Source organism: Gobio gobio, assembly GCF_949357685.1.
Source record: "Gobio gobio genome assembly, chromosome: 14".
Lineage (NCBI taxonomy): Eukaryota > Metazoa > Chordata > Actinopteri > Cypriniformes > Gobionidae > Gobio > Gobio gobio.
Genome location: NC_137107.1, coordinates 30,415,264 through 30,487,352, shown reverse-complemented (window position 1 = coordinate 30,487,352; position 72,089 = coordinate 30,415,264). Strand labels below are relative to the sequence as shown.

The following is a 72,089-nucleotide window of genomic DNA, read 5'->3' as shown; positions in this document are numbered from 1 at the left end:
TGTGTTCTTTCTGTCTCCGTAAAGTCATTTTTACAAATGTTCGTCATGGTTCGGCTGTCAGAAAAACACGTTTTTATCTAACAAATGTCTGAATTGCTGCGTTGAAGTCTGTAAGACTCAATTTCCACCGAGCTGTAGGTAAATTAAATGTTACTCTCCTGAGTAGATGAGTAATGGATGTTTAACAAGCATGTCACTCATTGGATGGCTTTATAACCCCTGTCTGCTTGTGATATAGCAGTTATATCCACCAGCTTGGCTGTGCGCCACACTTCAAATAAATGTCAAATAAATTCTACTTTTTTACATGGACAAAAACAACAGGAGCCCCTGTGTTGCACGCTAGAAATAAGTGCGAAACGTTTTTAGTATTCAGACTGGGTCTTCAATACTTGCAACTTGAAGATTTGTTCAGGCTCAATGTGTAAAACAGCTTGAAGTATAGCCGAGATCAATACAATCATTTTTAACAGAGGGGCGATATTGATCACGGAGAGTGTCTTTACTCAAGACCCAATCTCATTGTTGCAGACTAAGACGCGTATTATTGTAATCATTGAGATGTTTCATCTGCCAGTCTGGTTGAGAAAAAGGAGCGCAGCTGAATGGAGAGTGTCCCTGACACAGAAACTCAAAGAGAAGATGAGAAAATTCTATGAACTCAAATGTATTTTGCATGCATTATTTGGTGCGTTATTCCTTTTTTCTGCTCACCCTCTCAAAGCACATGCGTGCACGCCAAGGTGCGCTGTGGATTGTGACGAATGAATCAGCGAAAGCGCCGGATATGTGAATAAAATATGCGCCCATGAATCCGATTCGTCTGTAAAGGCTCATTAAACCAATTCACATCCATCAGGGACCTCCAGGGAGGCAGGGGAAACTGTCCATCACTCAAAGCCAGGGTGCCACAGAGCATTTTTTTCCCGGCTTGACACGCTTAGCTCAACGCCAACGTCCCCTTAACAAATAATTGTCTCTCCTCTTGGGGGAGGCCGTGACATCACGGCGGGCTGCAGCCAGTCTCTTATCCGCCTTGCCCAATAAACAGCTTGCAGCCATTATAAAATCCTACAACCCTGGGTAAATACCACGGTCATTATGGTGGTGCTAAATGGCAGGCGCTGCTCTCCCTGGGATGGGGGGTAAATGCCACCGGGGTCATCGCTGTGCCAAGCGGGCAAATAGTACTGGGTCATTTCTGAATGATCAGCCACATGCTAAAGGGCAACGGGTTCCTTTTATACTGACTGGCAGCGAGACATTTGAACTGTGAAATTGCTTCGTAAGATGGCTCAGTCTTTATGAAGCACAGAAATGCATGCTTTTAGTTATCTGACTGGTTGCTCGTCTTTTACAATCAATTATCAGGGGTCTTCAGATACTGTTTGCTGCCTTGGTCGTCCACGTGAGACTCTGCCGTTCATTGTTATTCAGGATGATAGATATTTGTCTTTGCATGTTTGCTGTCTGCCCTGCTTGCAATAGGGGCTATTAACAGAACAACGATAACACAGAGAAGAGATAACCTTTGCTGTTAATAACAACTCTAACACAATTCACATAATTGACTTCACCATGACCTCCCTTCACCCTTTCCTGGCATTTTTTTTAGTAAGAGAGAACCATTCCAAGCACATTTGTAATTGCTTTGTTAATATTTGGCAAATTTATACAATTGCCAGTTGGAACTGTAAGCCTTTTGTCAGCTTGTTGTGCCAAACAATCTACATAATTTGCTATAATTTATTCATTGGACCACATTTGCAATGGGGGAAAGCATATTCATAAAGTGTAAATGGGGTAGATTGACTACAATCATAAACTGTGCATTGCCAAAGGACTCCATTGAATGTGAATCTTTTTCAGACAATGTGAATATTTCATCAGAGCTTCTGACTCTATCTATTTGCACTCATCCCACTCACTGCTCACTGCATTTTTTTTTTTTTTTTTACATTTTTTTTTTTTTTTACATTATTTTCCAAATGACACCTAATGAACGAATCACTTTTTTCTTTTTTGTTGATAAACAATATACTTTTGGAAAGGATTAGCCAATTAACACCAAATACTGCCTACTGTCTGTTGATTGACATTTGTATTCTGAAAAAGTATTGTGGAAATCCGACATTAGAAATATGTGATTTTTGGAAATAAAATGTTTGCAAATGTTATAGAAAAGAAACCAATTGAACTTAACCAATTGTACTTTTTAAGATTTAAAGGGTTAGTTCACCCAAAAAGGAAAATTCTGTCATTAATTACTCACCCTCATGTTGTTCCAAACCAGTAAGACCTTCGTTCATCTTCTTAACACAAATGAAGATATTTTTGATGAAATCCGAGAGCTCTCTGAACTACCCATAGGCAGCAACGTCATTGCAACTTTCAAGGTCCAGAAAGGTAGTAAAGACATTGTTAAAATAGTCCATGTGACTATAGTGGTTCAACCTTTTGTTATGAAGTGATGAGAATACATTTTGTGTGCAAAAAACAAACAAAAATAATGACTTTATTCAACAATCTCTTATTCAGTGTCAGTCTCCTACGCCATTCATGTAGTAAACACAGTGTTGCGCTTCCAGGTTCTACGTCAGAACGCCGGTTAACATTAAGGTTGAACCACTATAGTCACATGGGCTATTTTAACAATGTCTTTACTGCCTTTCTGGACCTTGAAAGTTGCGATGACGTTGCTGCCTATGTGTGGTTCAGAAAACTCTCGGATTTCCTCAAAAATATCCTCATTCGTGTTCCGAAGATGAACAAAGGTCTTACGGGTTTGGAGTAATTAATGACAGAATTGTCATTTTTGGGTGAACTAACCCTTTAATATTATGGAATGTTTTAAACAATAAATGTTGTTTTCATGGTTTCTTTTGTTACATTGGTACATTTAATTATTGGCTTAAGTATTTATTGATTTAATTATTTAATTTACAGTACTTTGGTCCTTCATAAAACATAAGCACACTCTGTTTTAGGGACCTATTTAGATGGATTAGCTCTAGATTACCTTCTCGCTCACTTTTTAGGTCTAATATCAGAGCTGATTGTTGCGTTTGGCTAAGAAACTCAAGCTATTCAAAGAACCGCTTCTGCATCTCTGATAACATCTGTTTTTTTAATGCATGCTTATTTTCTTTAATCGTACCCAGCTTTCATTCGCCAGAGATTTCTTTGAATTCAGCTCCTGCAATCTTTTTTTTTGTGTGTGCAATGCAATTCACAATTTTTATTCCTCCACTTATGTTCGCATGCAGCCAGTAAAACGTGTTGCCTTCACTTCTGGGCTGTTATTGGATTTGTGAAAGATGGTGGCCCATGACCAGGCTGGCGGTGTGTAGCATTGTAATGAGGCGCTCTTCCTCTCACATATCATTACAGACAGGTCTCTGGAGACCATAAATCTCATCTCCTGCACTAATCACAGTAACCCTTTCTCTTCCTCTACCTTTCAGTCACCACATTCAACATGTCTAGCTTCCATATCAGAGCCATTTTCCCACAAAAGAATCGCATAGTTAAGTGAGAGGGGCCCTTGATGTGATCCAGTGTCGGTCCCCTGGTCTCATTAGAATGTATCTATAATCCCACAGAGCACATTTCTGCAGTTACCGCTTGAAGAAAAGCACTGCACTTAAAAAAACACCTTCTTTCCACCTCTGTGGGGAGGTCTCGTGGGAGCACAGATGGAGAATGACCATTTCACCACTAAAACTTCACTGCTGCGCTGCCTGTGCTCGTAAACTGGTTTACAGTATGAAAGCGAGCTCAAGGTGTGTTTGTGGAAGTATATGTGTGTTTGCTTTAGATCATATGTACAATATGTATAGAAGTGTATATAATATTTGGTGCACACATATGGTAGTGGGGAGGCTTTGTTTGGTTTGGGTGAGTTAAACTGTCACCTGTGCAACCTAAGGTGATTTTTCTCCCTACTGAGCTGAGCGCGTTTGATGCATTAGGTCAGCATTCATTTACCATCGCCTTCCTGCCTGTACCTTTGACTAATGCATATATATTTATACAGACACACACACACTACCGTCTGTAAGATGTTTTTTATGTTTTTGAAAAACGTCCCTTATGCTCACTAAGGCTGCGTTTATTTGATTACAAATACAGTAAAAATCAGTAATATTGTGAAATATTATTACAATTTAAATAACGGTTTTCTATTTTAATATATGTTAAAATGATTTATTCCTGAATTTTTAGCAGCCATTACTCCAGTCTTCAGTGTCACATGATCCTTCAGAAATTATTCTAATATGTTGATTTGATGCTCAAGAAAGCTTTCTTATTATAATACATTTTGAAAACGTAATATTCAATGCTTAATATTTTTTGTGGAGACTGTGATTCTTTAACCCTTAAATGCATGACTGTTTCGCTAAAACATTCTTTAATATTCGGGTCTTTAGTGACCCGGCACTATATCTAACATGGATAGATCTACTGTATATAAAACTCCTGATATTAGAGTAACAATTACAGAAGAATAAAATAACACATATTTCGTTACCTTTTGAGCTGATGTTATACCATCATCACTGTCCTCGTCAGAGCTCATTTCCCAGTACATCTGCCTCATATTCCCGATCGCACACATATTCTCAAAACTAAATTTCTAAAAAAATAAATATTTTGATCACTGACAGCTTCCTTTACCAGATCCATCATTCAATGTGTTCAGTACTTGCTCTGCAGTAAATTGCTGAGCCATTTCAAGTTTTGCAGATTATAATTATTATTGTTTCGTTTTCTGTCTGAGGTAACTATGAGTGAAACATCACTTCATCATTATGTATCAGACATTGCCATCTTGTGGAATAAAGGTGAATTGCACTTATTTCGTCATTATAGATTCATTTCTTGTTGTGCAGAAAAAAAATACATACAATCTTACACACCTCGGGTCGTTGGCGACCCTATACAATTTTGACAAAACTAGTGGAAAAACAGGCATTCATTTATAATTTTGTATTTTTTTTCTTGTTATATTGTTTAAAATTGATTGATTGAGGAATACTAAGAAGGTTGATGTCTTATATATAACGTTTTTTTTTTTTTTACATAAATCTAATAAATTATGTCTTTACGGTCACTGTTGATAAATTTACTGAATCCTTGCTGAAAAAAAAACAAACAAGCAAAAAAAAAAACACTTGCACTCGCCCCAAACATTTGAGTGAGAGATCTCATTAAGATATTTGTATTCTTTGTTATTTTAAAATTTACTTTACATTTGACTTTTTAAATAGTTTATTTTGACTTTTTATGTATTTTTATAGATTTGATTGAATTATTATATATATTATTTAAAAACAGTTATAATAATTATATTAGATTTTAGGATTTTGTTATATGATCAATTTTGTGGTTTTTAAATCACTGTTGTTTCGTTACTTTTACTTTTACATTTGCATTAATTGTTGTATTCCCATCAAATATTATTAAATAGTTGTTTCTTAGTTTTAGTTTACAACAATAACCCTGCTCTGTACTTATCGTGAGAGAGCGAAACCCTTTCTTGCACGGAATGGTAGCAACCTGACAATGTCCAGGCTCTCCAGGCCACCCTCAAGTACAGGCCTGGACGATTAATCCACCTCCCCATGTTTACTGCACTGTGGATTACTGGTGCATTTCTGGGATTAGGGGGAAATGCCGCATAGATCGTATAGCAGGGATTAGTCATAATTCACAGATTTAACAGCCAATTAATCTTTGATACTAACCAATATGGGACCAAGCCAGCTGACTGGCTTTGGCTGGATAGAATGGGATGTAGGTGCCAAACGGACAGAGAGGGTGAGGCTGAGAGTGCAGTAAAGAGTGTGAGGCGTTCCAGTGCTAATGCATCCTGACAGGGTGAGTGAAGAGGCAGCTCATTATTATGCCACGCATCAGGAGTCTGGCACTGACCCCTGACTCCATAAAGACCCTCCGGAACATGAGCCTCACCGTTCACTCGCTCACTTCCAGCAAGATGGCCAAAAGTGCACTGGAAGAAAGAGAGTGAAACGTACCCTGTGATATCGGAGCGTATAACATAAATGCGAAGTTTAAACCAACTCAAAAAAAAAAGTCTCGATAGACACTTTGCGCTCTGAGATCTGCGAGTTAGTCCAAGTTGTGCTTAGAAGAGCAGTTCAAACTAATGAATCATAGGCCTGACAGATGTCGTAAATCTTAATAAGGAAGCTATTAAACGCATCAAGCAACCAATAAATCATTTCTTCGTGTCAGCAGTGTTTAGCTCGTAGATTAGTAATGAGATGAGAGAAGTCAGAAAGAAATGACAGCAGCTTTCATGGCATGACAGGGTCTGATTCTGTGCCACTGGTAATTTTCGGCTCTGTCGTGTTTGATGCTCGCCGGACGAGCCGTGGTCACCTTGTGGTGCTTTTCTACCACATTGGATAAAAAGGTCACAGGCGCTCACCCGTGACATGACTACACAGAGACACCAGCTGCTTACTGTTCGGCACGTCATAATATCTTCCCTCAAATGTTATGGGGTGCCTTGGAGCAGAGTGCACATAGGGACTGTGTCGGTGAGTTATTTGAATGCACAGGACAGGCTATACTGACGTGACGACGACTCAACGGTTGATTGAGCGCGGGCTGTTTGAATTCTCTTCAGTCTCCAGAGCAGTTCCTTCTTCTCAGCGTCGCAGAGGTTTGTGTGTTTTATTTTATCTATAAAATCATTGCTGTGCTTAAAATAATTGTATTCAATGCAAAACAACATACAGAGATGCAATGTGAGTCACCTAAACGAGTGTGGCGTCTGTCTTAGAAACGCCTGGTGCGTTGCTCAAAACACACAACTTTATTCCTAAAGATAACGAATATAATGAATTTGGATGATAAAATATTCTCACAATTGTGCACTGTTTGTTTATTGGCAGGTTATGGTTTCGGCCACGAGTGAAACGCAGGACGGCGGTCTGAAGTTCAAAAGTCCACCCGCAGACCGCAAGTCCGTCTCAGGCTCGAGAACCAGCGCTGATACGGTGGAAATGGTATAACAGACCGGTTGATTACACTTGAATTACTTTTAAATGTTTAATTTTTTCTTCAAAAATGTTTGTTACATGAGTTTAAATGTTGTAAATATGTTGTAAAATATTGTATACATGTCAAAACAGTAATAGGCCTATATGCTGTATTGCTGTACTCATCGACAATAAAGGCCAATGTCATATATAAGTGTGGTTGTGTGGAGTATTTAACAAAGGTTTAGAGGAAATTAAAGTTATACTATAAAAGTTAATATTACTCATAAATAAAAACAATTCATATTACTCATAAATATTGTTTTTTAAATGTTTATTTTACCCAATTTGTTTTCTACTCAATTGTATTTGTTGATGTACCAAATGGAATTACTCAGATCTACTTAATTTTTTTATTTACATTTACTCAGTTCATACGGTGTATGTAACTGATTTCACTGCTTTAAAATGTACTACATTTTTTTTGTGTAAAAATGTTTCACCAAAAATTGAGTAAATCATAGTAATATTTTTTCAAGTGTTGAAAGGCACAGTTTAATACTGAATCTTGTCTGCGTTTGAGGGAAAAGGGATTTTTTTTAAATACATTTTGATACTGTTTTTGATACTGTTTCCTCATTCAGGATGTGCGTTAAAGGAATAGTTCTAGTATTTAGTCACCCTTGTTTCATTCCAAACCTACAAATCACAATTATCCAGGTGATCCAGTTCACAAAACCTGTCTAAATGATTCATTCATGAATCAGACTTATCCACTTCTCAAGTTCAACACAAGAGTGGAAGATTTTCAGTAAATAACTTTCATTATCACACAAATCTATCCAGTCCCCATTCATAGTAACTGGATGGAAAAGAGTCACCAGTACAGACAAGACAAAAAAGTCAGTCATACTGTTTTGGAACAACATATGGGCGAGTAAATGATGACTTTAATTTTTGGGTGACATTTCTTTAATAGGATGGAAAGGCAACATTTCTGAAGCTTGCCAGGTTGTGAGAATTCTTTTTTTCTTTTTTTAGTATGAATACAATATCTTTATTCAGAATAATTATTAATATCTCACTGAATCTTCCTCATTTTCCAGCAAAAGAACAAAAAAGCCAAGTTATTATGACTTGAGTGACATTTTCTCACAATTTAGTTTCACCTACGCCTTCTATTCACTAAACAATGCAAGCAGGACTCGACTGCTATTACCTTTTATCTTTTCAGAATTCCTCTCTGAAGTGACCCTTTCCCTTTCGATGTGTCAGTCATCATCAGTGGGACATGCGAAGAATGACTTAAGCAGGCCATTTCTTTTCAGACTGAGTAAAAGTCCACCTCTGGCTCTCTGACTTTATTGAAATACATCTGCCTGTTTCATTCGCGCTCTGCGGATCCCACCGGAGAGTCAGGTATCCCTCGGAAATGATGCCAGACATTCCTTTTTTTTCTGTGTATTCCCACTTCTTTAAGCACAGATACTGTAATGTGCAGATCTCTGTCTGTGTTGGGAAATCCCAGCTGGTTTGATTTGATAAGGAGCTTGTTGTCTCTCTCTCTTTCTTTCTCTCTCTCTCTCACACACACACACACACACACACACACAAGGTCTTAGATCAGCGCTACATCTGCTAATGCTTCCACATATCCTTAGATTGGACTTCCTTTGTCCCTGAAGACCTGTCCTCGACAAGTAGCTTTTTTCAGCAGAAACACGTTCCCATCAAAGAGTGTTGAGTGAGCGTGTCAAGTGCTTTTTCATGGGGTAGTGTTCATACACAGCTGTTTTAATGGGAATAGACCATTTAAACCTCAATATGTAGATCTCAAAGGTCTGATGAAAGACTAGACATTGTTGTAGGCATGCACGTACCATATTGCCATATACACCAATCAGGCATAACATTATGACTGGTGAAGTGAATAACACTGATTATCTCTTCATCACGGCACCTGTTAGTAGGTGGGATATATTAGGCAGCAAGTAAACATTTTGTCCTCAAAGTTGATGTGTTAGAAGCAGGAAAAATGGGCAAGCGTAAGGATTTGAGCGAGTTTGACTAGGGCCAAATTGTGTCAGGGTGCCTATGCTGACCCCTGTCCACCACCGAAAGCACCAAAAATGGGCATGTGAGCATCAGAACTAGACCACGGAGCAATGGAAGAAGGTGGCCTGGTCTGATGAATAACGTTTTCTTTTACATCACGTGGATGGCCGGGTGTGTGTACGTCGCTTACCTGGGGAACACATGGCACCAGGATGCACTATGGGAAGAAGGCAAGCTGGTGGAGACAGTGTGTTGCTTTGGGCAATGTTCGGCTTGGAAATTTTGGTTCCTGCCATCCATGTGGATGTTACTTTGATACTTTGACACATACCACCTACCTAAATACTTGTTGCAAACCATGTACACCCTTTCATGGAAACGGTATTCCCTGGTGGCTGTGGCTCTTTCAGCAGGATAATGCGCCCTGCCACAAAGCAAAAATGGTTCAGGTATTTTTGAGGAGCACAACAATGAGTTTGAGGTGTTGACTGACTCTCGCAACTTAAGGACTTAAAGGATCTGCTGCTAACATCTTGGTGCCAGATACCACAGCACACCTTCAGGGGTCTAGTGCAGTCCATGCCTTGACGGTTCGGGGCTCTTTTGGCAGCAAAACGGGGACCAACTCAATATTAGGAAGGTGATCATAATGTCAACCAATCAAATTTGAGTTTATGTTAAGTTTAGGCTCACAACCAATCCTTTCCCTCTGATTTTAGGGATAAGTTATGGACGTAACTTAGGTGTAATGGAAGGGATATGGTTAGGACGAAATTTTCAGACAGGAATGATGTTCCTGGATCAAAACATGCCTGGCTTGGCAACATCACTGACCATGACGGTGTGCAATCGTGTGTGTGTGTGTGCATTTCATGTATGTTGTGATGCCTAAATTCACTTGTAGAATATAGTTTTTAGTGTTTATTTTTAAATGTATTTTGACAAGATTTTGGAGAATTTGTATGTTGTCGATTTATCAGTTATTGGCTATAACCTGAAAATAATTATTGCTGTATTAGTTGACCACAATTTTGTTTCATTTTTGTAAAAAAAACAATTTTAAAATTTCAGGTCCTGCTTAAGTTTTTATTTTTCCCTCAGTTGGTTGGCTTCATAGAGTTGCCCAGAATTACATCAAATTTTCGTATATTTTTTCTGCCTAGTCCACTCTACTCTACATCAGAAAATCCCTGAGGACTTATGTAGTATTTGCTGAAAGAAATTCCTATAATACCTCCTGACATGCACTTCTTTATCTGTTAGACTGTCATCTGAAAATTTGTTCGGGGGAAAAGATTACACGAATGAAGTCAGCTGAAACTGATAAGTGAGCTGATTGCAGCTGAGTGAATGAATCCGGGTCTTGTTCTGATCCGGCTCTATCCGGTGAGTGGCCCGTAGCAGCGAGAGCTTCCTCTTCTCCTCCCATGCCTGTCACGCCTGTGATCAGAGACATGCGGTCAGTCTCCACAGTAATGTAAAACTACGGTGAGAACTTCCCGTTTTGGAATAGCTGGCATTCCTATGTCAGCAGCGCTCATTTCATATGTTGAGCTTGAACAGGGAAGGTTCTGTAGGTCACTAGGATTTGGTACCTTGCAGCAAGGACATGCCTGTCAGTGGAAAACATGTGCCGAGCGCCGTCCATCCTGTTGGAGGGTATTAGAGGCATGATGTGTGTGAACCGCAGGTCATGTAGAGATAAGAGAGGTCAGATGGTTCACCGCATTTTCACGTTACTCAAATAAATCATGACTTAAACAAGCTCAACATTCAGACGTACCTAGAGACATAGTCTCACCCCAGACAGGGCAGAATTATTTCCATGAATCTGAAAATAGCCACTAATTATTAGTCTTAATCATCTCATTATATACTGAGTGTGCGGATAAAAAAATTCTTCTCGTTTTAGAATAATTGGATGATTCAGCTCATGTTTTATTTTAGGTGGGCATTTACAATATGCCACACAAGTGCTACTAAACTTACAATGGTCAATCTATTAAACATTTATGGTTAACTTGATTAACTCAATATTTGCACTTTCACTCTAGTTATGTATTGAAATACCTTTTTTTCCTCGTACAACAATTCTTTAAGTTTTATTATTAGTGATTATTTAGAGTATTTGATTATTAAATGAAAAACTTTTTCATTATCATCTTGAATTTTGTAAATGCAGCTGCCCCACATAATAAGTGCACACTCATGAATGTCTTTGCATTATACGTAATACATCTATAATGTCAAATATCAAACTAAAAGCCATTTAGTTTAAGACAAATAGCATAAGCATGTTTAAAAGTCAAAATTTTGTTAGGTTTCACGTTTATAAAACAATAACAGTCTACCTAATGATAAAACAATAGATATATCTCTCAAAAACAATACCAAGTACTCTATTTGGTTAAGTTTCTTAGGAGATTGTCTATAGTTCATATAGTACATGCATTTTGGGATCAGTTGGTTAAAAGTCATTTTTAAAATAACACATACAGATTAAGTTAGTAGTTGGTTGGTAGTTTTTTTTTTAATGCAATGAAATTCATGCCGTGTGACTTAAGTGTTCAGAAACTTTTTGGGCCTGCTGTATAGGCTATTGCTGTTCTGCATGAAAGACTATTGATTAGACAGTCCAGCTGGAGTCAGTTACATCAGTTTCAACTGCTCAAGACCAGGCTCTAAAAACAGAGAAATAAACTGCGTGACTGGAAGATATAAACATTTACTCTTGCGGGATTTTGTTCAGCAGATTGTAGGATGAGGAGAGAAACATTGGAGCATATGATAGGAATATGGGTATAGGGATGAGAGGAGGAAATTATTCATTTAGCAAAGAAGAAACTGGGAAATTGTCAATTGTTGTGATAGATTTCATTACATCGCATTGTTTTACATACACTCCATTAAAGAAACGTAAAAACAAACATGGGTGTAAAATGTTATTGTGCTCATCCATCATGTTGTAAGAGAGTAAAATTGATAAGAAAAAAATTGCTTAGAGGATCATAAATCACCTGAAATAAGATGATCAGTGTATGTGAAATCTAGTATGGGACTTTGGACTTAACAATATTATATAATGTTGTTTCGGGTTATTCCACACTATTGGAATGAGGCTTTGGGGAAGAGAGTAAACATTTGCAGTTTGATGAAAACATCTTTTATTGCACAAAAAATAAAACCAAAGAACCATGTAATAGCATACTATTGCTTAAAATCAGCAACCATTTTTATTATATGCTGATGTAGAAACAGGACAATGCACTGAGGAGATTGTAACTGGATGTTGATGCTCTGTTTTAATAGTATAGAGCCTACATCTCAACGCCCTGAACCAGTGAAGCCTAAAAACACTGTGAGATATCTTACATGCGGAATGGCCAAACAATAACACATTCTAAATGATAATTCAGTGATATTCTTTGCATCACTGCAGTTTATTCTAGGTAACCGATATGAAATGGAGAAAGAAAGCTGGGGGCTGGTGTGAAGTAACAATAGACCATCCTGCAACCTTGACATGGTGGTGAACGCAAGCCCACGTGTTCTCTTGGGCTGTTTTCAGTCGCTCCACTATGGGGCGTATTAGGGCTTTAAGGTCTACAGAGGGAGCGGGCAATGTCAACTGTTCAGCTGAACCATGTATTTTCTTGAGATGAGAACGAGTGGGAACTCTTGTGGTTTTAAGAAAATGTGCCTGCATATATAAAAAAGCAAAACACACAAACCACCCCCATAAACAAACACACTTTTTAACATCAGGCCTGCCTTGTAGTATGAACAGACGCTTGCCTTCATTTGATCATATCTCGAGGTAATTTAGCAATAGGCCTACATTTCACTTTTTTTGGAAATTAGGTATGAAACCGATAATAACAGACAAAACTACATGTTTAAAAGTTACATAGGCTTAGACTTAAGTGTAAAAAAGTAGGCTAGGCGTTTGTGGAATGTTCTTGAAATGTTACACTAGCCTACTAGCTACTCAAGTAGCCTATTTTGAAGCAACCTTTTCTTATCATACAGCCTCACTGTAAAATAAATGTAGAGAAAGAGATTTACCCGAGCATGCTGTCCTAATTAAACGGGATGAGGTAAAAACTAAATTAAAGTGTAGGCTAAGTAATACCAAAACAAATCGTCTTTCTAGCTGATTCAATTAAAAAAACAACTGTATAGCCTACGATGTTGTCCAATTCATGAATTCTTGAGCAGGTTCTTTTAATGAATCGCTCGAATCCAACAAGGAATCACCCAAATTACTAAAGTGAATCTATCAAAACCGGCGGTAGCCTATTGAATTAACATATGAACAGAATAGCATGACATTATCTTCAGTTTCACGAGTTGGGACCTTACTCTTATAATGACGGCCGTTCAAAGTAGCCTAGTCGAACTATTCTGACAAAAAAAAATCCAAGAAACATCGGCACTATTTCGTTATATTAACGTGGATGTTTCATTAGGCTAGTCCTTTGTTTTGGAAGGCGCTTAAAAACATGAAACGAACTATTTATGCTGCCTTTGACGAGTCAAAAAAAAATATTTACTGACTGGATGTTCTAACAACGTAGTTAAACAAGTTTTTTGGTATATAAAAAAAAAAACAATACCCCCCCTGTCAGAGGAGGCCAACTGCCAAAAAAGAAAAATGGAAACACTTATTTTCAAGTGATATTACTCAAAGAATATATTCTTGAGAATTACACCGCCGTAAAAAAGCAGCTCTACCACCTTCAGAGGCGGGATGTCGTTTTTGTAACCGAGACGCCCATCATTCAAAATGCAAACCAATGGGAAAGAGAGCGAGCGCTGGAACTGTACAGTCTCTCTCTCTCTCTTTCTGAGACAGCATGGCTCATGCACCCTGACCAACTCAACTGCCTGGAAGGTTACTGTTGTGGACTATATCTTACCACTGAATCTTGAACACGCTAAAATCTTTGTACATTTCGTCCAGGAAGGTGGTTTGGTTTCCTAATCTGAAGACAGCGCTTCTGGTCAGCGTCAATATAAATTCAGCAGGTAAACGTCAAGGTTTGACCATACGAACAGAGCTCAGGTCTTCATTCACATGTTGGAGAATGAGGTGCCAGTGGACATACGCTGTTTTCATTCACTCCAACTAACTAACGTTACAGTGACCAAACGCGCTTTGGGATGGGAAGCGAACATTCAAAGGACCTGAAATTTGCCTAATTGTTTTCTTTCCTCGTGGAAAACTAACTCGATAAATCGGAAGAAAGGATGTGCTTGAGATGAACGCATTATCAGACTGGACTATTGACAAGACGAGCCGGCTTTTAGTGTTTCTTCTAAACATTTGCATGTAACTGTGACTCTTTGACGGACTCTGGCATTCCTTGAACTGCGGTCGTATAGATCTGATATTATCTTTTCTATACCACAGTAAAAGAAACACAATTTAAAGAGAACACATTCCTCACGTGGGATATTCAAGGAAAAGCTGACGGGTCCCGCAGTTCGTCATCACCGGAACGCTGTATCGAAGGGGGCTGCGATCGAAACTTTCAGAAATGCCGCAGGTGGAGATGTTTTATTTCGTGTTTATCAGCTTGTGGATGTCTGTGTTGGGCCTGGATCCGGCGTCTAAGATTGTGGCGGACCGCTACGCAGTCTACTGGAACCGAACAAACCCAAGGTGAGTTACTTAATTGCGCAGTAAATATACTAAAACGCCGTTTCACTTCTGTCATAGAAGCGCCACAGTCCGCGCAGAAAAGCCTACCGAGCGAAGTATAGCCACTGCGGCTGCGAACGGAACACAGCTCGTCAAGCCGCCAGAATCGTTTGAATAAGTTTCATTAATGATACAGCAGTCATAACAAACACATATTGAAAGCGCAAAACTTCTTAAAAAAATACTCGCGCGCACATCTCGCGCGCGACAGACACTTGACAGCGTTATTTTACAGTAAATTGGCAAAACTCTATGAAGGCAATAGCGCGAGATAGAAACAGAAAAACTGCGCTAGGAATTGCGATTAGTTATAAAATTATGTAGGCCTCGACATTGTCCGATTTTAGTGACTTTTAGTTTACTATAGTTATCAAAAAGTGCTCGCTAAATGGTGTGTGTATACATACACACATATACATACAATATATATATTCCTATTTTTTAGTTTAATTTTACCTCATTTTGCGATGACTTTGGTCAGGATTTATATGAGAGGGGTCTCTCTCTGCTTTTGGGAGATTGACAGGCAAGCTCCTTGCTCTTTAAAAGTAAAAAGTCATTTTGCTCTGCCACTTATAGCTTGTCCTAGACATTGCCCTGTAGAAACATCATTAGAAATAAATATCATGGCTCATTGGTCAGTTGTTCTTTAAAATCCAATTTACCTCTTTAAAATTTGATTTTGCTTGTTATCATAATTCTAAAAGGGCACAATTCTATCAATTCGTATTTCTTTTGAGGCATTTATAAAAATGTGTGGCTGAAAATGAGCTAGTAATGGTTTTCAACAAAGGTTTTCTAATAAGGTAATATAACCTTCTTGTGCCGCGAAGGGTGTTAATGAAAAATAGCATCAGGATTTGAGTTGAAATAAGTACTATTATGACTGAATGGGAGATATTTTAATAAGTTGGTTTGATGACTTTTAATAGTTTGGCAGTGTTAAATGTCAGTCAGCCAGTATTCATCTCTTAATATATTATTATTCATGTGAGGAATAATTTGCTTAACAGATTAACATATACTAAATATATTTATATTGAAATTACATCAGGCTCACTGTCCCCTTCTCTTTGCCACAAGTCTTGAGTTGCCTGAAAGTGCTGTGATTCCAGCTCATCCCCATTCTCGGTTGTCTCTCTTCAGTTGCCATGGGGCTTTCTCTCTGCCCTGCACCCCAGCCCCATGCTGGCTTTACACAATGGGTCAAACCCAGAGAGGCATTTCAGGAGTGGCTGATGCCCAGTTGGGTGCATGCTCATGAGAGAGAAGCGCATGCAGGGGTCACACGTTCAGTGATAACAGCACAAGGCTGCGGTTAACCATCATCGGACAGTATTGAGCTCTGGTCAGGGTGAATTTGAGGGCGAGCCTTGTTTCTATAGCTTGGCAGCAGTGTGTGTTTGTGCGATTGTGAATATCTGTGTGTGTGTGTTGGAGGCTCCCTGCCTACGTTTTGTCCGGGTAAAATGAGGCCCCTCTAGCAAATAAATGAGTTAGTTCAAATGAGTATCTCTCATTCACATTCATGTACTCACCCAGTGGCCTAATTCAAATCTGGCTGGGCTGTATTATGTAGCAGCACTCCCTGGCAGGACCTTGGGGCCTTGAATGTCACTCATAACCCCCAAAAGAAGTCACCTCCTGATCAGAATATGTCTTCACATCGACCTGATGTTGGTCTTCCTCATTTAAACATTGATTTAATCTGTCGGACCCTCAAAAGACCATTTCTTTAGCCGCTTTTAGGATGCTTGATCGGTTCATTGTGTTGTTTTAAATAGCCTCATCTTCCCGTCTTAATGTCGTTCATTAACATGCCTAAATTACGAACATTAGAGACAGCTGTGCAAGAGTCCAACTCAAAGATGTAGATAGCCATGCCATGAAATATTAATTTGTTTGAAAGATTGCCTACATTATAGCTTTAATTGAAGTTCTTAATAGCTCAATGGCAAAGACATTCTGTAATAACAAGAAACACAACTGTTTATAATTTTTTTCTCTTAAAGCGTGCAGGGAAGCTTATCTCTTAATCGTTATTTTGCAAGCGTAGGAGTTGCACTTTAAAGCGGCAGCGAACAGACTGAGTGATTGCAAGTATTTTCACACGAGTGAGTACGGCGGAGTCTATAGAGATTCTTTAGAGGATTTAGGGGGGAATGGCTCCTTTAGTTTTTGGCCTGAGATTTGCAGCGCACCCATTCATATGTAAGCCTCTGTCTTGCTCTACGTATGGTGGTCTTACAAGCTTCACTGGGTTTCGGGGACTCTTTTTTTTTTCCCCTCCAATGCGGTCCACGCCGTTTGCAATTACAAATTCAATTCAAGTTGGCAGATTTCCTCTGAAGTTTCCCAGCTCGTTCTCAGATTAGTCATTTCTAAGTTCGAGACGCGTTTGTTCGCAGGCATTACTGGATTGGCTTGAGATAGAGAGCTTATTGTTTCCTTCCCTATCCTGAGAAAGTAGTGTTCATGTAATCCAGATAAGCAATCTACATTACAAATATATTCATTTGTCAATATTTTTTTTTTGTGCTAGTTCCTGGAATTTTAAGCCAAAATAGGTCTTGTGTTGAAATCGAAAACCTGTTTATTTGTTGTTGATGGGCAGGATCAGTCAGGAATCAGTATTGAATTCCTACCTTAATCTTCTGGCTGTTTGTGTATGTGGTGCCATGGAAGCCGATACCGCTGTCCATCAAAGAGGTCCGTCGAATGGACCTAACAGCTGGGGAGAGGGATTTCAGCATTCTGACGGAGTCCCGTTTTAATCACTGATAATGCCTCTCAAATCTCTCAATAACAGATGTGGCACATTTCCTACAGTTTTTGAAGCCTTCTCAACCAGGTGGTGTAGTGAGTAGTATGCTCTGTCTCTTTAGACTGGGGTTTTTTTGTAACATTTCACACTTAAACGCTTTCTAGGTTGTCTTTCCCTGCTCATTTCTTCACTACAGAAATGGGAAATGTCATGGATCTCTTGTAAAGCCGTCTCTTTTTCACCTCTTAACTCTAGCTTGCGCAATATGACCTCAAATGGTTTCCTTTTTGTGCTGGCTCAGTTTTAATCCCCACTTTAAAAACAAAGCCCATGGTTTGCGGTTTGTGGCCAGTTGATATTGTGATAGCTGTTCGGTGGTATTGTGTGGGGTTCAGTTTGTATTGTTCTGCGTGTTTACCCTCCTTTTCCCTAGCTGGCACTTCTGGCCTCCTGCTGCTTGGTTCCGCTTGGGTTTTAAATGTGGGGGGAAAAATCATGTCCAAATATTGACTGGTCTGAAGACCTCGGCCTTCTCTCAGCTCACGTGAAAGGGTGCCATTGTTCCTGTCTTAGTGGATCTTTGCCAGAGTTTAAAGTATTTAGGCTCTTACACGCAGGAAGTGCATACAGCAGGGCTTGTAGAAGGAAATATAGAGCGACTAAAGAATGGAAAGAGTTACAGATGGGAACCGCAGGGATCTTGGTTTGAGTCCCACAATCGCGCCCCATCCCGATTAACCCTCCAGGGCTGTGTGGCAGTGTGCTGACGCTCTCAAAAGATTTGGGGTATCGGAAGACTCATTCCAGCAGAGAGAAAGTTCTCCTGCAGGGTAACCAGAACATCCTGCTGTTTGATGACCCCTAACACACCGAGAGGTGCCTGGCCCCCTTCCTTCTGCGCTCAGCTCTTGCGTTACGCTAATAAACTGTCTCGGAGAGAATTCTGGGAGTGTCTCTTTTTAAATTAAAGTTAACCGTTCTTTTCTTTATTTCATTTTGCGCATTTACGCTTGAGTCATCACAGCGATCGCTCATCCTCTCTGAACTTTTTGATGATAACTGATGCATTTCGGGTCTCTCTGTTTGCTTGCGGTAAGCTCCTCATACTCGGTGAGCTTTTAAACTGTGAGTGGTGAAATGTCTTTGCTGGGCTTTGAAGGCCTGGCTGAAGGTATTAACAGAGAGGCACTAAAGGGCTTAGGAGGTCATCGGCCCATTGTGTAAAGATACAAAACACTTCCTCTGAACCCCTTCACCCTTCTATGTCTCCCTCGGAGAGCCACAACCTCAACAACCATTCATATTAATCAGCTTCAGACCTTAATGACCTGATAAATCTCCTGAAAGGACCCTAAAGTTTACTAAGCCCCCTTGATAAGAATTGGAGGAAAATGTAGCATGCGGTAATGACTACTTTGCGCATTCTTTCGCAGCGAAAGCGCAGAGCGGTTTGCTCTTTGTGCCCTTCATTACGGCACATTTAATCGCAATGAGAAATAATGAAGGAAGCATTTGTTCGACAGGCTAAGCTAATAAAAATGGACTGACTTGGCAGGAGTTAGCATGAAAAGAAAACAAGAAAGAACAAGAAACAGAGAGAGGAAACACTTCCTAGCTTGAAAATCTTGTCTCACAGATTTGAACTTGGTCTGTTACCTTAACACTGCTTTCACCTGCACAAATGAGGGACTTTTGGATGAAGAATACCTTAATCTTTCTTTCTCGTCCAGAAAGAACCTACAGTACAAGGATTCTTTGAAGCTGCTGTCTGTAAAATATTTCACCCATTCAAAGCATGAAAAATTGGATGAATATTTTTGTGCTGTGGTGAAGGACATAAATCTTTTCAAATTGACTGTTTGATATTAAGCTGCTTTGGCTTCATTATTGTGAACATATTGCAATCATAGCTATGGTAGTGCTTTATTGTAGAGAAAAAAATACAATGCGACATTTTCAATTTACCAAACTTTTTATGAACGAAAATAAATGACAAAGGAAAACCTCTAAGGATAATGCAGTAATTAATTTTCTTTAAAAAAAAAAAAAAGTTTATTTCTGGATAAACCCAATAATATAATCAGGCGGTTCATTGTTAAAAAAAAATATGTTTTTCTATGTTGCACATTTATCAATTCATATTTATAAATGTGTCTCTCTTTCAACGAAAAACAATTAAAGGTAAAAAAATCAAACTTTTTGGAGGCTAGATGTTCCAGTCACATTCTTGGTTTGAGATTACGGAACCGTTTATAGTAGATTATCAGTATGTGGTAAGTGGTAAAGCATTTCCATGTCACAAATTTGAGTACGCTCCGAGCATTGGGACCCATAAAATATTAAACGCTGTTTGCGATCTCAGAGTCAAGTCTGGCCAAAAAACCTTCACACGCAATGTTGAGAAAATGAGGTCAATGTGACCGTCATTTGAATCTTAAGGTCAGTGTTTTGCTATATTAGTGTGGATGACTTCCTTTTGCAGATTACAATCTTATTTTCACTTTGCCACAGATTCAGAGTCATTAAATATCATTTTCTGTCTGCTTTAATCATTAAATGATATTTTTTTATCACGTTTGTCGTCATCTATGAATTAGTTGCCTGCGATTTTTTTGTCAGTGTGAGTTGTCTAGTATTTGTCTTGCAGACGTAGGAGTGCATACGCGGCCATTTTCAAACTTGCTTCCATTTTGTGTTTTGAACGGAACAGCTGCAGATTTGGGAGTATAGGTTCCCTTTTTGGCTGCCTTTTTTGAAGCACTTTTACGCTTTTTTTTAATGTGTTGCAACTGATTTACTTCCAACCTCTGTTTAATTTAGATCTTGCAGTTAGTCAATGCAAAAGAATGAATAGTTTATTGATTTCTAGGAGATTCAGTGTGTCGATCCCATTCCAAGCAAGTAAAGTATTCCTAAAACGTTCGAGTTGCACAACACAACACTGAATTTACACATTTGATTTACACCACTGAGGCACAGACATAATAAACCAGACTCTGCAACATGTCCTCTGTATGCTGGTGTTCTGGCACTAGTATCACTGGTAGGGGGAACATGCTGGCAGACGGTGGAGTCATAGAGGCATCCACTCCTCTTTTATATATCTGCTGCGGCCAGGCCTCAGTTATTCTTGTGCATAATTGATGGAAAAGTTAGAATAGCAGAAGTAATGCGATGAGAGGGTGCAGCGAAGCGGCAAGGCGGACAAGCGCACTGCTGGCAGCCGGGAGTGGGATCGCGTGCGTGGGGCAGCAAACATTGCAGGGGATGAGAGGGCAGCTGGAGTAACAGGTCATCACAAAGAAGCAGGACAAAGTGTCAGCCGCTAGTCAATCAAGCACTTCCTATTCCGAGAGTGACCTTCTGGCTAGCAAACACACGGAAGATATACGCCGGTCAAACTGGGAGCCGTTTGCCCAGTTGACCGAAAACCGGACTTTTTGTTATACTTGATGGACTGCTTGTTCATTTGATTTGTAATGCAACCAAAATGCCATTTTGAATATGCATATGGGTGTATGCCATTCGAATCCTTTGAACTCCCATGTGATTCAGTGAAACGGCAGGCATGCTCATGCTGCTCCAGTGACAAGTTGTGTGTCACACCTTGAGCAGTCACTACAAAGAGGTGCTAATGGGTGAACAGCCCTACTTTGTATAATAGACAATGAGCCGCTAACCAGTATCATCCTGTTTCAAAGCAGCCTTGTGACCAAGGGAGTCTGAAGGAAATGAAGGTATCTTCCCCTCAGGCTCTCTTTGAATCACTGTATTGCACTAGTTATTGAAACTAATCATTATTGGTCCTCCCAGTTTGATCAGGACTGACGTAAAGCAAAGCACTGAAACTGGGACAGGTGAAAACTGGAAGTGTCACATTTTAATAGGCTGAATAAGAAACATTGCATTCCTGTTTCAGTATGTAGTGGAATACCAGGAGTAAGGATATGGTCAGCGATCAAAAAAAGAAGCTGAGTTTTTTTTCTCTGTCAGCTTTGCTGCCTTTTTTGGTTTGCCAACAATTTGAAGCATGAAGCAGGGGGAATAATCCTAAATGTGATTAAAAACATGAGTAAATGCACTGATAAATCTTTTCTTTTTAGGATTAGGACGGGAGCTTTTGTTGGGTTTAGAGCTGTTGTGCTGTTTATTATGAATTTGAATGGCTGTTTTTTATGGCTACATAAGTAAAAATAGAATAATTCCTTGTATAATTTAGAATAATTCCTTGTATAACTTTTAATAATTCCTTGTCATTTTACATGATACATATTTATGAATTATTTGTACATTAGGCATATGTATGAACTTTTTTGCTTTTTTTAGCATTAAATGTGCTTTTAAATCACCTTGTTTTTTTATATTGTTTCTGTAAAATTACATTTTTGCTTTGAAAGTCTACAAATTACATTTCCTATCTATATGTTTGTTTCTCAAAAGCAATTGTTTGAAATAATTTTTCCTGATATACAATGAACTAAAACTGTATGTTCTACCGTCATTCATCCGTTAAATGAACAACTCTGCCTTCAAAGGCATCATTAGAAATCATATCCAAAAAAAGATAAATTTTCCAGGACAAATTTTGTGCAACCACAAGACATGTACGGAAATACGATCCCATTGTAACTCAAAGGAAACCATCTGTCTTGGACATAAATATTATTGCGACGCCATAAAGGCTTCCGATGGAAACATAAGCACTAAATGTGCTCAGGAAACAAATAAACCATTTTTATGGCTGTACCTACGGCCCTCTGGGCATTTCTGCTTCCCTGAAAAGACACAAAGAAAATCCTTCAAATCATCACCTCCTAATGTTCTCAAACCTGCACTCAGTAATTTGCAGCAATTTACAATTTTAATTATTACATGATTACAATAATTACTCAGAGTAAATGCAATTTTATTGATATTTAATGTTTTATTTTTTATGTTTTTTGTTAATGACGATTTTTATGTGTCAAGTATTGTTCACAGATTTTAAAATTTAATACAACTGCGATCAAATGTATGATACCTTAAATCCAACCTTTTATGAACAGATTAATAATGTTTGATTAAAAAGACGATTTTTCTTCTTTTTGGAATTATTATTATTTTTTTTACTTAAAATATTAATATTAAAGTCCGATAGATTCTGTTGTTTTGTTGACCAGACGAGAATTTGATTTAAAAAGAAAGTCTCAGTATTTTGTGACTATTGGTGTGGATGTGATGCGGATGGATGTGGGAGTTCAGCTGGTCAGGTCTAGACACGCAATGCACATGGGATGTTCAAGTGCTATTGACAGTCACAGATTTTCTATATAGCTTGCATCTAAAAGTAAGGGTTTTTCTTTTAATTCACTTTTTTTTAACAAATTTACATAAATATAATTCAGTTATTTTACATATATCAAGACATATATCATAAAATACACACACATCTGTCTTTTGACTATAATAATTTTTTATGTAATTTGATTCTTTATAATTTGCAAACATAATTTACAGCACACTAAATACATGTTGTAATGTGCCTGTATACTATTGAAAAACTGGGGCATGGAGCAAAGCAATAGAGGGGAGTGGTTTCTAGAACCCACCAATTGAAACATAAGTGGGGGCTCTGCAGATCTGGGGAAACCAATAAGATTTAGATGGGTTGTGTATCTCGGGCAGATTAGTGTAGTAGAGTAACTTGAGGTGGCCTGAATGAACGCAGAACATGTTCGTTTTTATCAGCCTCGAGTTCAGTGTTGGTTCAGGTGATTTGCATGGCAAGTTCACTTAACGATCGATCACCCTTAAAAGCATGTCGCTCTATTTCATAAGTGGAGAGAACGGCCACTGCCGTCAAATTTACAACATTTAATTGCTGGCCTGGCGCTGGTCCCTGCCAGCAGAGAGTGATTCATAAGTTATGTTCTCATATTAGCGTTCGTATAATTCAAATGCACTTCGCGGGACACCTGAAGTTCGCTCGGAGAGATCCGGTGTGAAAGTGAGAAGGTTACGGGATGCATGGGCCCCCTTTGCTTCTCCCCTCTCCCTTCTCTTTCTCCGTCGCCAGTTGTCTGCCACGTCCATAGACTCTGTCTTAAGGGCTGATATCAGATACTGTGGGGATGAAACGGCTTACGCTGGGCTGTAGCCTGGGCTCAACCGAGTTCTCACCCCTTTTTATTGTCCGCCTTAACTCTGATGTCATTTCCATCCCCTCTGGCGACCCTGTCGAACTGATAATATCTTTTGTCGGCAAGTCCCTTGTAAGAATAATCCCGATATGCATACCAGCCTTTGAAAGCAAGGAATATGTGTTATATGGGTGTTAGGATACGAGCGCACAGACACTCAATTTTAGCTTTCCCACTGGGGAATGAATCCCCGTTTGCCTCTGTCTCATCCCTTATGTCTTATAATGACTTTGTGTTTTCTCTTTTCTGCGTTTGATTATTTTGCCTATCTCCCCACTCCCTGGCCGGGTGCGATATCGCATGGTGGCCATTGAATTCGCCTTATGGAGCCGGTACGGCTGAGCCTATCTCAGTCCAGATGCTTTTCAGATGATTGTGGAGCACCGTGCGATTTTATTGTGAATCTCCGCGCTCTCCCAGACAGACACACTAATTTCATTTGGTGCGCGCAGGATGAAGACGTGCTGTTGAAGACAGACCCTGATGTGGTTGTGCTTATCTGGAACAGCATGTCCTGCCACATTTGCACCCTTTTAATCTGACATCCTGGACGCTGGGTTTTGTACTCGTGGTGTGAACATTATTTAATGATGCTGAAATGTGATAATATGTACAAAATGGCAGTTCATAATGTTATCGCGTCGCATTGAAAGGCAAAATGAGAATGTTACATTCGTCGTCTCATTTTTCACAGCCCTTTTGTTGTGGTCCAGAATTGCGTTCAATTAAGGCAGAATTGTTGAAGCCAGTGTGGGAGTTCAGTGGGTTTAATTGTTTCTGGTTTTCTCACTGAGACAATGAAAATTGCGATTGTGAGGCCAAATAAAAAGGTTTACACTGACCTCATGGCTCGCAGTTTGATGTCAAAGCCAGAAAGGTCACAACCACATGGCTGCGGCTTCCAACGCTTTCTTGACTTTAGTCCATTAGCACTTCCAGCCAATGGGGTTCCATCCCGAGCTAATCGCCACTCTGAGATGTTTATGATGCATTTAGAATGCTTTATCTCTCAAATAAAAGTGTTTGATAAGTGTTTGAAAAGACAGCCAAGGGTAATCACTCAGGCCTTTTCACAGACTCTCACGCTTTAGAAGTAAGTCATGCTGTAAAGATCAAAGTCACCTCCACGTTTTTTCGCTCTTAAACATCTGCTAAATTATGATTTACAGAAAAAAAGAGAAATTTGGATTCAGTTCTCTAAAGGTCCTCTTCAAATCTGGCAATCGCACTTTTGGTTAGAAAAGCAAAAGAGTGTTTTTTGTGAGTGAGTTTATGTGTTTGTGTTCAGTCATTTAGGTCATTATTCAGCTCTGTTGGGTTGCGGCTGCACTCAAATAACCCTTGATGGCACAGAGATTTGCTATGTCAAGGATAAATACGTTTACTGCTCACTGAGGGCAAAACAATATGTATATGTGACCCGTGCTGGCAAAAGGAGTCGGAATACGCACAGGATAATATCGAGTGAACAAGTTAAACATTTTATTTGATTTTGAGGTTTTCACAAAAATTTGTTCATTAAGCCCTCGTCTAGCGATCCCAATACTCCAAACAACAATTAAACATCTAAAAGTGTCTTTATTTGTATGTTTTCTGAGAGGAGTACCTTTCATTTGTCCATGAAATCAATCTTACTCGTGCAGACTGACAGATCTGACGCGTGCGCACAAAGACACCTCTCACAGTGCGCAAACCCGATATACACACATACATAGACTTGCAGTTCTTCAAAATATCTGTCATGGCGAGTATTCACGCAAACATTATCTGTTACGTCTTAAATGAACGTTTGGTTAACTGTTGTGGAAAAATATCTTATGTGTAATATTATAAAACATCCCTGCGGTACAGTAGGTCTTAATATATAGGTTGTCTGTTTCATTAATGTTAATCAAACAATTGTGGTATCACGGAAAAGAAAAGTTGAATTTAAATGTTGTCTATAGATATGGTGTTGACTTGGTGTGTGCCAAATTTGGTGTTATTACCAGGGATTTTAAGGTATGGTTGCTATAGGTGATTTTGTTTTAGAGCCTTCAGAAAACGTTAACTTTGTTGACTCTATTTCATTAATAGAGAATGAAAATAACAAAATATTAATACAAATATATGGAAAAAACTCATTTTTGAAAATTTGCTCATTGTGACTCATTTTGCCAGCACAGGTCACATATATACCTCAAGACTAACATCTTTCAGCCCAAGTACCAGGTTTTGTATAATGTATCCATCTATCTATCTTTATATTAGTGCTGTCAAATCGAATAATAGGGATTAATCGGATCTAACATAGCAGTTTTTGTTTACATAATATATTGTATCTGTGTGTGTGTGTGTATATAGATACACAGACATATATATACAATATATATAAATAATAGAATATATATACACACACTTATGTAAACAAAAACTGTTATGTTAGATGCGATTAATCGCAATTAATCGATTTAACAGCAGTAATTTATATATTTTATATTATGTAGACAGAAAAAAAGATTGGTTCAGAAAGAATTTTCACTCAGAAATGAATAGTACATTTCACAAACAATTACAAAGAATCAGCAAGTAAGACTTTTTTTTAAATTTATTTTCTTAATGGCATTGATGGCTGAGTCCGAGGTACCACAGTTTTAATGTAGTTGAAATAACTGTAGTAAATATGGTATTTTGGCAGAACAGATAATTATTAATATTTAAATAAAAATCTATAGGAATCAGTTCAAATTACATTTCTATTATTTTAGAAGAAAATATAATTTGAATTAAATATATACAATGAATGGTTTTAAATGAGAAGAGTGCCTATTAGGCTGGGGGAAAACTAACTGAATAGTACCTGGGAATATTGTCTGCACCAAGATTGATGGGCCTGAAGCACATCAAGTTCAAGCCAACACCATGAGTCATTTTAATTCCAAATCAAATGTGTAATCACAGCAACAACCTCTGTGGTTTTCTGTGTTCAAAACAAACTAGTAGAAATGAACTGCAGCACAGAGAGCAGGCCGGAGCCGAAGAAGGCTGCATTCAACAGAAGTCTTCCCAGAATTCTCCAATTAGATGATATAATTACACTGAGGAGCCCACTTTCTTTCAGGTGCTAATTGAATTGGTGTGTTTGCCAAAAAAGACTCCCATTCTAGCGGAGAGAGAGAGAAACTGCTCGGGCACATTCCTTCGTTAAGCCCAGGGGCGTTTTTACAGGGCGTGAGGACGGTGTTTTCAGAGAAAATATGTGAAAGCTCTGGTATCTGTTCTGGTATTTGAATCATATGTTGTGCTCTCCCAGGGCCCGTCAGATGAGCAACCTGTGACCTGCCGCAAACATTAGGTATAAATAGCACTTAAGAAAACGAGATTTGATTAAAGGCCATGTGGTCTTGCGCTATTGCCTTTCTCAGCTAACTGCACTTAAATCAGAAAGGATACATCAGTAAATTGATGTTAATGGTTAAGCCAGAATATGTATTATGTTATTTATTATTATAATAATTATTATTTATATATAAATACACAAACATGCATGTATATATTTAATAAATATTTGCATGTATATACTGTATATATAATTTTTCTCACATATAAATTAGGGCTGTCAAAAGATTAATCGCGATTAATCGCATTCAAAATAAAAGTTTGTGTTTACATAATATATGTGTGTGTACTCTGTTAATTATTATTTATATATAAATACACACACATTCATGTATATATTTAAGAAATATTTGCATGTATATACATTTATATAATCTATAATATATATAAATATAAATGTTTTATATATAAAAATATTTTTTTTCTTAAATATATACATGCTTGTGTGTGTATTTATATATAAATAATAATTAACAGAGTAAACACACATATATTATGTAAACACAAATTTTTATTTTGGATGTGATTAATCGCGATTTATCTTTTGACAGCCCTAATATAAATATATATTTTTTTAATAAAAAATATAACATCTTTTTCTTAAATATATACATGCATGTATGTGTATTTATAATAATTATACACAGTACACACACATATATTATGTAAACACAAACTAATTTGGATACTATTAATCAAGATATATTTTTCCCCGGGACTAATATATATATATATATATATATATATATATATATATATATATATATATATATATATATATCATTAGATGAAAGGCTTGAAAATAGACAAAATCACTCATATAGGTGGTACTTATAGCTTGAATTGCCTAGATGGTTGAAAAATTCCTTTTTAGAGAAAGTATGTAAGAGTCATGGCGCATAATTCATTTTTTTAAACTTTTTTATTCTTATTTTTATAAGTAATTACAAAATGAAAGGGTTTATTGAGAAAGTTAATTAATGATTTTTTTTTTAAGTCTCACTGGAAAAGTTTTAGAATTTCTTTCAAATATTATTTAAATATTAAGTACTGTGAGAGCTTGTTTTAATATTTGTTATTGTACTTTTTGCTGTTTTTGGTGCTGATTTGGCCTGTCACAGTCATGAATTTTGTATAATATAATGTAGTCTGATTAAACACACAAGCCTCGTATTAAACCTTTGACTATCGTTGTGTACTTTATAACAGTATTTTCTATATTCTTTATTCTTTACTCCCTGCCAGCTTATAATTGCCTTGCTTCTCCCTACCATAGGTGATGGCATTTCTTTAAGCGCTTAAATGTCCCTTATTTAAATGGCAAAATGTAATTGAAATTTAAACTGCACAATTATTGCAGTTATCTCAAATTACTGCAATTAGATGAAATAAACACAACCATATGATTGATCAATGATCATGACAGGCCAAGTGCCAACATGATGTAAGATTTTTCAGTTTACTTGACAAATTGGATTAACTTGCATAGTTACCATAATTTTGTAGCTAACACAAAAGTTGCAATTTGTTTAGAGAGTTTTGGTTCAGTGACTGAGACCATAATCGTTCCTGCCTTGTTTAGCGCTTAACTGAGGACTATTTCTTACTAAATTAGGTTAGGTTATGTCTGAGTGCGTTCGTTTCCAATTGAAATAGATGGTCTGTGGAAGCAGATGAAAGAACTGTTGAACAAAATCTTTGTAAATGAGAAGAGACAAGTAGCGCGTTGGTCCACGCGGTGTGCGGAGCAAGGTGTCTAATTGTGTCTGACACCTCTCTCATTGGCACAAGTAGGAGGTTTCAGCACATCAGCGGGATCTTAGCGAAAGCCGCACTCTCACATGACTTGGAGAAGCCTATTGTTGGGTTTATATTTACGATGCTGTTATACTATAAAATGTTCGGTTTTGGATTGATGTTAGCACCTGAGCACCTGGGAATACTTTTCTTCCAGTAGTTGCATAAATAGATATTGCAGTGCACCGTTTGCATTGTCTGATGTGGACAAATAAACTCAAATGTGAGTCAAAGTGATTGGAATCTCAGGCCAGAATGGCGGCTCCGCCTAGTGTGTGTTTGTGTGTGTGTCTTTTCCCGCTGAGCAAGCAGCGCAGGCTGTTTCTCACAGATGGAGGAAACTACACACCGAGAGTGTGACTATCAGCACCATCACAGGGACTTTTCCTCTCTTCTTGGTGTGCTCCTTCTCACCCTAGCCACTGAGGGGGCCACAGCGAATCAAACGCCCCATGAAAGCTGAGTCGAAGGTTATCTGGTGGTGTAGACACATGATAGTCGGTAGCCTGTCTTTTAAAGTTGCCTCTTTGAAATTCACAGTCAGCATTAATCATTCTGTCCTATCTATTTGTTCAGTTTATCTACTGATCTACAGTTTTGACTAACAAGGCAAAAGACTTAAAAGTTTAAATCTGTGAACTTCATGGCAAGTTTGGGCAAAAGTCTGAATCAAAGAAATGGCCCTCTGTCAATTTGTGAGTGTGAATTTGAATTGGATTGGCCTCATTCCACAGGAAGTTGAATTAGGGATGCACGATATATCGGCCAACATTTCAGTAACGGCCGATATATGTTCATTTTTAATGTGAGCGTTATCAGCCCGATAAGAACATTTTGACAAAATATTAAAGCTGATAAATAATGGATAATTTTCTTCAGCTGAGACACTTAAAATGCGTAATGTTGGTTTTGAATTGCTTGAAATATGATTGAAATCACCTCAAAAAGTAAAATACAGTTAAGTGCAACGTGCAGCGCAGGTCCGTCATATAGGCTGGATAAAATAATAATGAGAAAATTATAATTGTGTTCTTGGTACATGGCTTTTAATGATTAACTTAACTTAAATTAACCTAACTTTTGGTTTTTGTAATCAGGCTCTCAAAAAATATATAAAAAATTGGATTTATCAGCCAATATATCGGTTATCGGCTTTCAAATTATCTGTCTATCCGTCTGTCCGTTTTAAAGGGGTCATAGAATGCCATTTTTGTACAAGTTAATATGATTCTTTAGTGTCTAAATGAAAAGTTTGTAATATACTTTAATTAAAAATTCTCATTAGTATTGTAAGAAAACGCAAATTTTACCTGGTCAAAACCAGCTCTGTTTTCAGCAAGTCATTTCAGTGTATGTGACTTTTAAATGATAATGAGCTTTGCTCACCCCGCCCCTCTGCTCTGTGGGGCGTTCGGTTCGACAACACCACAACACACGTGGAGTGTTGCCTTGACAACAGTTGAGGGTATATTTTCGAGAAATAATGGCAACGGGAGTCTCTGAGGACACATCTGAGCAACCGTATCATTTTGAACCTGAGTCGGACCAGGAACAAGATGACAAACCCAACGAAGTTTGAACAGGACGTTTCTGAATGGTTGGTTAACGTCAAGTCACTTTGATCTATCTTTGTACTGGCAGAGTAGCGTAGTGAGATACGAATGCTATGTGTTTACTGATGTATATGTTAGTTCATTGACAGATTGATGTTATGTTATAAGATATTTTTTTTTGACATTACTTCTTAATCAGTAACAGACACCGTTATAAACCATGTACAAAAGTAAGCTTAGTTTAGTGTTATCACGTTAACTTTATCACCCGAGTACACAGTTTGTAATAACAACCATAACGCGTTGTTCATTATAAACGTGGGATTATGATTTATATTGAGAACGTCATACACAGAAAGCATGCCGAAATGTAACTTACCCTGTAAACTTTAGCCTCATTCATCGTGAAGCGTGCAAGCGATTTGCAAAGATTAATATATAGGTTAATAAAACGTTACACTAACATCTTGTTGTCACTAACAATGACTGCTGTGTTCGTTATTACACCCAACAACACAACACCACAATCGCTTAGACGCCATTCTGCTCCAGCGTATCAACAATGGCGGACTGATGACAGCTCGCTCAGGGCGGGTCTGTGTTGAAACGCTGCTGTCAATCAACAATCGTAGGAGGGGCGTCCGACCGTGTAACGCCACACGATCAGACGGCTCGATTTGAGACAGGGGAAAACATATAAGGAGATTAAAAAAAAACACTGGATGTATTTTTATCATTATAGGATGGTTGTGTACAGGCACTGCCAACACACATTTCCGTATAATCAACTTGTAAAAGTGCATGTACCATTATATGACCCCTTTAAAAGTCAGCATTCAATCTGTTCAATCTGTTTCTTTGTTATAAATTAATTTAAAATGATATATTAGTCCTACTTCCTTCCTACAATTAAATTCAAATTGCAACTTTGCATCCTGTTTGCTGCTGCAATTCAATATCGCACAATAGAGCCAAGTGTATTTGCGTAGTCATGTATGTGCCTTGAAAGAAAATTGGTGACGGTTGGTGATGGCCTGTATCAAAAACAGGGGGCAGCTTGCAAGTACGTAGAGTGCACCCGGTGTGACCGTTTAGAGTTATACTTTTGACACTGTAATTTACCCACATCAGGCCTTTATCAACAAAATGATCCATACTGACCCCATACAGGCCCTAAAATCACAAGGAGCTGTCTAGCACAGCACAGTCCACTCACCAAGACATTTATCTCTGATCAGAACCAGACCTAGACCATTGCAGCTATGACGAGAGAAGATATTACCCCCTTCCCTCAGCAGAATTTTCTGGGAATGAGAGTGGTTTACAGGCTCTGGTCTGCTGGGCTCAGGCTGATTGAGCTATGCAGCCCAGGCTTCAGTTGTGGCTGCAGATTGTCTGCTGGATGTGCATATAACGGCGGTGATTAACACGGGCTGTCATTGTGCCATGACGTTGCATGGACAGAGAGCTTCTTTTATGGCGCTGTATTTTGCTGAGTGAATCAGGTTATAAAACTGTCTCTGCTAAAGAGCCCTGCTCTCAGATCTCTTTGCAGACTCTCTTTAATGTATGTTGCCCTCTTGGCCGCACACGTTTAAATGTTGTCTATTTAACTTAAGACAAACGCTCTGCTACTGAAAAGAGCATGATTGGAGGACAGATGTAGAGGGCGACCAATCACATGGAAATATTTATTGTTATCAGGGCTGTCAAAGTTGTTAGGTTGAACGGTGTCATTTTTAAAATTCATTTTGTTTCATGTGGCCTTCAGATTTGATTGGAATGGACTGGAGCTGCACCTCTCATACACATATACATGATACACATAATACCAGTAGACCATTTATCATTATATGATGATTAAATACATTTGTTTTTATTTCATTTATTAAAATATTATTGCTTTCTTTATATGGAGTAATTGTATTCTTTACATTTATGCATTTGGCAGACGCTTTTATCCAAAGCGACTTACATTGCATTCAAAGTACACATTTTGTCTGTTCTCGCTTTCCCTGGGAATCGAACCCATGACCTTGGCATTGCTAGCGCCACGCTCTTCTGTTTGAGCTACAGGAAAGCAATGCATCTGCAATGAATTATTGCAGAGTTTCAAGTTTGCAAATAGACAAACTATAGACATTATTTAAATCAATTGACAGCCCTAGTTATTAAATGTTTACTCTACACTTGGGTCAACAGCCAATCAGATTCCTCCTCACTCCAGGCCTTAAAACGATGCTATATTGAAACATTGATTTGCGCTTAAATCATAAAGTGTTTAATGGAGTAAATGCATGACCTCATATGTAGAAATGCTGTCAGTCAGCCTGGGGATCCTCTTAAATGCAGAGTTTGGTTCAAACGCACAGGGAATATTCTTAGACCCACAGTGGAAAAAGGGACTTGAGTGCAAGCGTGAATCACAAAATAAGCATGATCACCTAACACATGTCTATTCGCAGAGCTGTTGTCATGGTCACTGTAAACATGGTAACATATTTGTTGAACTGTGGCGAGGCACTGTTTTGACAGACTCTTTTTCGTTAGGCTGTTCCATTCGTTTTACTGATCCTGGCCGCTGACTTTAACCTTTAAAAGTTCCCCTTAAACATAACTCACCCGAATAAGCTTTACCACAAGCTGAGTGACACGCTAAATGGACGCCTCTGTGTTCATTGTGCTCGAGCATACGATCCCAGATTTCCTGTGGGAATTACACAAACATTTTACAACAAAAAGGATAGAATTCCTCCCGCTCTAAAAAATGGGTTGGTGCGCATGCCATTGTGGTCTTGGTGAGTATTGTGAGCCGGCCGGTTTCTTTCTTTACATTTCATGCTGAATGTAGTGAATCGCCTATTAAACCTTGAGGTGCCCACAACATGAAAGGCCTCATTGTGACACCAAAGAAATCCTTGTGACACCTAATCACAAAATAAAGAGAAGAAAAAACCCTGGCACCTCACACCAATCTCCCCGGGTTATCTTGAGCGAGCGTGACCTTTGTGACATTGATAGGATTTCACACACACAGAAACGCAGCAATACTGACCTAAGCAGACGCGCACCCGCGCTCACATCCACACAGACGCCTTTCATATGTCTGCGCCTCTGTGGTTTTGTATGTGTGGGACTGAGCTCTTTGAAGCTGTGAGGATCATCAGGGCAGACGTCTCCGTGGTGATGTGCTCTCCTGCCTGTTTCTGGAAATAAAGCTCCGGAATGACCTCAGGATTGGGGCTCCACCAGAAAAAATAGACTTAAAAACATTTTATTATATTTTATACAGCATGTAACCCACTGAAAAAAGCATCCATTTTTTGCGTTTGATGGCTACTGTGTTTAATAAAATTTGATGGGGCATTAAAAGTATTGCATGCAAGTTATTAATGTCTTGCTGCTCTGCCATTGGCTGGATGGTGCTGGAATCAGCCTGGATTTTTCCCAGCCATTCAATCCAACTGACATTAGCCTCTAAAGTGAGGCCAAACATGTGCTTTCCCTTAACGCTGGCCTGAAGATAACCTCCTGCGCCTCGCACTCAGACGGTCCTATTTTTCCACAAGCTGTAAATAAAATAAACATTTCTTTCTCTTCTATATGTACAGATATGGCGTGTCTGTGTGCGTGAATGGTCAGATGAATGAGGTGTGTCCGTCCTCAGCTTTAAATCTGTCAGAACTGAAAGCGTTTAGAGGAAGTCTGCATAAGCTGGTCATGGTAACTCAACCCTCACCTCATCAGCAGCGCAGGTGGAGTTCGGTGCAAACCTCAGCCCTATCAAACCCCCATCTCACTCCCACACAGATATAAGGGCCATCTATCTCTCCTTTAGAGCCAATGAAATGGCTTGTGGCTTACTGAGTGATGTCACGGTAATGTGTTTTCTTGATATTTAAAGAATTAAAGGGATAGTTCATCCAAAAAGTATGTCATAAATCTGTCATTTACTCACCCTCATGCAGTTCTAAACCTGTATGACTGACTTTCTTCTGTGGAACACTCTTTTGAAGAATGTTTTTACTGTTTTTGTACATACAATCTTAAAAATAAAGGTTCAAAATGGGGAATTTGCAGCGATGCCAAAGTAGAAACATTTTGGATTCCCCAAAGAACATTTTTCAGTGAACAGTTCTTAAAAGAACTTTTTTTTCTTAGTGTGAAGAACATTTTAATAATCCAAAGAACCGTTTGTGCAATCGAAAGGTTCAATGGGTGTTAAGGCTGTGACACACCAAACCAACGTCAAAGAATTAGCGACGATGAAAGCCGACTGTGTTGTCTCCTTGCATCAGCTGCGTCTGGATCAAAAAGCTGCACTTGAACACACCGCAAAGGCTACAGCTGACTGCCAACTAGCATGGGTGTTCTGCACCTGCATGTAAGGAATTAACAGCTATATCAGCAGGTATTAATAGTCCATATTCATCATTTTAAAAAAAGGGAAAACAAAACTAGGATATACAAACTGTAAACAAAGCAGCGCTTGCTCACCATTTTGAATATCATTCATGCTGATCACTTTCTTCATTCCAGGCGGCTCATGTTGTTATAAAAAAATTGGCATATTGGATTGCTCTGGTAATATGACGTGAAATTAGAACAGCAACCTCAAAAACAACCCTGACAGACACTCACCGAAGGCCCAACGTTGGCTGATGGCAGACTGTCAGCGGCCCTTAAAGGTTCCTTGTGGAACAATAAGCCCCGTTTCCACCGCAGGAACTTTCCCCAGGAACTAGGAACTTTGGGGTGGTACTCGGTGTGTTTCGACCGCAGGAACCAGGGTCTTAAAGGACAACTCCAGTGAAAAATGAACCTAGGGGTAATTAACACATGGTTACAGAGTAGATTGTTCTCTGGGATGCGTTTTCATGAAAGAGTTTTATCTCTAAAAACAGATTAGCTTATAACGCGAGTGAATGGGGCACAGAGTAAGTAAAATTAAATCGCTAGTTTATACCACTAACAAGGCTCAAAATAGCCTCACACTAACACGGTAGCATAATGAGGGTCCCTACATGCAAACCGAAGCATTGAGAACTTTATAAGTGTACAAACAGTTTAATAAGAAGATACTTTATAAAGACAGTACATTACGCGTACACAGGCAGGAGCCATCTTGGAAAACAGTCTCGACAAGTCAAGCCACGAACGTTGTGCTAAGTGAGTTGGTCGATAGGAATTATCGCAGCTTAGCACAACGTTCGTGGCTTGACGTGCATGTAGGGACCCTCATTATGCTACCGTGTTAGTGTGAGGCTATTTTGAGCCTTGTTAGTGGTATAAACTAGCAATTTAATTTTACTTACTCTGTGTCCCATTCACTCGCGTTATAAGCTAATCTGTTTTTAGAGATAAAACTCTTTACATTCGATTTTCATGAAAACGCATCCCAGAGAACGATCTACTCGGTAACCATGTGTTAATTACCCCTAGGTTCATTTTTCACCGGAGTTGTCCTTTAATGAAGTTCCGGGTAAATATTTCCCCTTCCGAACGGCCCTGCTCCCGGGGTAGTACTTTTTCAAAGTTCAGGAATTTTCAGGGGTGGGACTTGGGCGCTGAACATGCTGATTGGTTGAACTCACGCAGCATTTTATTTCAACCGGCATTTTTAAAAGTCTTTCGCGAGGTTCGTTCTGCGTTCAGTAAACATCAGTCTTGCTCTTTCTGTCTGATGGTGCGCTTTGTCTCAGCAATCGCACGGTCAATGTCCGTAATAGCTGATAATAACCTACGTTGTCTTATTTTAAATCTAGCTTTACGAGCTTTCAGAATACGCTTTAGTATCAGTGCTCGTCTCTTTTCCGCCGTTTTGTTAATTACCTCTTTAGTAAACCAATACATAACCAGCAAAAGTGGACCGCAGTGGAAACGCAGACAGTAGCAAGTCTGGGGGAATCAAGTTCCTGTAAAAAAAGTTCCTGGTACAAATTGTTCTGGGTAATTTCGGTGGAAAAGGGGCTATAGATGCCAATAAAGAATGAAAGTCAGCGGGGAACAAAACAACACACAAACATTTTTTTTTAATATTTTTCAAAATATCTTCTTTTGCATTTCCCAGGAAGAAAAACAAGCAGACATACACGTTTGAAATGGCATGAGGGTGTGTAAATGATGACAGAAGTTAAATGTTTGGGTGAACTATCCCTTTAACTTCTTATAACCCTCCAAAAGTGAGTTCAGCTGTTTTTAAACCGCCTTGCACACCTGTGGGTACTGAAACCCTGAGGATGACAGCCATACTATATAATCCAAAACACCTGGATGGGTTTGTGTTGAAGTAAAACATGTGGGTTGTCTCAATCATGTGCCATGCTGGCAAAGCAAGCACTGTTTTTTATGCAGTTGCCATTCCCTGGCATTCAGACAAGCAGGGGAAATAAACAGCTCATGATGCTGCTAGTTAGTTCTATTGCAGCTTTGAAAAGCACATTTAAACAGCGTATCCTAACCAGACGCGATGAAACAAGATTTTCAGCGGCAGACCAGACTTGACCCGAGATCAAGCAATCAAAAGTCACAGCCAATCAAAAGAGCATGTGGGTGGACTCTCTCTGCAAGCGCACTGACTGCATTCACAACGAAATGGATAAGTAGGCAACAATATCGAATTCCTAAATCTTACACCATTTTAGCATGATTAAAAATACATACTGAGTGGCTGAAATATTTTTTAATCATAGAATACACTTGTTTTTTCACCTTGAGTTGACATTTCTAACATAGCCTAGTTGTTTCCTTTAATTTATTTTCAAGATCTAAGGTGAATTATCTATTGTTGTTGTTCTCAGTAAGGCTATGTCTATAAAGGTCTTGAAAAATGATATCAAACTCACTTTAAATTCCCTTTACATTAAATAAAGGCAAGCACATAATCTGCACTCGTCATACTTTATATGTTGTTCCAGCCACAACGCCGCAGAAATAAAAACTTTTGTAAAATAGAATCGTCGTGAATCGCCATTGCGGCTGGTTAGTACAAAAATCTCACAGTTAGGTCACAGTGAAGGCTTATAGGGCTGTTTCAGTATTTGCATTTTTTCATTTAGTCTGTTGATAAGTTCTTTTAGTGGATTTTTGTCCACATTTTGTTTAGATATAGGCTAATGTGATTATTTGGGAATGTTGTTGTTGTTGTATTGCCAGAAGGACTCATGCCATACCGTCGTTTTTTTTTTTTGAAACGCTGCCACTGGAGAGATCCCTTATGGATCAGTAGTTTAGTAGCTTCGAATTGAACCTGATGCAGTTTCATACCGAGCTGTCCGGCTCTCATTATCGCTTGAGAAGTGATGTCACAGGAAACCAGGCTGTCTGACACTTTGACCTTTTTTCTATTGAAATCTACCGGGTCTCAAATGTCACTCATCATAACATGACAATTGAGAATACCGTCCTCCAGCGCTCATGGTGTGAATGTCAGACACACCGTCTTACCGTTTGCGATTCTGTCGAGGGAAGAAAGACTGAGCCTTTGCTCTCGATAGAAAAAAAAGAAAGAAAGGATCAGGTACATGGTTGTGGTTCAGACTACTTATTCTTCCCTTGATCCTTTTGAACAGACAGTTATTCTCATGCCAGCCTTGTGGGTAGATAATTAGTATGTACAGCACATCGCCTGTTTCTTCAAGAAAATCCAGGACTCTTTCTAGTTTTATTTTGCGCTATTGTCCGCAGTGTGAGAACTTTGGGTATCGCAGTCATTATCAGCATTCCTGTCCATTTATGTCTCTTTATCTTATTTACGTGCTGTATCTGCTTCTGAAAGCCCTCTGAGCTGGCAACGGGATCAGATGGCTGAGGCCTTTGCCAGCATTGCCTTAGGTGAGGGGCGGAGCCTAGCACCGTTTGCACTACACTCCTTGGCTGATGCACAGAAACAGGATGAACCAGGATTCTCGCTGGCTCTCTTGAGTCATGTGGTGTCATTTAAGTTCCAGCAAAGGCCTGCGGGAGCCGTGCCTCGATAGGATCAGCACTGTGGCTATGTGTTTTGTTTGTGTCGGAGTGTGCGTCTATGCTCCCACACTCATTTTGCAACTCAGACATCCATAATAATCCCATAAAGACGATTTAAATGCATTGTGTAGCTTAACTATTGTTGTCTGGATGAGAAAAAAGCCCAATATCCTTTGTGATGCCCCATATGTTTTTGATGAAAGCGCTGTGTACGGTTATCTGCTCATAATGGTGGAGAATACGACCCCTTTCTTATCCTCCCCCCTCCCATTACTGCAAAGCACCTGGATCAGATGCCTCCTTGTTATCTTAGATCTGTGCAATACTCACAAATAATGTCGTATATCACAGAGACATGCTTTAAAAACCATGAAAATTGCAAGAGAATTTCAACTGTGAGACTTTTCATTTAGAAATCTGGGCAGAATGAGGGAAAATAAGGACAGAGGATCTTCTACACAATGAGGAGAAAAAAGAGGGGGAGTTTTTTTTTTTTTTTAAACCATTGGGTTTTACAACAGTTTTGATTTCTTCGCTCAGGCACGTCAGTGTGGGTGCAGATTCGACAGTGTGTGATTTATCAGTGCTGTAGATCTCTCTTACAATGTAAAATTGCCTTTGAGCTACCTGTCCAACAGCACTGAAACTTGTAACACGTCCTCACCATACACACATGACCATGTTATTCTCTCCTTCACCACCTTAGTCTGCATATTTGAAGGGCTTATCATGGAAAACTGCACTGGGACTATATGAATCACTGAAAACAAACTATTTGGTCATCAGCAGAATATGTGAGTGGTAGAGTGGAAACGGAGCAAGGAACAGAAGTTTAATATTTTTGCCTTCAAAATGTGATTTCAATAATAATTATTATAATATGTATTATAATTATATAAAATATTATAAATATATATTTCATATGATTATATTATTTGTTATAATGACATATTTATGACAAATATGTAATATTATAATATAGACATTTTATAGAATTTTATGTTTATCATATTTCAAGTAATTGTAATACATAACAATAATTGTAATATAATGTATTATATTCAATATAAATATTACATTCTCAAAAAAAATCCAATATTATAATATTACATTACATACAACATATTTGCGTATTTACAGTCATACCAAAAATTATTCAGACACCAGATCTTTTTACTAGTGGGTGCAGGACATTATAGTTCATTTATGTAAGCGAGGATAACAAAATAAAGTAAACTGTGACATATTATACCGACAAATTCTTCATACATCGGACAACCAGTAAAATTGATAAAAATATATACCAAAATTATTCAGACACTTTGACCTGACCATGTTTTGCTTAAATGTTTTTTCTCTAATTATTAATGCGAACTTTTACACCACAAACGGAACAAAATGAAGCATTGCTTGGTCATTGGTCGACCTAAATTGGTATTATCTAATTGTGTACTTAAATTTAACAGCTGATTGGTTGATTGTAATCAATTACATACCTTTCTGTCATTAGTTATCTGACATTATCAAGATGAATTTGTTCTGACACAATTTAACTCTTGTAATATTTTATTACCATTTTCTAAACTATAGTGAATAAACTGGGATAATGTGAAAATGTTGAAGGTGTCTGAATACATTTTGGTTTGACTGTATATTTAAAACTATACAATTCATATTATAATTACAATATTTGTGATTAAAATAAATATTATCATTGTAACATTTTATTATATTATAATTAAAAAAGGGTATTTCAAAATGCCTTTGAGCACTCCGCTCCAGTTCTCTGGTCATCAGAGGCTTCCCTCAGCAGTGACATCATGCTAACATTTAACCATCAAGCGTGCAGGACAATTTAGGCTCTAAAAGTTCATCATCCATTGTCTGCGGACAAGCTTGTTATCCCTGTCATAGACAGAACATTTATGATTCAGATTTATTAGCTTTTGACCAGGCGGATCATTACATAGAACTCTGCAATGTCAGGATAGTGTGATGAGTGAAAAGAGGCCCTGATCAATAATGCTCAAGTGCTCTCCATTTAGGTAATGGACACAGAGTCATAACTATCCACTCTGGATGAAGTGCCATAGGGTCACAGAGTGATCCTTTGTGCAAGACAGGAAAGGGATTTTCACCCACGCATTGAGGTTGAGCATGAAGTTGGTTCCTGCGTGAATTCCCGGCTCCCTACAATTTAACGCCATTCTCAATGGCGCTCTGACTGTAATGGGCCGTTGAAGTAACAAGAGTGTACACAGCAGAGTTGTTAATATGTGGGTCAGTGTTTTGCTAGGTATTTTGGTGTCAAGCAAATGACTGATATACAGATGCCCACATTTTTATAACAATAGAATAAATGAGCTTGCTGTAGTATCGGTGAAACAACAGAGATATTTATCAGATGCATTTCCCTGTGCTAGAGATTAAATTGTATATATAATGCAAAAGTATAACCTGATAAACTAACTATTTGCTTTTTTGTTTCTCTCTTTGTCTCTCTATGTTTCCTCGTTTCGGGTGACTTGTGGAATTTCCTGCTCAGGTTAGAGAAAACACATTCCTTCATGCCTAATATATTCTGTTGTCATATAATTGCTTTGTAAATAATATTCACCCTAGAAACCCAAGGATAAATGCTAGTGTGTGTTTTAAATGTGTCATGTCACACAGCAAAAAACAAACAAACCTGTTTACACTTTCATGTTAACATTAGTGCAATAGTTACATTAAGGGAAAACAATATTTTTTACAGTATTTATGAATCTTGGTAAATGTTATTTTCTACATAAATATACAGCATGTTAACGTATGTTAATGCTAAATGTAAAACTTAAAAAAAAAATGTATTTATTATGTATAATGTATTTACTAAAGGAAAAATCTTGAATTACGTTTATTTTTCTACCCCATTGACAGATTGTCTTTCTTTTTTTAAGTATAAATTGAACAAAACAATTGTGGGGTTCATTGTTAGAAACAAGAAACAACAATTTACCAATTGGGTTAGACAAACTTAATTTAATATATATTTCTTGAAAACTGTAATGTATTTAGTCCAAAGATGACGAAAGGTAGTTTACAATAACAGTTCAGTTTATCAAACCAAGAAAATATGATAATCCAAGAAACGTAACAGTGTTTGATACACAAACAATACCGGACAATGACTAAGAACTAAAGAGGAATTTGAATAGACATTGTGATGAACTCATTACACACGTGTGTAATCGTTAATGAATGTCCATGGTGACAAATGACTGGCAGGAAACTAGAACAAAAGAAACATGTGACTGAATACAAACAAACAATCGTGACAAGTCTTAATACCTTACACAACTATGCTGAAGTAAGTTTGTTTAAAAAATAATAATTTTTAGACATTTTTACTGGACAACGCCAAAAATATCTGGATTAAGAATAAGATTTTTTTGTGAGCCACCATTTAAACTCTGTCACTCATAATGGATTAGCCCATTTTATCCCTCACAGGTTAAAATTTCCCCTGTTTATCAAAGCAGCACTAAAACATGTTTGCCGTTAGAAAACATCTGCGCCGTGTTAGCTTCATTCAGTAAAAACATGTGGAAGCCCTGTAATAAATAAGGAGCCCATGGCCGCACGCTAACAAGCCCAAGCCCAACAACATGCATTAGCTATGCCACGCTCTCTCTGAAAGAATGCCGTGCGTCGGGACACCAACCGGCCGCAGAGAAGCGGGAAGCAGATGTGCGCCTGCCGGAGGCTCATCTGGCTCCCCTCTCTGAACCTGCGTGATGTGGGAGTTATTGATGGGTAGCCACCGTGCGCCGGCAAGCGGTGCGGTCATTAGCGAGGTACTGGTGAGAGAGGAAGAGAGAGAGAGAAGCAGTGGGAGGTTAAATGTGGGAGTGTGTGGGAGAAAAAAAAAAACAAGTCTTTCAGGACTCATTCATCAAATAGGTCCACTGAACTCCCCTCTGGACATGATTTTTAGACAGACTGAGACCGCGAGGGTGAATAAGAATCATGGCTACATGGCATACAGTCTCTGTCTATCAGTCCTCACCTCTCAAGGGATAAGTCCCAAACAGATATTCCTGAAAGAGGGTCTGTGCCTTATGTCAATAGTCCAGGATTATAGAGTTTGAAGAAAGAAGTGCATGCACCGTCCTTCGGGATTGATGCTCCATCTGTCAGAAACCAAAGGTCTGGCGTGGCTTTATAAAAGGTGCCCGTTTTTACGCTGCTCTCTGAAGTTGTTTACTGTTTGTGCTTGTTTGTTTAATGCGGAATTGATTCATTCAATACATTTTTATAGCTCTGTGGAATTCCTTATAAAAATTCAGTCCTCTCCCTTTGAAAGCACATCGTTGTTTTATTTGGGTTTGTGACTTGTAGAAATTGGAGCTTATTTGCTATTTTGCGGCTTGTGGATTCATCTGCTCTGCTATTTTACCCTCTGTGCACTTTTATAGGTCTCTTTTTTTTTCTCCGATTTTTATTTTATTTTTTTATATTTTTTTTATATCATGTAACTTTTACTTAAATTAAACTGCTGAATTGGACGATAGATCTCTAAGGACCATCATTAGAGCAACTGTTGGGCCAGCTGCCCTCCCTCAGGCCCATGGAGGGGCCATGAGGAGTTCTTGTCCGCTTAGGTCAGGGTAGGAGGTGTGGAGAGACGAGACTTTGAGCAGAACCATAATCAGGGCTCATCGGTGCCTCCTGCATTCCCACCAGCCTGAGGTGTCCATCTGAAGAGACAAACTGTCAACGCGGAGGGTCCTCTCCTGGGCCGCAGATTAAATTCCCACATTCCAAAGATAAACGTGGGGGTCAGTCCTCAACGTTGTGGATGCTGCAGTGCATTTGCAGGTCTGCTAACGAGGGCGTGCTAGTTAAAGCCTAGCTAAAGCGCAGATAAGTGTATCTCCTTTTCATGTGTCATTGCCATATCTGTTTGTGTCCATCTGTCTTGGACAACTTGAAGTCCTATCATGGAGGAGTGGGTGTTCGGGGCCCTGGCTACAATTTTGGCAGTTTCCAAAATGACACAGTTGATATCGAAAGTAATAGTTCACTGAGAAAAAAAATATTATGGTTTTCATGTTGTACTAAATGTTTTTCTTCCATGGAATACAAGATGAGATGTTCAAAACCCCTCCTAGGTGTTCTTTTTCTGCTCCATATATGACAATAACAATAAAAAAACAGTGGTGCATATGAAGTATTTCAAGTTTTGCAGCCACACTGGGGTGTCACAGTATACCTGTATTGATGTTAACTGAGATATCAACTATTGATATCATGTTCATTCTACATACTATATGATAATATTGTTAATAATCCAGCTCCAGTAACTATCTGGTTGACACTCCAATATAGTAGGTGGCGATATTGCACCTTAATGCTGGTTGCCACTAGCCTGGATGCCAGCCGAACTTAGCCCCGCCCACAACATTTTTACTCGGGCAGTTCGGTCTGGACTTGATCGGTAGAGAAGTAATTATGCCCGAACAGAAACTGTTCGGACCAATGAAATTGTCAGGGCGGGCTTTAGACGATGATGGACAGATGATCAACAGTAACGTAATCATCTACGTCATCAAAGGCGCTTGGGTTGAGTTTGTTCTAATCCTAAACGGAGACTTGTTCGTATATGCATTCACCTTTACAATTTCTCTCAGAAATGATGATCGTGTTGGTAAGTAAACTCTGTGTATCCTTTTTTTTACAACACCGGCAAAGATCGTTTACACTCATATTTTTCTTCTAACGTTAGGCTACTTATTCCAGCGTGCGGGCAGGTACAGGGTTGCCAAGTTTTTACAACAAAACCCGCCCAATTGCTAACGCTCCTCAAAACTATCCAAAAACAAGCCCAATAGCTTTACAGGGGGGTTCTCCGGGAAAAAAGGCATTTGGGGGGTAAAATATGTGTTATTTTGGCAGGGCTGGCAGCTAAAATTCGCATTCCTGAGTCTGTATATCACATAATTGGGGTCGCTTCAACCCGCGGACATGGTAACACAGTGCAGTTGAGTTCTGTTGACATTTGATAACTAACGTTATGCGTCGCTCCGTTGCTCTGATTGGTTGTAGGTCTATCCAATTGAGGTCTTTCCTGGTTTGGTTGAAACACGCCCCATAATCACAGCCCAACGGAGCAGTATCAGACTCATATTCTGACTAGAATTGAGTATGACGACGTCAGGCTAGGTTGCCACTAGCCTAGAAATCTAGACGCACCCTAGCGGCAGCAATTGTAATTTGCAGCCAGGGTCGTCTAGCAACTCTCTGTTGGCTCGCGAGCTGGAAAAACCAAACTCTGGTCAGGCCGATCACATCGTGTATAGAGTCGGTGGGCGGGCTACTTGTAAACAAAGAAGCTGGTGAACAGTGGTCTTTCGAATCAGCTTTGGCCGTGACTCTGGAAGACTTGGAGTTAAGCTTTTCTTTGAGAAAAGAACAAAGAACGGCACTGAAGTCATTCTTAAGAAAGGAAGATGTGTTCAGAGTTTTGCCGACCGGATACGGCGAAAGTTTAATCTATCAGCTAGCTCCTCTTCATCTTCTTCGTTGCTCTGGTTGGTTGTAGCGCTATCCTTTTGCGTGCAGAGGGAATTTGAAAGAACCTTTTATCCTGCCCCTCGGATTGAGCCCTGCCAATGGTGTGTTTCCAGACCCAACATCTTGATGTGGGTCTGGCTTGTCAGGCTAGGTTGCCTCCTGTCGCAAAATGGAAAAAAGTAAATGACGATGCAGTGTGTATCTTCTACTGTACAAAATTCTGTCAGAGAAGAAATCAAGATGCTCTACCCGAAACCGAAAAAAGTTAACTTGCCAATGTGGAAGTTTCTGTAAAAAACTCTCTACACACCCCAATCTACAGGAAGTGCCGATCAACAATACGTTTCTTTATATGCTTTTGTACAGGTTACAACATTGTGCGGTTTAGGTTGACTCGATGATCGGAGGAGTCATTTCACCAGAAGACTGAGTTATGATATTTTGATTAAGAATGACAATGATCAAAGATTTAGAAGCAATTAAATTTCATGCCCACTTTACGTCACTATTTACTATTTACTGAAAATATTCCCGTCCGTCATAGCTTTTAAAACTAATTTGTGTTTGCGTGTGGTTCAAACAATCAAACATTGCACAATCAGCCTTAGGGCATTATGCCTAATATCTGTGGCATTCCAGTAAACAAACAAAAAAACATACAGGTTTGGATCTACATGAGGTTGAGTAAGCGATTTTCATTTTTTGTGAACGGTTCCTTTAAAGCTTTCAGGCCTCTACAGCATTTGATTTTCACAGTGTGCCACAGTGAAACTGCCTGTGCATGATTCATGCAGATAAATGAAGGCTATTGTGCTTATTCATTCTTTTGACCTCTCGCACCCTCGCATACCTTGATTCATCTTCAATCATTTGTTCGAGGTCACTCCTAGAGTAAAAATTATGGTAAATTCAGAGCTGTGCATGTCACAAGCGTGAACGCTGAATCACACTGACATATCACCTTCAAAATTTCAGCACCAACATCTTTGGCACACTTAGCTTCCTTGTTTTCTGTTTTTTTGCCCGCAGCAACGTGGCATAAGATCAGTTGGTTTAGGAAACATTCACACCTGGAACAGTGCTGTATTGTTCTGCCACGCCCTCAAGCAAAAAGAGGCTTCCTCCTCTCCGTCTGGAGTCTGCTCCCATGAGGCCGCAGTGTAGGCCATTGATAAAACGCCTGCCTTTTATCTCTATGAACTCTCAGCTCACACTAGTTGAGCTCATCCCTCTGGCTGGGTCTGACAACTCAGGCTCGGTTAAGACTTTTTCATGGCATCGATTCCTGTTAACTTACGAGCGTATGTGTGGAACACTGCTTATTAGGCGTGAATGAAGGCAGGGATGTGCTGGGGAATGCGTTTGTGTTTGGAAAGCTGCCTGACACTCATTTGTGAGGCAGTGAAAAACATTGGCAGTCTAGAGGTGCCTGAGCAGACTTCCCTGTCTCGTATTTCAAATCCTCTTAGATGAGGAAGATGATAGTGCTGTGAAATGGAGATGATTATGTTTACTCTAAACAATGCCTAACAACATGCACAGGGATTTCCTTTAAAGATGGGAGTCTATGCCATTCTCTCCTATTTTAATGTGGTTTGAAAATTCACGTGGTGATCTCGCCCATTTTACTGGTGGTATGTTGTTTTTGGTTTGACTATACAGTGTAAACAATCTTTTAAGCCTTTAAATCTCTATAGAAAAAGAGCCATTTGTCTGTACAAGTTGAGTGACAAGTATAGACTCATAAGAAAGAGTGTACTATAGAGTATAAGCACTTTCTATGCATGCTAGGGTGTTTCTTTTAGGCTGCTGTCATTTTGAACATATGTTGACATTTTCGAACCCTTCACAGACCTGGAGTTCACTAAATCTCTTTTCATTCCATCTGTTTACATTTGGATTTGTTGAGGAAAATGGCTAAACATGCAGCATTTGTCCTCAGTAAGAGGTGTGTTTGTCTCCCGGTTGACATGTTTGGTCGAAATGGTGTTAAATGGCTCAGCAGGAGTGACTGACAAAAGAAAGGCCTGGCAACCCACATATATGACACCGCACAGCACACCGACGCTCATTAGGCACCGCCACCCGCTTCAAAAGCAACGGCATCTTCAGAAAGACATGAAGAGAAAGCGAGGGAGAGACTTGCAGTATGGACTCTATATGGGGTCTGGTCATTGGCATGGGTAACTGGATCCTTCAGCATGGGAATTTACTGTAGCTTGAAAATAAAATAAGAGTAGAAATGTTCATGTCCGTTAATGTGCCTTACATCTGTTTGGCATTTAAAACTTGAGACTTAAGACTAAGTTTTCCCCCCAAATGCACTTCAGGAATAAATAAAACATTCAGGTTTTACAACGGTTTCTTCGTCTTGTTGCCAAGCTTTATTTTGAAAGGCCTGAAGGTCCAAAACCTGAGCAGGAAGTCTTAAATTCAGGGATGTGGAGTTGGAGGAGGAGTTTGTGCAGCCAGATGGTGCTAAATACTGATTAAACCCTGGATCTTTGAACCCCGTAGATCTCTCCAATTAGCCATTGTGTGGACGACAGAGTGAAGTGGAGAGGGCCAGGAGGCCCCCAGTGAGTCCTTAAGCCTGGCTTTGTCACCTGACACTTCCCCCGTGCTAACAGGCCTGCAAGAGACTCTTCAGAAGACTTTAAAACATTCGAGTGGGTGAATTTCAGTGTGACAAGTGTAGAGGGACAAGAGCCAGCAGGCACCGTGGAATGCTGGGACTGTGCGCTCAATGCAGGAGAAACTTCACGAGTGTGTCTTTGTGTGCTTTCCTCCGTGTGGGTGTGTAAGCTCGATGAATGTTTGAATATTGCTTTTCACTTGCTAAATCTTAGATAGATAGATCGATTTTTTTTCATCATATGTTTAGAAACTCATCTATATTAACAGCTATTCTTTGTTAAAGCGTTAAATATAGATGAGGGGCCCAAATGCCACCTGTTCTGTAGAATCCCCCTCATTTTCCCATGCTTCATGTCCCTCTTTGACCTTTCTTTTTTCTTTTTATTAATCCTGATGTCTGTCCCCCATCAGAAGGTGTAGTATAGTGTCAAATCTCTTGTTAATGGTGACCTGCTTTCAATTAGTTTGGAGAGAAAAGAGGATTAGCTCTGTTTTACCTGCTGCAGGAAAAAAGCCACATCATTGGTCTGCCTGTGACAGCGCTGCTTAAGATCTTTCACTGAGTCCATCAATACTGCACAGGGCGGCTTGCCAGGACCTGTTTCTCAAATAAGCCCCTTTACCCGTTCACACTCACTCAGAATGCAACCCATACTTGCCTTTGTGCGTACCATGCTCCAAGTCAAACACACACACACACACAGACACACACACAGAGGTAAATCCCACTTACCACCCATCTGTAAACTTCACCCTCCCTTCAATATGCTGACTGTGAGTGATCTCTTCTCCTTCTGGGGCTGAAAGTAATTCCTATGAAGGGTAAATAAACTGGGAGAGCCTTTGTCTAGTTAACTCAAGGTCTGCAGAAATAGCCCAACAGACTTCTTTCTATACCTGTTGAAAGAAAAATTCACCCTTGATTTAGTAGAAACCTGAAGCCTGCGGAACAAACAAGGATGTTTCCATTAGAACACCTTGAGGGCCATGCGTATTCATCAAATGTTGTTCAAAAGTGCTTAGTGTGCTAGCTTAAAACCTAAAAATCAACATGGCTCACCAGCGGAATTACTCTCCAAGTCATTCTACAACTAAACAAGGATCTGTGTGTTGAGTTCCTGTGTTGATAGACGCTTGGCGACCAGCCTGTTGAGAACCGCTGTATGCGTGTTAAGTGCGCACTAAAAAAACTCAGTAATGTTTGTTGACTGACGCCTGTTCGCACCGTTTTCATGCTCCCAACAGCGCTCTGGATGCTGCGGTTTGCAGAGTGAGCCTAAGCTGCTATCTCCTCATACATCACTAAATAACTCAAGCTGACATTGAACCAACACAAAAGGTGATGCTCGTGCTTTTCTGAGAAACACGTTATAAACCGCTCCCCCACCGCATACGATCGTGCTTGCTAAAAAAAACATCTATTGTTAATTATAGAGGGATTACGAAATCTGTTTTCTTGATTGTAGCAGAATATGTCTTTATTACAGCGTGTTAACGGTGCCTTGCTTACAGGAAAGAGCTGTAATAGTCATCTGTCCATTTCCATGTGGGGATGAACATGCCTGTCGTTCACAGAGGTTGTGTATTAATACACTGCACTAAGTGCCTTGCCACCTGCCCTCCCGGCCCCCTTCTGTGGTTCTCTTATGCTGTCTGAGGGCCAAGGCCACTCTATCAATCTGTTAAAGCGACAACAGTGGAGGCCTTAGTTGTCTAACAATAGCAAGGTAACTACCACATACCATGAACACATACATGAGACCACAGATTAAATCTGGCACTGTTCTGGGATGCTAATTACTTTAGCAGGCCCAGACAGGCCACCGAAGATGCAAATATGGATTATGATATTGACAGAGGACGTTAGTCAGGATTGATGCCATATGTAATTTGAAAGGGATGCAAACGAGGCTGTGAGCTATAGTCAGTTGTTTTCATTTTTTTATATAAATTTGTTTTAGCCCTAAAAGGTTATCTAACTTTTTAAAGCAAAGGACCCAATAATCGTCTTATTCCTAAAATGTAAAGAGACATTATTATATATAAAAAATTAGACATTATTGTACACTGTACTATTAGTGTTTTCATTTAATTTTGAAAATATTTATTATTTATATTCATTTTGTTATCTATATTTATATTATATTAATTGTATTGTATTGTCTCTCCATTTCCATACGTGTCAAATACAATTTGGCATACCCTGACTTTGGTTTAACTTGACCTCAAAATTCAGAAGGCCAATCAAACTCTACAGACATTCAGTGAATTCAACATGACAATATCACCTTCGCCAAATCACTCTTCGTTCAACAAAAATATCTCCACCATGGACCGTTTACAGTTGCAGCCTCTAATTCATTACTTCAAAGAGTACCGCAACATTCCGTATTCCATCATATTCCACTTCATAATCCAGGATGTTATGTTATGATGTCAATCACACAACCACAGCCCATAATAAATATTTTCCTCACGAGGGCTTGTTGAACTTGGAGCCCTCGGCTCTTGAATGCAGATAGCAGAGGAAGCACCCGGAATGAGAGGAAAGCTCTCCCTCCACTAAAAACATAGTTCAGTCATACATGAAACGTCTTGCCACGGAGCGTTATATACTCAACTCACTGTTTATTAGCTCGATCATGGAGATAAGAAACATCTGTATCACGGTTCTGTCCCTTCATCTTTGTCCGGGACTGAGGCAGGAATACCCCGATCTGATTTATGGAGAGGTGTTCTAGTCTACTTTAATCACCTGTCATCAAATGGAGATTATAAATCCTGGTGATTATATGGGCTGGGGCTATATGGGCTGCCCAATACCCAGACTGCCTCAGTAGAGGGAAAATGAACTTTCCAGAAGGGTTCCTTCCCAGAATGCTATTTGGCTATGCTGTCCGTATAACACAATATGTGGTGCATCAGTGAGCTAATCCTTCCAGACCAGTATGAGGCGAATTCAAATGAGGTCTGGAGGTGTTTCTCGTCCAAAGCTATGAGACCATATCTATCCAATACCATTGGTGCGACATATACGGTACAGGCTTACAGTTCCCCTCAACCCCCAGGTAATACATATTCAGCAAACTTCCATTTCTGTGGCCACATTATGACACACTGATGATATCAGATAGTAATACCATGGTACTTTTTCATTAGGGATGACCTGGAATAGACAAAGCACAAAGCAGTACTTTAAATGGATTTTAGGTGGATTTCAAATTCACATTCTCTATTGAAGTCGTGTAAGATTTTTAAAACATTCTCCTAAATTATGGCTACATGCTTTCCAGCTATACTAACAGTTTTTAGTGTATGTGTGTGTGTGTGTGTGTGTGTGTGTAGCTGTTTGTTGGCTCTCGGCCCTGCAGGGTGTGTTGGCTGGCTGTTTGATGGACGAGGCTCTGACAGGGCCGCTGAGGGTTCTGATGAACTGGGCTGGATGGGGGAGATTGAGAGCACCAGGTGTGGGGGGCCTGAGCTCGGCATGCCTGGCACTCTGAAGGGACTCTATGTTTAGATGTTACATTACGTTACATGTGCTGTTTTTTCTGGCGCTGATGCGTTTGTTGAAGGTAAAAGCGCTTCTACGCCAACCTCTAGGCCACCCTCACTCTCTCTCTCCCTCCAATCCTAATATTAAAACAGCATAGTTGTTCAGTGGATGTTGTGTTTTAGATGCTGGTGGTCCCCACGTGGGATGTTAATGTGCTTCTGTCTTCACCAGGCTGCTTACATAGCTTCTTTGGTCAACCTGCTTTAAATTTTTTTAAAATAATATTAAGATATTTTCTATAAAATGTTCTATTTTCTATATATATATAATTTACAAAATTGTGGTGAATCACAAACCAGCCTAATTATACAGGGCTTCTTTACGAGTGATTAGTTGTCTTTTTAGGCCAGACAGCCGCCATACCTTCCTCGCCCACTCTTTTCTCTCATGCCTTATGGTCTCACAGCGCTATGCCACCCTGACGATACATTAAAGACTAACTTGCTCGAAAAACACCCTGGTAATACTCCCACACAAGACTTTAATAGGACATAAACAAAACGTGTTGTGCTCCAGACTATTTTAAGTCACCCGTAAATCAGTGGGAGAGCATTGTGGACAATTAGCAAGGGTTGCTGATTGAAGCCAGACTTCGAGGCTTGCTAACTGCTGATTCTCTACTTTTAATTGATTCAACGTTGTCTCGATTGGCTGCAGAGCGGCTTTGCCCAAGGCACTGTAAAATGACCCGGGCAGTTTGAGGCGTGCAATGGCCCCTCTGGGAGAGGTCAGATCTCCAGCCTGCTGTGGGAGGCAGGTTCATGTTTGCTTAGATGTCCGTAGTCTGACTCTTACCCTTTTCTCTCTCGCGCTTGTGCTGCTGAGCTGTTAGCTTGTTTGTTTTTCTCAACAAATAATTTGTTCTTCTTCACATTTGTCTGTTTGCTTAAATTTCATGTTATGCACACCCACTAGATGAATGACCCCAGGGTCAGCGCTGTCATTATATTCGGTCTCTCGAATATGGAGGCCTTCATTAATAATGGCCGAACCTTGACCTCTGACCCTGGTTTTGACCTCATGTGGTCTCAATGTTGCATTAGGGCCACTAGAGTATATTTGGTGCCAAGCACTCATGTCAATCTAGTTATTTGAGATCTGTAAAGCATCTACTCAATATTCAGTTGCAGCAGTAAAGAGGATCCACTTAAGATAATAAGGTTTTCGATCTAAACAAGTATGTTATTTATAAGAAGTATGTTTACTTGCACTCGTCCGTGAAGTTCACAAGGACACAGGGTATCCCATTTTGTGACCTTTTGCCAAACCTAATGCAGACTCTTCTAGGTTTGGGTAAAAATAGTGATTTTCATAAAGAGATAGTTCATCCAAATATGGAACTTATGTGATAATTTAGTCATCCTCTTGTCATTCCAAATCTGAATGCCTTTTTACTGTATAAGCCGATTCTTTTATTGAGTCATTTAAAAAGAGAAGCTACCTTTTTTTAATCAGTCTGAAATGTGTGATCAAATGACCATTACTTATGAAATATCCTGAAAACGAAATGAATCAAAATCAGAATCAAATTGAATCGAGAGCTTGTGAAGGTCAGGTATGAAGGTCAGCCGTTTGTATATATTTATGTTTGTGTGTTTATCACCATAGGGTTAACCACAGGATAGTCCTGTTGCTTGATGAGTGACATATACCATACTGCACTCCACTAATCACGACGACACGAGAGCAGGAAGATTATCCTGTAGCACTGTGAATATTTTCCACACATCATACATGTTAGACAAGCAACAATCTCACCTAAGACCGATAGTCCCGTTCTCACTCACTCATGTTTGCTTGCTTTCTTCTATCCAGACATCCGTCCTCAAATATCTACCTTAACCAAAGCCTTTTTTCTCTAATCCACTGCTGTATGTCCTTTGCCAATGTTTCTGAAATATAGACATGCCTCCCACAAACACCAATATGTTTTTAATGTAGCGAGCCATATATCTTGTCTCTTCAAGAAAATCTCACACGGAGTGTTTTCCATGGGAAACTTGCAGAAAGGCGGTTTTTATATGCCTTTTTCTCCCCTCCTTCACCTTCATCCGTCTTTTGAGGCGTTTGCCAAGCCAGCACAGCTTGAAGTCCTGGCAGGCCATTGTTTGTCTGTGATGTTAATGCTTCTGGGCAGACATTCTTTTGGAAGGGGTGAATGAGTGATATCTGAGGCGTTGGGAGATGTACCGTTGCCTCCCCACTGAATGATGGGACAACTGCTCCACGGCTGGCCCGAGAGCTGTAACCTGAGGAGGAGATCCTCCATCTGTGCCATTGTGAAAGGCCTGGAGGGCTCGAGGCTTAGCTGACCGACACCCCTGGGAGTCACGTCAGTCATTGCCTCAAGAGCGCCCTCTACAGGAAGGTGTAAGCTATAGTTCACCCAAAAATGACTTGCCCTCATGTTGTTCCAATCCAAACCTGCATTCATTCATTTCTCTCTTCTGTAGAACACACAAGCGATATATTTTTGTCTTTTGTCCATACAATGAAAGTCAATGAGGTCCTAAACAACATTGGACCACATTGACTTTCATTGTAAGATTTCAAAATACCATCTCTTGTGTTTCATAGAAGAAAGAAAGCCATACAGGTTTGAAATGTCAGAACATCATTTTGGTGAACTATTGAGATTTCCCGTCAAATGATAATGCTGCTTTGTCCCGAGGCTTGTCTTAGCTTGATATTTTTGCCCGTTTCTTCTCAGAATTCTTTTGATTTAATTTGCTTCCGTTGGAAATTCTTAAGTGAAGAGCCTCCTTCATTTTTCATTCCATTGTTAAGTCTGAGGAGTCTGACCTTGGGATGAACCAATTTTAATCATGAACTCCTGGAGCCCACTGCCTCTCGGTGCCCTGCCTTTCTTTAGACTCGGGTCTGCCCCGGTCATCACCCATCACCCTCTGTTTGAACATGTAGAGAAAGAGCGATGGAGAGAATTTACTGAATAGGGGGGATTATCATTATGGGAGGTTTTTGTTGTAAGACTTGTTCTGATGCAGCGATGTGCCATGTTTGTGTTAGTAGCCCTGATAGATACAGCTAATGAGCTTCTTTTTTAATCCTAATGATGAATTGGCACAGCATTGTGTGGTTTATTGACCAGCTGGCCCATCGCTCTTCAAACACATGAAAGAAATCCCAACATTGATGAGCTGTTTGTCTGTTATTGGTTTTAATGGGGTCAAATCTCTTTATAACCCACTGGAGCTCATCTGATACACATTGAAAATGAATGGCTGAGGTGGCATCTGATTTAGAGTCCGCATAAGAATATTATAAAGTGTCACAATGTGATTTCAGTCCTCTCACTCATTGATTTTTCAGACACAGGACATAGAAAAGCACTCGAATGCCTTTAGGTGTTGTTGTCGAGAGAGCTAATATGTTGTTGTCTTGTCTTCAAACTTTGTGACCCAGGGAAAAATTGTCTTTGACTAGAACTACATTTCAGAGGATATTTATGTATTTGGCGGATGCTTTTATCCAAAGTTGCTTGCGCCGTGCCTCTACTGTTTTAACACTAATTTAAAGCTTACTTTGAGATTTTGAATTAAAAAATGGTAATACTTTACATTACAAAAAAACAAGCAATAAGCATATTACTTTACAATAAACAATAATTCGATTTAATATTATTTTATAAATATACTATTGTTTATTGTCAGTTCATTATTATTCATACTTTAATGTAAAATTACAAAAATGTATCAGTTTCCACAAAAATATTAAGCAGCACAACTGTTTTCAATGTTGATAATAAATGTTTTGAGCACCAAATAAGCATATGATTTCTGAAATCAGATTGATTTCTGAAGGATCATGTGACACTGGAGACTGCCGTAATGACTGCTGACGATTCATCTTTACCATCAAAGGAATACATTACATTTTAAAATATATTAAAATGAAAATAGTTATTTTAAATTGTAATAATATTTCACAATATTACTGATTTACAGTTTTTTTTTTTTTTTATCAAATAAATGCAGCCTTGGCAAGCATTAGAGACTTCTGTGTGAGAATTTTTTTCTTTGTTCAATCTTACCGACCCCAAACTTTTAAATAGCAGTATATAACCTGAAATGTTAGAAATGTATTGGTATATATAAAATTAATATTAACCAACATTTATAAATGCTAGTTCATGATAACTAATGTTAAAGAATTGAACCTTATTGCAAAGTGTGTTCCTTGTTTTGTATTCCATGATCCTATGTTCTGGACACCAGTTTTGGAAATCTGTAGGTGTACGCAGATTTTTGTCAATGCTAGACTGAATCATTCCACTTTATAAGATGACAGGAAACACAAGAAGCCAATAAATGTAATCAGTAAATAGCTTTGTTTTTGCCATTGCCCAATGAGGGGGGGGGGGGGCTGTTTAAATGTTACACACTTTCAAATGAGCTGGAAACTTTGGACTGTCACTCAGGAAGTACGTTTTTCACAGCTGAAACTTTGCTTTCCATTTAAATGATGTAGCTCCCAAAAGCAGTAAACAATAGTTGTTCAAAATAGCCCTAAAGTGCTTGCAGACTTCGAGCAGGATCGATGCACATCCCCACACACAATCCCTGCTAAACATGCATACACGCATACAAACCACCGCCAAGCTGGCCAAACCTACAGGGAAACTCAGAATTCCAGCAGTGTGTTTGAAATCCACATAATGACAATCTGATAGGTCTCGAGCTCCATCTGCTCTCAATAGTCTTTTATTGTCCGTAATGAGTGGAAATCTTTGTGTCAGCGTGCCCAGCTGTGCTTCTGTCCACATCAGGATCGCAACGCTAACCTCGCATTAGCCTGGAAGCTCATCTGGCTCTCCCCAGGGTTCCTGCTGGGTGTCCACTGGCTTACACCCCGAAAATTCCCACCAAATCCTGAGCATCCTTCATGTTTAAGTCGAGTCACTGGACTACAGTCACATTCGCCTGCATTACCTTACTCAGTCTTGGTGAAAAAATAATATTTTTTGCAGTGACTCTAAATGAATCTGACCTGAGCGTATCCATATCCACTAAACTCTTATATGCAGCCTATGGGAATCTATGTTTTTAAATTGCTTCCTTGTCAAAATGAATTTGTGCACATTCCGTTGACATTCATATTTGGTTAGATCCTCTCGAGGTCATCTCGATTTATAATAAACAAGATGTAAATCTGGAATAGTTGGCCGTTTTGGCACGAGAGATGCACATTTTTTCTTCCAAAACATTCCTCAGAGTGCCATATTTCAAGCTGTCATCTCTCGCCCATGGAAAACTCATTCTTTCAGGCGCATTTAAAGCATCCACGTCAACGACAGGATTATGAATTTTCCTTGTGATCCTCAGTGAGCCCTAGCAGACTCCGATTGGAAGATTTACGTGCTTTCACATTTGCGGTAATTGCCCTCAAATAAGTGGCTTCCTCCAGAAGTGGCCTTTCTGTGAAGTAGGGGCTCTATGGCTCGTAAAACATACGAATGAGAATAACTGCATTGCTAATATTTCATATCATATATACTCACTGTGGGCTCTCTCTCCTTTTTACAGGTTCTACCGAGGAGACTACCACATCGATGTATGCATTAACGATTATTTGGACGTATACTGTCCCCACTACCTGGACTCGGCCTCTGAGGAGAGGAGGGAGCAGTACGTCCTCTACATGGTCAACTACGATGGCTACAGTTCTTGCGACCACACGGCGAAAGGTTTCAAGCGCTGGGAGTGCAACCGGCCAACCTCGCCCAACGGGCCCCTGAAGTTCTCCGAGAAGTTTCAGCTCTTCACACCATTCTCATTGGGATTCGAATTTCGGCCAGGCAGAGAATATTACTATATCTGTGAGTATCATGTTGATTTTTGTGCAGCAGTGATTTGTATCCCAATGATGTTTTATGGTCTTTGTATCCAAAACCCAACACTGTGCATGTTAAATAGATTTGTAAGGTTGGTTTTCAGTGGAAAAAATGTTGCATTGCTTTGAAAAGGATGTTGTATTAGCGTCCTCGTGGAGGATAACGCAACTCAAGCAAGTCTTCGATTTAATAGTATACTTTTAAGACGCGTATCTGATTACAAGCATTAAGGAAAGGAAGTCATTGCCAAGTATGACTTTGTTTTTCAGGAGTCTTGGCAAACAGACTACAAGGAAAACATGAACCTCAGGGAAAAACATCTTGGTCTTCCTCTAAAGAGTCTTTGTTACAAACTCCTAGTCTCAGCTTTCGTTTGCTCGTGAGAGGGCTCTTAAAAACAAGCATCTAAACCCATGTTTTTACAACTGGAGTCAGATCCCTACAGGGCGGGAGTGGGAAGACAAAATAAGGCACAGGAGTGGTCCGACTGCTCGGACTGCTCAGGGCCGCAATGGGTTCATTTATGCAGGCGCACGCAGGAGATGTGGAGCGTTTGATTTGGCGGAATCCGACCTGATGATCTGACAGATCTCATGGGCGCTTAAAACGATGGACATGTTTTTATGAGATGTGAAAGGAAGGAATAGGAGAATGAGGAGGGGGAAGTTGTAGAAGCAGGAGATAAGTACATGGAGACTGCGAACAAAGGCAGATAGGAATGCACGGCACATAGCATTTGGGGTTAGATCCCAGCAGGAGATATGGATGTTTTGCATGAATGTGGGTGTCTATCGGAGACGTTGCAACATAGTGAAATTGACTTTTTTCCCCGAAGGCCTATGAATAAGAATAATAGAATGGGGAAACATCTCAACGGAAGTGATGGAGCTGTCAGGTACTATGAGGGATTTTACTGTTAATGCGACTTGGAAAACAAGAATTCATAGCGCACATGTCTCACTCCTGTGTGACTCAGTGTCTGTGGCTCAACTGGTACGGGCTCTCGGGTTTAGCAATGTAATTTCAAGTAGACAGTGGCTTTCAGTAATAAATTAAATATATCAGAAACTGTTTTAAAGTACAAATAGAAAACAGAAGTATATTTTGAATTGAATTGTTCTATAAAAAGCTATTTGTTGCTTATTTGGACCAAATTTGTCATTGTAATAAAAAAAATTATTTGACTTTTTATAAGTTTGTATTGTTTACTGTTATATTTTTGCATTATTTACAGTTAAATTCGATATACTGTAAAAAAAAATATTTTATAAATAAAATGTAAGTCTAAATGTGTTTGTTTATATATATAAAAAATATATATATTATTATATATATTTTTATAGTAGTCATTTTGCTGGTTTCACTATTTTAATACATACTGTATATACAATTATTTTATAAAAATGTTTTTTTTTTTAAATACAGAATATAGCAAGAGGCAAAAAAATATGATTTTTTTTGTCTATTTAATGTTTTAAACAAGTTTTCATAAATCATTCTGTTCATTAGTTTGATGTCTGCCTGTCATGATTTCGTTAGACAGAATGTCTTTGTTAGCTGGTGTGGTGGCTAATCATTCTGAGTGAGGGGTCGCTCCAGGAGAGCAGAGGGTGACAAGCGCGGTCTCTGTGCTGTCAGTCAGCGCGCCCAGGCCCGCTCAGGAAGCGATCAGGGGGGATCAGAGGGCCCGGCCCTGCAGGTCAAATGTGAACATGCTCTGATGACTGCAGTTGAACTCACAATCCTGAACGGCTCAAGGCAGCATGTTTTTCCAATATGGCCGATGTGGAAGTCTGATCTTAATCTCAGAGGATAGAAATCCAATTTCAAGGAAAGGTTTTTAGTTGGCCTCTCCCTCCTGCGTGAGCGGGGCCAACGGCAGTGCAGGCTGTCTGATATGAGCCCGCTTCAAAAGACCACGGCTGCTATTTGTAGTCTAGTCCCTCCATCTTCATAATGCTGTAAGGTAAACCAGAAACATTCCCACTTTGTGCTTAAAGTAAGATCTGATTTGTAGCTTTGATAAGAATTCTGTACTTTGCGGTTTTCTTATAAGTGGTGTGGTCGCTACCTGAGCCAAAATTATTCCCCGCATAACAAAGCACTCAAGAATGCACAAGGAAAGAGATAGGTGTGTGTCTTATCTCAAAGACGGAGCATCAATCCATCTTTCCCTCATTTATCAGACTTCTCGGTTGCATCGCATCTGATCTCGCAACCCATAGCTGGAATAGTGGTGTCTGGGAGGTTTATTGCCCCTGGTCGTCTGCAGCTCGGGTGGATAACTACACAGGGATCTGGTGTCGGCCGTGTGGGAAAGGAGACGTGGATGAGCAGCTCGGGCCGTGACAGTGTAGAGTGTCTTTGAATAAGCAGAGTTGGTGTAGTAGTCTAGTCTTAATGTCTGCCAATGAGAGGTCAGTTACACACCGCATGCTGACAGCGAGGGAATTCTGATGACTGTCAGAAAGAGAGTTTGTCATATAAGCCACCCATGAAATCATCCTAATACGGCCGAGACTGTTGATTATTGCCACAGTTTATGTTCAAAGAAATTTGGTGAGAGCCTTGAAACCAGAGAATTGTTTTCTTGTTGGCACTGAGCATTCATGCAGTCACGAATGCAGTACTTAGGGTCCAAAATTAACACTTGTCAACTGCAATTTGCAAGTAAAAATTGGCTTTGATGAGTAAATAGCATGATTCATGCCAGTAACTGATATAAGGAACTACAGCTTAATACTTTGTTGAAGTCGAACTGTAAGATTGTAACAGTCTGACCACCATGTACAGACTAAAGAGAGCATTTGTTATGACTTTAAACAATATTTAATTTGCGCAGTTGATCACCAGAAATTTATCTAGTATGTCTAAAGCTTTTTTTTCCTACAGAACCCCATGTGGTGACACACATGTGAAATATTTCTTACTTTAATGTCACGATAGGTCGTCTTCACATTTGTATAACAGTCTGACCTCGCATATGATACCGATGCAGGAAAAGCTGTTATTTAAAGCTGCAGTCCGTAACTTTTTGCACTCTAGCGGTTCATAAACAGAACTGCATGCGTCTTGCGGAAGAACATTGCAGCCGGAGCTACTTCTCTCTGTTTATGTCTATGGCGAGTCACGCAGGGACTGTGCTCCTCCGCAGCGGTTTCTACCAGACCGGTCTGAAATAGTCCCAATATAAACACTTATAATAAGTGTACCATTATGATTCAGGGTAAGACAAAAACACAGATTGGAAAATGGGTTCATGTTGTACATTCTCATTATATAATTTTTGTAAATCTTGAACACAAAAAAAGTTACGGACTAATATATTTTAATAGTATTGTCCTGTGATATATACTGAATAGTGGTGTACTGTTTTTCAATTTAAACACAAGCTAGATGGATGTCTTTAACCATCTTTTTTAGCATCTCACGTATGACATGCTTTGTAAAAACACGACGCTCAAGAAAAAAAAAAAAAACTGCATCTCTAGACCTTGCACATTTTTCCATTCTTCTGACCTTCATCTTGTGTTTTTAACAGCAAAAACGTGTTCTGTGTGAACCGGCCCTTAGAATACATATTTAAGATTAGCCGAAATTTAAGTCATTTTTCTTTCACATGAAATCCTTTCTTTGTTTAAAAAAAGGGAGAAATACAGATTTCTTTTGTGTGTGATGATACCTCTGAAATAGAACGTTTTTAATGTTTTTCTGCGGTTTCGCTCTGGTTGTCATCAGTCATGAATCCCTGTATAGAGCAGCACATCTTTCATCCGCAGTCTCCCACCCCACATATCCAAATGCCCACTCCAGGATGGCATCCTAGTAACGTCTCCGGGCAGAAAGTTAATTCTGGACTCTGACAATACCAACACTACATTATGCAATGCTTATTTATTGTGGTAGTAGCCGACATTGAGTATAAGGTTGTACAGCAGATTCCAAAAGTGGTGTTTCCAATCAACACTGGGATCCCGCTCCAAACTAGACTTGACTTGAGGAATGAGACAAAAGCAATTTCAGCCATTTCAAAGGAAATATGCTTGTGGGGATATGATTAAGGGTTTATAAACCCCCAGTATGTCAGTGTAGACAGCATATAAGCACATTGATTTAACCCAACCTCTCCCTGCAGTCATGAGGGCGTGGGGATGAGAAGAGAGACAGCAGATTAAGTGCAGCTGGAGACCCCACACAGCAGGGAATCATGGGGGTCAAGGCTAGAAGAGCCATGGTGCATTATGGGAATGTCTGCAAGCTCAGAGATGAGCCAGTCAGCTAATGGGGAAAAGAGTTATAATTCTTTTCTTCTGACATGTCTTTCTCTTGTTTCTTTTTCTTCCCTCTACAGGCAACAGATCCTGTTATAGCTTCATCTTGACACTTTCATGGTGGTTTAAAGTGTTAAACAGATATATGGTTCAGTAGTCCATATCGGGTTTTTTTTTTAATCTTTTAATTTATTTTAAAAAATACAGTTCGCTTATACAGTGACTTTAATAATGACATGTCAAGGTCAATACGTCTCTTAACTTTTATCATTTTCCATAACATTTTCAGTTTAATGACTCAAGTGTATGCCACAACACATTTCATTATACCTTAAATGTATGTGTGTTGACACCCTAATTAATATTTAACTTTTTTTTTGTTAAATATATTTCTCAATATACAATAATACAATAAATATTTTAATTAGATATTTATTAGTTTTTTATTAAATATATTAAGATATACACATATAATGTATATTTACACATTTTTTACTTAAGTAATTCAAGAAAATTATATGTTTTGATACCTACATAAATATAAAAGACTTAATTGCTGAGAACTCAGCACATGCATTTTAAGCTAAATGTTCCGCTTTCCACTTCATCATAGATACTCTTATATACTCATTGACCCATGTATTTCCTCAATAATCCAGTACTGTGGATTCATGAAGGATGACTGGAGGAGACGATGTAAAGTTCAGCAGTTCAGAGTCACTGGCGATATGGTCTATGGACTGAACAAAAGTCATTTGTATCATCACAGCTGATTACAGAGCTTTTAGTGGCAGGTGTTTCTTTGGGCCTGTGATCTGTCATTTGCAGCTGTTGATGTTACTAGCCGCCAGTACAGCTTTAAGTAGCAGGTGTTGATGTATGTAGTGACCAATCAACATCTAAGAGGCTTGTGGAAAGGTCACAACCAGCAGAGGTTAGGAAAAGGAGCTTGAAAAAAGTTTAGCACAAATTTTCTGTCCAGTAAAAAAAAAATATATATATATATATTTAACCTGTTGTTAGTGATGCCTGTGTTCAAGATAAGGGTGTCCAATAAATATATAAAGGGAAGGAGAGGCTCTTCATCATCCTGCCACTAATAAACCTTATGTGCTGTGTAAATTGTCAAATAATCCAAATTTTAGACATCCGTGGCCAGGTTTTTTTTTTTCCATCATAAAAAAACTCAAACCATAGTGGAGCACATGTCCACGTCAGTGAAAGTGAGCCTCACCAATTTAATTATCAAGAACATATTGTGTTTGCAATAAGGAAATTGCATTTTTTTTGTGTGTGCAGTCCGCACATATTATAGTCCGCACATATTATATTGAGGAGGAGGGGATTTATTGAAGTGCCTTGCATTGCTCATTACTTAGTCACCTTTACGTCCAGAGTGATCTGTGGGGAAAAAAAATACCAAACCTTCTTTCCCCCTCACCCCACCGGTCCTCATTTGCATCGCTCCCTGACTACGCCAGATCGCATTATGTACTGCACAAAGAGAGGACAGTGGAGAGGGAGTGCTACCTGTTCTTCTTAAAGCGCTAATAAGCCTCTTTATGGAGAGGACAAATTGAGAAACATGGCTTATCGTTGAGATGACAAGGGAAACGGCATAGCAAATGTAGCACCGTCTGCATCTATCAGTAAGAACCAAAATGAATGCTGATTGTGCATCCCTCTGAGGCCGGTGGAGGCATTGAAATGAGGCCTTTACATGTAGAAAGCCGCAAACTGCTAAGACAGGTAACATCTGAGGATGTACTGATAGACGAAACCCCAAACAAATGATCCTAGTGGCCTTGAGCCAGTGGAGCTGTTCGGAAAGCTTGTCAAAAAAGAAATCTTTTGGCTATATTTTTAGGTTTTGTCTTGATTTATTCATTTGTTTCAGGAGGAATCAATCAAATCAAAATTGTTTTGCATTTTCCGACAAAAAGAAAATGTGTATTTTGCTATTTTAATGAAAAATATAAGGCATTTTTATTTATAAATATATGTTTTTGCATTTTATTTTCAGTTGCTAAATATTTATATGTATTTTACATGTATAATATATTTTACATATATAAACACTGATCTATCTTGTGGGCTGCTCACACTTGAAGCATTGTGCACTGGGAACATTGTCTCTTCTGATAAATTACTTGTTGTACCTCATTTGTAAGTCGCTTTGGAAAAAAGCATTAGCTAAATGACTAAATGTAAATGTAGAATTGAAATGAAAATTTTTTGGCAGTGCGTGTAAAAAAACAAGACCAGTAGAAAAAAAAAATCCTTATTGTTGAACCCGGTAATGTATCTAAAGCTAAAAAAAAAACGACATGATGTATTAAACAATGTGCATAATATTGACCATCTAAAATGTTTCCACAGCATCTACAGTCAGTGAAAATGGGAGACGGAGCTGCTTGAGGCTGAAAGTTTTCGTCAGACCTTCGAGTAAGTTTTACAAGCTTCTGACAAAACGTGGTTGCAGTTGCACCGTATATCACTGCTGGAATAGTTCAATGAATCATGACCCTGACAACACCCTGTTTTGTGTTTCTCCCACAGACAACTGCGAGAAAAGTCACGACCGCGTCGACAGGATCAGTGGTGGAGGTATTAACTCTATAGAAGATAGTAATGGTTCGTACTGAATGTCAAAGGCATTTCCATATTCAAAACGATCAGTAATGTCAAATGTTATTATAAACCTCTTTTAATACTACTTTCTTTTCTCCATTTAGACGGAACGAGTCATGAATCTGCCGAACCATCCCGAGGTGACGTCAACGCCGGCGGGCGCATTCAGACTGTAGGGCCCTTGTTGGCCTCAGCGTTGGTTCTTTTGGCTTCACTGTCCCACTTATAGCATCCTGTATGTGCACAGTGACACACCTGAAGTATACAGGAGGACTCGTGATCGAGCACTTTTAAGGAACATTTGAGATCTTTCTCTCACGGAGGAAGACGCGGCGATTTGTACTTCTCATCTTTTGGCGATATAACTGGATGGGTTTCAATGAACAAAATCTCATCCCATGGAAAAAAAAAAACCCCTCTCTTGTACACACGAATAAAGCCCACTAAACTATGACACATATACAAAAATAGGTCTGTGTCCTCTCGGTGCCCCGTGTAACGTTGGAGAGGGCCTTGTAATTGGGGGCAGAGGAAGAAAATTACTTTTTCACAAAGACCTCTTTCAGCGTTGCCGTCCAGAAAAGAGAAGTCTTATAACAGATCAAGAGGACTATCTGAGGGATCTCTCCACTCTCATTGTGGGTAAACGTCGTCACTATGGACTCAACCGCTGACTCTCTTAGGCATCATGGCAAATTGTTGCCTGATTGCATCCCTTATAAAAGAGAGAGCATGGAGCTTTTTAATATCTAAACCAGAGTTGACTCAGGTGCTCAGGTGAACGGTGAGATTTTTGAAGAGTTTTAGTAGATTAAAGGAAAAGATAAGCACTCATTTTGTACATTGTGTACAGGTGTACATGGGACTGAAACGCAGATGTGGTGTTCTTGAAGTAAAATGCTCAAGTGTAGCTGCCAAAATCGATGTTTTGTTAGGAGTACGGAGCCTCACTGATCAATCGTTTGAGTGAATATACTAATTTGTTTGGTGAATCATCCTTTTCTTATTTATTGTTCAGTCTTAGTGCTCTTGACACTTTGTTGTGCTAGTCATCAGCCAGAATTCAGGAGAAAAGAACACAAAATGCCTAGCTTCCGTCAACTTACCTTGATTTATACGAATAACAGCCGCATTGCAGAGTAACTTCTGATAATGGTTTAATATTTTAGCGAGTCAATCCTTTAAATGATATCAGGGGGAGGGGGGGGGGGGGGGGGGGGGGCAGTAGTACATCTCCATATCATGTCCGTCAGGGATCACGTCACACCTTATGGATGGGCGGGAGGGGGAAATGTTTTGCATTCGTTTTGTAAATGCTTCCTGTCTCTTTACCCAAGAGTAACCAAAATGAACAGCATTAACATTTTAATTCGGTCAACAATTTGAGCTCATACCTTTGCCAATTGAATTATGTAAAACCTGTTTTCAAGGATTATTTTTTCTAAGGGTAAATGGAAAGTAATTCAGTCATTTTCTTATATCCTCATAACGAATCCTCACGTGGACTTTTCTTTTATCAAAGTGCATTTCAACCATGCTGTTTTGTATTTATTTACTTTTTCAGTACGGAGCTTTGCGCACTAAAAGCTCATCTGGGAATCTACTGAAACAGTAGCGGAGCGTCGCTTCCACCCCGGTGGCAGCTGACACCCTAACGTGATTTAATAGGTTCTTTGATGTTGTCCAAAGTGCCTGGCACGCAGACCACATACTGCGAGGCCTCATGTGGGTTATTTCTGGAATTAAAAAATCGACAGCAGCACGGGAGGAGCGCGGTGTCCAGTTTAGCCGCAGGCTAGCGTTACTCTCGTGAACTTGGCCAGAGATGGAGAAAGATGAGATCTCCTGCTGGGATCAATAGTAATGGCCTTTACAGACACACAAAAAAAAAAAAACCAGGGTAAATATTTGCCTCAGCCCTTGTTCTCCTCGCTCGAATAGTTTCCATGTTTTTCATTCACATCTATGTATCAACAGTTGGGAAGCCACATAAAGGTAGCGTTTGCTTTTAATACGATCCGTGGCTGTTTTTCAGTAGGCTAGCTTCTATGGTTCTTTTACATTAGTAACACAGGAGCACATGGGTCCTATGGATGCTATGTATCCGTACATCATATCATATAGTGATGTGATAAATGAAATGAGACTTTTAGAAATAATCCAGTAAAAAAGCATAATATCAAATACACAATCAGAATACTTTTTTATTTAATTTAAACGTTTGTGTTAATTTTGAGCAACAGTTAAACGGTTCAATATCCATGAAGACAACTAGGAATGTGTGCAAAAGCATCATATGCTTAAAAACCCATTTACATTTTTTTTATCTTAAAGTCTGCAGATTGAGAAGAAATGCTGTCGTCCATTTATTGTCATGGGAACAAACCTAGAAGGACATTTTTAGTCGATTTCATTCAGGAAACTTTATTTTTGTAAAACGACTGCAGTGTCTGTTTTTGTCCATATGCAAAAGTCCCGTTTGTTCTTTTTATATCGAGAATTTGAGGTCCATCTCATTCACCACAAGGCAGTTATGTTCCTGTGTTCTCGCATCGTTTTCATCCCAGAAAATATTTCTTCAGCGTTAGACATCATTTCCTAATTCTTCCCACACCTGCTTCTTCATACAGCTGTGAAGACCGTGATATCCAAACCACCATTTCCCTTAGCTTCTTGGCTGTGTTGCCTGAATATTAGACATTTGCTGTGACGTCTCTTGACGGTACAGTGCTGACTTGCATTATGATATGACACGTTTTTATATCTTCAAATGCCATTGTTTGTAAATACACTTGCTGGAGCAGCTCAAATAAATGATTAAATAAATTTGTCATTGTTGTAAGAATCATCTTTCTCTCTTTTTTTTATATTTTGTATTTTATTATTATTATCCAATGGTTAGTATACAGGGACCGATTGTATTTATTCTACAGGATTTCCAATGAACTGACAGTGTGCAAACATTCTTCGGCAGCAAATTCCAGCACTTTGTTTTATCCCAGTGTTTTGTGATTTAGCTAAGCCTTAAACCTTTCAAAATCCTTATTAAACACAGAATTATACCAAGGCATACAGTGATTTCGGATAACGGATCGTTCTATGCGTGAGGGAGAGAAATGGTAACATTTTCCCATCATTATTATTACACTCAGGTGTCAATGAATATTAATGAACGAGCGCACTCTCTTGGGCATTGGCCAGTTTAAACAAGAATAGGCTTCAGGGGGATTCCTTGGTGACATGGTGTTGAATGGTGTCCAGTGTTCTTGCTGATTTGCCTCTAAATATCTTGGAGCCTTGTTTTACTTCTGCCCCCTGACCTTTAGGGAAATCCAGACAGAATGAACTGAAATCTATTCCACATTGTCACATGATGCTTTTCAGTAATTTCCAGGTTTTTACTCTAAAGCCACAATATGTCATTTTTCGTCGCTTATTCAAAACAAAGCCGTAGCTTTGATGATGCCTGGATTTCACAGAGCTTTTATTGTGCCAAAGACGACCGTTTCTGTTTTTCTGGTCATGCGCACACATCGCCGTTTTATCATATTAGATTTCAATGTGTTGAAAGTTGTTATAATGCTTCTCTGTGTGTTCGCACGGCGGCTACTATGAGACACTTGTTGCACACTGCAGTAAGCTAGATCGATATTAGGCATGGTAAAACATGGTACTCGTGGTAAATCATGAAAACAAGATTTTAACAATAAGACTAACTGTTTTGAGCTATATAACAAGAATTAGTTTTTTGTTGATGAATGTATCCAAACATATAAACCACATGTAATAAAACACATAATATATTAAAAACTGAAGCCGACGCATCTTGATCGCCCCCAGGTGGTTGGGCCCAGTATAGCTCATAACCCCCACCCTTCCGTGTATTCTAATGGACGCGAGACAAACGAAACAATCAAATTACACTTCATATAATTTTTTCCCAAAGTTGGTTTCTGTCATTTTAGTCAGTTTTATCACGCTGATTTAATTTCAAGTGTTCGTTTTTTAAATAAGTTTAGTTTTAGTTAGTTATTTGATGCTATAAAAACGGGGGGGGTGAGGTCATGATTGACAGCTGAGATTGACGACTTCTCTGAGTGAAGTCGGCACTGAGGCACCGACTGACTTTTTTGGGGATTTTTGGGAGGATATTGGAATTTTTAGCTTTAAAGGGTAACTAAACCCTAAACCAACTTTTTTTAGTTAATGATCTGTAATACTGGGGCTTTATTAATGCTGTTCATTGATTCGAGTAAATGTTTTGACATTTGAGTATAAAGTGTTTTAATTCTATAAAATATGGTGTAAAACCGCCAAAGTGCTGCCCTCTTAAGGTTGAACGGTGGCTACTGCAGTTGAATTTTCCTATTGGACGTTGTGGTACATCGTGACGTAGGATGGTACTTCCAACGGCTCACTATCCGCGCCCCTGGCACGAGCTCACCACGCCCTCAGAAATGTTTCCCCCAATCACATGATGAGAACGGCTTCACTCCAGTATGAACTGTCATATTACATGAAGTAGAAACATAATGAATGAAACGTCTCGGTTACGGATGTAACCCTCGTTCCCTGAGGAGGGAACGGAGACGTAACGTTAGTGACTAACGAATGGGGGTTTCGCTTAGAAGCCTATCAACTTCGAGTTTAGAGAAAACGCCCAATGGCGTGCCAATGCCATGGGGCATGCGGAATTTGCATACGTAACTCCGCCTCACTGCGTGAGTATATAAGGAAGTACGTGGCAATATCGCATTATGTTACCTGCTTGAGGAGCCAAGACTGAACTCCTGCGTTCCAGGTAGCACAGCTGATGTGGCAACGGGACGTTACGTCTCCGTTCCCTCCTCAGGGAACGAGGGTTACATCCGTAACCGAGACGTTCCCTTTCGTTCAGTCACTACGACGTAACGTTAGTGACTAACGAATGGGGGTCCCAATATAATCCCGCCACTCAGCTGTCTTCCAGTGCCCTGCGTAAGTGTGAGTACCCTGTCGTAAGACTAGTACGGACGAAGGACTCCCAGTTATCACAGGATTACCAAGGTACACTGGGAAGCATATCCCAGAGAGGGAATGCCAAGGATGCCTACCCGTGGGGAGGACTTAAGAGACATATATGAGCCGGCTAGGGGCTGCATATGGAGATCTCTAGGGTACCAGCCGAAGGTGGATTTTTAACCCTAGGGTTGGCGGGGACACGCCAAGGGAAGAAACCCGCTCACTGCGGAGACTTACGGTGAAATACTCGTGTGGGGGTCGCCGGAGGGGAACCATGCACACGGGGCACCTGGCCGGAGACGAGGGTCTGGGCTCGCTAGAGGGCAGACACACAGGTATCGGCGTAAGCAGTGCTGGAGGAGCTCAGGGCTCTCGGGGGAGCTCACCTGAGGAAATATCGCACGTATCCAGTCCGTGCAGTGGAGTGGCGAGCAAGCGAAGACACCCGAATGAGTTGGGTGTCGCCCAGCCTGCAGCTCTGCAGATGTCTGTCAGCGAGGCGCCATGCGCTAGAGCCCAAGAGGAGGCCACACTCCGAGTGGTGCCCTCACACCAAGGGGACATGGTCGACCTTGGTGCTGGTAAGCCAAAACAATGGTGTCCACTATCCAGTGAGACAACCTTTGCTTTGAGAGAGCACTTCCCTTCCGCTCTCCACCATAACAGACAAAGAGCTGGTCTGAGGTCCTGAAACACTGCGTCATGTCTACGTAGGCGCGGAGGGCGCGTACTGGACAGAGCAATGCCAAGGCTGGGTCTGCCTCCTCCAAGGCAGCGCTTGCAGGTTCACTACCTGATCTCTGAAGGGAGTGGTAGGAACCTTGGGCACATATCCAGGCCGGGGTCTCAGGATCACGTGAGAGTTAGCCGGCCCGAATTCCAGGCACGCTTCGTCAACCGAAAAAGCCTGCAGGTCCCCGACCCTCTTAAGAGAGGCCAACGCGGTCAGCAGAGCCGTCTTCATCGACAGGAACTTAATATCAACCGACCGCAAAGGCTCAAAGGGAGGCCTCTGCAGAGCACTTAAAACTACTGAGAGATCCCAAGAGGGTACGAGAGGAGAGCGAGGAGGATTCAGTCTCCTCGCCCCCCTCAGGAACCTGATGATTAGGTCGTGCTGACTTACCTTTTTGTTTTCCAAGAGATTGTGGCGGGCAGATATAGCGGCCACATAAACTTTGAGGGTGGAGGGAGACAGCCCACGCTCCCGGACCCGATCGGGCATTTCCAGGGGTCTTCTGGCGGGAAGAGCACCAGGTGACGAAGAGGTTCCACTTCAACGCATAGGCATGCCGAGTGCCATAGGGTGCCCCGTCTCTGAGTAAGGAGGTCCGGTCTCAGAGGAATAGGCCAGGGAGGGGCTGTCGCAAGGAGTATGAGTTCGGGGAACCAGGTCCGGCCGTGCCAGTACGGGGCGACCAAAAGGACCTGCTCCTTGTCCTCCCTGATCTTGCACAGGAGCTGTGCGAGTAGGCTCACTGGGGGAAACGCATATTTGCGTAGGCCCCGCGGCCAGCTGTGCGCCAGTGCATCCGTGCCGAGCGCTTTGCCACCGGTCAGGGAAAAGAACAGGCTGCAGTGGGAAGAGTCGTGGGAGGCAAACAGATCTACCTGTGCGTCGCAGAACTGTTCCCAAATCAGCTGGACCGTCTGGGGATGGAGTCTCCATTCTCCCGGGAGAGGCTGAAACCGCGAGAGCTCGTCGGCTGCGTGGTTCAGGACCCCCGGAATATGGACAGCACGAAGGGACCTCAGGCGCTTCTGACTCCATAAAACGAGATGGCGGGCGAGTTGAGACATACGGCGGGAGCGTAGACCGCCCTGGTGGTTGATGTACGCTACTACGGCCGTGTTGTCTGACCAGACAAGCACATGTTGACCCTTCAGCAGCGCTCGGAAGCGGTGCAGGGCGAACCGTACTGCCAGCAACTCGAGGCAATTGACATGCAGGAGGCGCTGGGGTCCTGTCCAGGAGCCCGCGGCTGCTTGTCCATTGCACATGGCACCCCAGCCCGTGGCAGAGGCATCCGTCGATACGACAACATGCCTGGAAACTCGTACTAAGGGCACACCGGCCCGTAGAAAACTGAGGTTCGACCACGGGGTGAGCGTCTGTAAGCAGGCCCGAGTCACTTGGATCCGGGGCGTGCCAGACAGCCATGCCCATCTCGGGACTCGATCGCGAAGCCAGTGCTGAAGCGGTCTCATATGAAGCAATCCGAGCGCCGTTACCGCGGCTGCAGATGCCATATGCCCCAGGAGCCTCTGAAATAGTTTCAGTGGAACCGCACTCTTACTCTCGATTTGACAGAGGCAAGCCAGCAGAGACTGCGCGCGCTCGCTCGTAAGCAGCGTGCACATGGCGACCGAGTCGATCTCCATACCGAGAAAAGAGATCCTCTGCACGGGGCAAAGTTTGCTCTTTTACCAGTTGACCCGAAGGCCCAGACAGGCTAAGTGGTGGAGAACCAGATCTCTGTGTCCGCAAACCTGCTCTCGAGAGTGGCCCAGTATGAGCCAGTCGTCGAGGTAGTTCAGGATGCGGACCCCGTGCTGCCGAAGGGGCGCAAGGGCAGCCTCGGCAATCTTCGTGAAGACGCGAGGGGACAGAGATAGCCCGAATGGGAGAACCGCGTACTGATATGCCCGCCCCTCGAAAGCAAACCGTAGGAACGGTCTGTGTCGAGGAAGGATGGAGACATGGAAGTAGGCGTCCTTCAGGTCGATCGCTGCAAACCAATCGAAGGACGAACGCATTCGAAAAGGCGTTTCGCAGTCAACATCTTGAACGGAAGCCGGTGAAGGGATCGGTTCAAGATGCGAAGGTCCAGGATTGGTCGTAACCCACCGGTTTTCTTGAGTACAATGAAGTAGGGGCTGTAGAACCCCGAGTTCATCTCGGCCGGAGGGACAGGCTCGATCGCACCCTTCGCCAGTGGAGTGGCAATCTCCGCACGCATGACGGGGGCATGGGCCCCGGTCACGGTATAGCGGACTCCCCAGTAACGGGGAGGAGCCTGCGCGAACTGAATCGCGTAGCCGAGCCTGACGGTCCGCGCAACCCAGCGGGACAGCCCCGGAAGGGGTCATACGGACAGCAGACGTACCCAGGGTGGGGCAGCGAGGCAGCGTTACCGGCCCGGACAAGGGAGGCTGTTGGGCGTCCCGGGGTCGGGGCA

General features: G+C 40.1%; 1 protein-coding gene across 2 annotated transcripts; it reads left to right on the top strand.

Moving 5' to 3' along the window:
• The first annotated feature begins 13,875 nt into the window (after window positions 1-13,875).
• Window positions 13,876-66,749, top strand: efna5a (ephrin-A5a). Of its 2 annotated transcripts, none has more exons than XM_079834979.1 (5): window positions 13,876-14,730; window positions 56,700-56,992; window positions 63,658-63,723; window positions 63,838-63,912; window positions 64,014-66,749. In XM_079834979.1, exons 1-5 carry the CDS (start codon window positions 14,606-14,608, stop codon window positions 64,136-64,138), a joined length of 684 nt encoding a protein of 227 aa, XP_079691105.1. In that variant the 5' UTR covers window positions 13,876-14,605; the 3' UTR covers window positions 64,139-66,749. The 2 variants fall into 2 exon arrangements, with proteins under 2 accessions (XP_079691105.1, XP_079691106.1); XM_079834980.1 differs by having other exon boundaries at window positions 13,914-14,730; window positions 63,838-63,885; window positions 64,014-66,743.
• The last annotated feature ends 5,340 nt before the right edge of the window (window positions 66,750-72,089 follow it).

Bases quoted from the DNA above. Each gene is read 5' to 3' on its own strand.
- efna5a (XM_079834979.1), top strand. From the start codon at position 14,606: ATGCCGCAGGTGGAGATGTTTTATTTCGTGTTTATCAGCTTGTGGATG. The intron at 63,724-63,837 runs GTAAGTTTTACA...TTTCTCCCACAG, and splicing joins AGTTTTCGTCAGACCTTCGA to ACAACTGCGAGAAAAGTCAC. The intron at 63,913-64,013 runs GTTCGTACTGAA...TTCTCCATTTAG, and splicing joins CTCTATAGAAGATAGTAATG to ACGGAACGAGTCATGAATCT.